Below are 72,089 nucleotides of genomic sequence, written 5' to 3' on the forward strand. Positions count from 1 at the left end.
AGATTAATTCTCTGAAGTTATGAGGCGTGTGACAGGATGTCCTCACTGAGCATCAGGGAAAATGTGTAAAGATATGGATCCTTCTATATTATGGATGATTTGTCTTTCACCGTTTGAATTGTCACTATCCATCTGTCCCTTCCCTGTGTATATTTTGAACCCCCGCAAGCTGCTCCTAATTACTCATTTTTTTGGCATCCTCCTTTGATGTGTCTCCATACTAAGGCCAGTTTGCAATACAATGCTGTTGCGTGACTACACTTTCTAAAGCAAATGTATTCAAGTCTGAGCCCTTATCGGATATGACATGTTTAAGCAGCCGTATTTCTGCCGCTATTTAGCACATAAATAATGCAAAATACGACAAAAGTATTTTCACTGGGCTGTTGAGTGCTGCTGAAGGGGACGACGTGACAGGAAACCTGAATGTGTCAGGAGATGGGCTTTATAGGACAAAAAATCAAGGAAATACAGGATTTTTCTGCTGCCAGTTAAAGAAAAACAGGTTAATAAAAGCTTTGTTTTTATGCTCTAATAGATACATGGCCATTGCTGCCATCCCTACACTTGGAAGCCTGTCAGTTTAAAATGGAGAGTGAGAAACAGCTACTACATTTTGCATTATTAAGCCACATTTCCTGGCGGTTGCCTTACACACTCTTATGCTGTCTTGTGTTTAAGTCAGATTGCCACTTCCTCAGTGGTTTTAAACAAAAGCAGCCCCCCCCTTCCTTCACACATACACACACCATCACACACCTAAGCCTTTTCCAGAATGGTCCCGGACATACGAAGCACGGGAAAGATGGCAGCCTGTCCACTCTGGATAAGATCTTGGTAAAGTTTGATGTAATGAGGAGACAGAGTTGCAGCTAGCCTTTCCTCTCTCTGTCTTTGTCACGCTCTCACACACAAACAGGCTTCAACCAGCTCACTGGTGTACAAACTTGAAGAAGAACGACACGGAACCATGCCCAATTTGTACTGTCAAGCATCTCTTACAGTTAAGTTAGTAAGTGAATCTTTTTTTTTTTACATCAATACAGTATACAAAATCTCAGCACCACAATTGCCAAGTGCTTGCTTAGGCCTCTCCACAGCAAGGCCCTAACTTTGTGGAGAGAATAAATTGGTTGTGGACATCAGTAAGAAGCGTGAATCATTTAACCAGGGTAGATACAGCAATATTAAAAAAAACATTTCCCTGTGTAATTATTAAAGTTATAATATTAGAATCCCTTGTTGATCATGCCTCTGGGGAAAGACATTTCTAAATCTTGTTTTTAAATGCAAGTATACACATCTGCTATTATGTATACTAGCTTTAGGGCTTCAAGTTAGAACACTTCAGCAGCAGTCTTATCCAGAACAAGATATAATATTGGTCAGTATTTGTTACTACGGCAGTGCCAGGAGATTGAGTAGAAAAAGACATTTGGCATCAATCAAAATCATTGCATTAAGAGCGGAATGTTAACTGCAAAACATGCTACAGGAAGTTAACTTTGATTGCATGCTGAGCAGTCAAGCTTCAACTAAACCTGGAGTTTTGATTTCCATTTAAATAAACCACAAAAGCTCAACATGACCATACCATAATACTTTCCTCACTGTGGGAGTTCCTGTTTGTCCATGGCCAAACACATGTCTGCTCTTCACATTTGTGTGTATTTTAGGTGTGTGTGGCTGAGTGGATGTGTGTATATCTTTATGCTTGCATAAATGTGTATGCAAATGCATGCTTGTGTTTCGTACCTGTGCGGTTAAGTCTGTATCGCAATCGTCACACCTTGACTTTCACCCACTTACAAAAAAACATTGATTCAAATCATTCATGCACCAAAGGTCACAGTGGGAGCACAGACTGAACATCTAATAGGTGAGTGGCAAAACGTGCCACGGATGACATGGACTTAAACAGCTGCAGCTCTCACCTAGGCTTTGCTTTGACACAAAGGTAATGCACAGATAAGCTAAAATGCATCTCACACTCCACGGGCAAATATAAGTAAAGAGTCTTGGCTGATTCTTGTTGTGGTGGCGGATTCTCACTCTGAAGGAAGTTAGCAAGAGGAGTAGGAGGAGATTTGCGCATGTTGTGTAAAGGTCTGTTTGAATCTGGCTTGAATTCTTTAATATTCCATATTTTGGCTTCAGATATTTGGCTGAAACTCTTATCAGTGACTTCCGATGAGTAAGCGGCTATGATTTAGTATCATTGTCAAGAATTCAGCAGCGCACACTGAGACTAAATGGGCTGCTGTTGAAATCAATGACAAGATATGATGAACGTAAAATATAGTTCGAGCTTTAAAGGTCCCTTATTGTAGAAAGGGAAATTTCCATGTGTTTTTTATTTATTATTATAAAGCACGCCAGTGTGCTATATAACTACTGTGAAAGTCAAAACCCTCAATCCACAGAGAAGTGCACACAGTCCGTATTCAGAAACTGTGTCTTTTAACGAGCTGTCAGGACTTCTGTGCGGTTATGTCACAACTACACTATACTGTATATACGTTAATATGTGTGCTGCTGCAGTGCCGTTACAGACATTCCCCGGCTACAATGACGGTACAGAGATGCCAAGAGTGCAAATAAGAAAAACCTGGAAACACTGACCAATCAGAGCAGACTAGGTGTTTTTGAGAGAGGGGCTAACACAGAGCGTTTCAAACAAAGGCTGAATACAGGAATATTCAGACAGAAAAATAATAATTCCTTGTGAACATTAAAGCATGTAAACATGTTTTTTAGAAACCCAAAATAGCATAATACAGGACCTTGAAGCAAATTTCAATTTTTCATTTGAGGTTAGCGATGTGAGCATGCTACACACTAATATAAGATGGTGAACATGGTAAACATACCTGACAGACATCTAAACATTAGCATGTAGCATGCTGACGTTAGCATTAAGCTAGTTACAGTACAGGTACAGCCTCACGGCGGCACTAGCATGACTGTAGACTATTTTCCCCATCCACATCAGACAATTTTTTTGCAATATACTAGATTTTTCTCACCAATTTCAGGCATTTTCAAGTTTTTTTAACCAGATGGATGCAAATTACCTAAAGATGTATGTTATTTCAATTAGAAATACAATTTTGAAAGTACTTACACAAATACGCAAAGTAAGTAAAACTGTCTTTACGGTCAGCTGACCATTGTAGTCTAGTCTTGCAATGTGTTTCACAAGACATGCATTTACTTGGTATTTGACTTCGTGGTGCCACTGACACCTGTTTTTTGTGTTGCACTGATCCCATATACGGGGGTGAGGAGGTTGCCTGTCACCTCTTAATCCCGTGTATTGCTGGTGAAAGACAGGAAGAGCGAGGAAACTGTTGTTGTAGCTCTGATTGGAATCCTTTCTTGGCTAATAGCAGGATTATGTCTGAGTCCTTCTAAGCTTGCCCTGCTAGGTTTTTATTCAGTTAGAACCAGGGGTATCTCCTGGGTTTTGGAGGTGTGAACGTAAACATTGTCTGGAGGAAAATGTGGAGGAGGACAGATGCATTCATAGAAAAATACCTAACGCCCAAAGTGGCCCAATCATTTTTACATATCCCAATTAAAGCAGTAAGAACTGCTCGTTAATCGATTGCGTGGACTTTTCACTCATGAATAAACCTGGTGATTTGCAAGGTGCCAAAGTTAATCTACTTTGCATAAATAAATTGGTAAGCAGCATCTGTTCCTTCTACAAGCTTGAAATGGAAGTCAGGAAATCAGAAAATTACCTAATTATTCACACACTACTGATAAACCTGAACATGTAAATGAAATTATTTTTTTTTTAAAGGCTCTTTCTTTTGAGGTGACGATGGTGGCAAGGTTTGAATAGTCGGAAGGGATCTGAGGTTGCACGGGCAATCAGTGATGTCACAGCCAATACTAATTCACCCAGGCCTCTATGGAAATGAACAGAGGAAAAGAAACGAAGTGGAGGTCAGAGTGCACGGTCACATTAGAGCGATGTGTCAGGAGCAGGCTGGGAATCAAGGACATGTTGAAGTTAGATCAAAGGATGCAGTAATATCTATCATATAAGAGTTTATATTCATGAGTGACATTCAAATGATCTGCAATCATCAGTTCTACACATTAAAAGCACACAATTTACTCTCCTTTAATTTTCCTCGTGTCGTGGAACTTTCTAGTTTACCTGAAAGGAATCCACACATATAATAAGAAGCATATTGGAAATGAATTGCACAATGAAAGATCACTAAATACTGTAGCTTAAGGATAACATTTATGTATCCGTCCACCGCACCTTATACTATTATATGTCTAGATTGCACTACAGTTAGGCCGCTTATTTATACATTTAGGTATCTTTTATATTGTATTTTTATATTACTATTTGGATCTGTCTGTGTGTAATGCAATAAAGTATTTCTATTCAATTCTATTCTATTTACTGTATACCCCCACACATATTTTAGTCACGCATCGGTTGGCCGTTAACTGCACAAGATGCCAACGTTAGCTTTAACAGGGTAACCTTCAAAATAAACACCAAAACAGCATAAAAGTGGACGAATTTACAGCTTACAGTTTGAGCCTGTGTGTAGCAGCATGACCGATAGGGAAGTCCGGCTTCTTCTACGTGGACAAATACCAGATAGTCGAATAAATCGCTAGATTTAGACTAGACTGTGTATTAATCCAGTGCAGGTGCACACATGATTAACTGACTGGGGATTATGAGAGAGAGCGGAACAATCAAGTAAAGGAAGGTCATTGCACTGTTGGGAACAAGGCTCCCGTCCCCGGTGCTCCACTTGAGCTTTTCCGGAGGCTTGGATTTTGTTCTGGTGTTAGCCGGTGGCCCTGCAGGCTGCCTTAAATGGGTCGGTGTGAGCCTGCAGAGCCCTAGAAGCATCCTCGAGACCTGCAGCAGAACAGTAAGTCATCAAGCGCCTAACTACTTTTATCTTACGTAAATAATGTGTTATATTTGGCATTTATAGTCATGGTAATGTGTCCTCTAATCTTGAAATATCCCAGGAATACGTTACACAAGTAGCCTAATATCTGAATGTTGTGGTGCATTGGGTGCAGTAGTCGCCTAAATGTGTTGAATGAAATGTGAAATAGCAGCAGGATTTGTAGCATCTTGCACTAGGCTAGTCAGTAGTCATATATGGTGTTTATTGTTTCAGAACAATAACAAAAATGGTTGCTTACCTCTTACAAACAAGCTCAATGTTTCCACTATTTTTTTATCATACTATATTACAACATTATTTGGACTGTATTCTATACTATAATAAATGTTTCTTCCTCCTATATCATCTGGATATGTGAGGTATGGGCACAGGCATCTGAGAGTGGTAGTAAAAGCTTATTTTCATTATTGTACCTTAGGCCTATGTGAAATATTATCCAAGGACATATGCATCTAAAGGCTTGAATCTTCTTTTATATAACTTAAAAGCATCAGCGCAGAGGCTGAACTTAAGGTGCGGGTGACAGACTCACTCTTCATCAGATTCAGAGAAATGCTTGCTGCTGCCCGAGACCGGAGAGGTGGGAGGAAATATATGGTTCAGCGTTTCCCCCCTCACAAGAACAGCACAGTAATCAATTCCGTTTAGTACAAATCCAATGCACTTAAACTTCCAGCGCGAATAACCAGAGGCTGCAGAGCAGAGGTATATTTATCGATAAAGCAATTAATTCAACCCCCCCTCCTTCTCCTTCTCCTCCTCCCGCAGCCGGACTGCTGCTTCTCCCCCATCCGAGGCAAAGGGCACTCAGGTACCGTTACTCAAAAAAGTATTACATGTTACTTAGCCTATAAAAAGTAAGCAAATTCCTCTTCTCACAAGCTATTATAGAGCAGTGGTGGTTGTGACACCTCTAAAACTAGCTGTGGAGCCAACGTCATACTTTTGCAAGGTGGAAAATTGCCAAACAGGAACAATAACGTTAAGCTAACAACATTATGCTATTTGTCATTTTAGCTAGCTCACAGTTTTTCCCACTTTATTTTTATTGTTCTCCATATTAAAGTAGTTTTCATATTCATACTTTGAACATAACCAACTTTAAACTAAAATGTGCTCTTCTGAACTGAAAAAAGTTTATAAAATGTTTTATAATTATTTAAAACATAGACCAATGGCGATGAACACTGGTTCAAGGGGGCCCCGTGAATTTTTGCCCCAACAGACTTTAGAACCGCCTCTGTGTAAATTAGCATTAGGCTAATTTAGCATTCATTTTGATGAAAACAAACACAGGAAAGTAAAAATAAAAGAAATCCCAGGTATGTGGATGAGTAGCCTAAACTTTATTCGACGTTTACAACTTAACGTAACGTTAAAGTCGCCGTTACTTTTTACGTTACTTTGCTCTTCGACCGTTAACGGTAACCTCGGTTACGACACCACACTGCTGCTGACTGCGCGGTCCAGGGCATTTTTTAATGAGTGCCGCTGTGTGAGCACCGGTGTGTGTACCGGGGAGGACAGGGAGAAAGAGCACCCAGGGCTCCTCTGTCACCTCCGTCAAGGTAGAGGGAAAAAGCTGGAGCAACACCGGAATTACATATTCAGCCTTCAGCGTAAAGGGCCACACTCCTGGGACAGGCGAGGTGAGGCTGCAGGCTGTTGTGTTTCAATGAAAACTCCTTTTTTAGTCTATTTCATGCTCATGACAAGGGTTTGTCTTAAAAACAGTCTTTATTGTAACTGTTTTAACTGTGTTTTTATGCTCTTTTTGTGTTTTTATGTTTACCTTTTTGTTTTTGTAAGCTCTCTGTTTTGTTTTGTTTTTAGGTTTTCTCTTTTGTGTTTTATGTTTTTTTGGGTTTTTATGCTCTCTTTTTTATGTTTCATGCTCTTTTTGTGTCTTTATGCTCTCTTTTTGTGTCTTTATGCTCTCTTTTTTATGTTTCATGCTCTTTTTGTGTCTTTATGCTCTCTTTTTGTGTCTTTATGCTCTCTTTTTTGTGTCTTTATGCTCTCTTTTTTGTGTCTTTATGCTCTCTTTTTGTGTCTTTATGCTCTCTTTATGTGTCTTCATGCACTCTTTTTTGTGTCTTTATGCTCTCTTTTTGTGTCTTTATGCTCTCTTTATGTGTCTTCATGCACTCTTTTTTGTGTCTTTATGCTCTCTTTTTGTGTCTTTATGCTCTCTTTTTGTGTCTTCATGCACTCTTTTTTGTGTCTTTATGCTCTCTTTTTTGTGTTTTATGCTCTTTTTGTTGTTTTTATGCTTTTTTGTGTCTTTATGCTCTCTTTTTGTGTTTTTACACTCTTGTATTTTGTACTCTTTTGTTTTCATGCTCTCTTTTTTGTGTTTTCATACTCTTGTGTGTTTTATGCTCTTTCAAAACCTGTTTTTTAATCATGTTTTACTCTGTGGCACTTTGGGATTGCTTTTTAACCATGAAAATTGTTTTACAAATATAATGTATTATTATTATTACTGTGAAATTGCTGTTGCTGTTAGTGTGGTGATGTATTAGTCTGTATTCTGAAACTGTTTTATTTTGAAAATGCCAGCCGGTGGTGGCGCTTTTATTTTGTCGGGCTTCACACGCTCTCCATCTCTCAGAGATCGGTCGGCTCGTAGAGACAGCAGGATGCCAGGGGGAGCACTCCGACACACGGCGTTCGTTTCCCCGTCTCCCGGCGTCGTCCCTCGGCCACAGAAACTCTGATGGGCGTTTTTATCTTCTTTTTACCGCCCTCGACGCTTGGATATTTTCGGAAGCAACGAAATGAAGCGAATGAATGTGAGCAACAAGAAGTGTCCTGTTGTTGTGCCTGTCTCCAGCCTCCTAGTAGTGAAGTCCTCTGTGGATGCGGTTCCCCTGCGATTTTTAGTTGTCTGTTTTCAGAGGATTTAATGTAGTGTTCCGTGGTGGACTGCCCAACTTTCCCCCTGCTTTTTTGTTGTCTTTTTGTGAGGTTTTCCGCCTTTGAAACAAAGATTTCAGGATAGACCAACTCCGGAAAAACCAGACTTGACATCTGTGCCTGGTGGAATAACCATTCTTAGCGGTTATTCGCCTTTACAAGCATCTTCTCTGGGGTGGGAATACGACTGATGCTTGCCTTTGCTCGTCTATTCGAGTTGTGTGTCGTCTCGTTCTGTTTGTCTGTTTGTCCCACAGTGGCATGAAAAATCATGAATGCGTCCAAGGACATGTATACACATTACGCATGCACCGTGACGGTTGTAGGCTGTGCGTAATATCCTATTATTACTATATTAATACCACATGAATGCAACAACAAACATGTTCAATCTCATTCCTGTGTTTGGAGAAGATGTTTGGCCATTCTAACTTAATTGGTGTGTGTGTGTGTGTGTGTGTGTGTGTGTGTGTGTGTGTGTGTGTGTGTGTGTGTGTGTGTGTGTGTGTGTGTGTTCCATGGGCTTTATGCGTAAATTAGTGTGTTGTCACGCTTAAGTCTAGAATAAAATGTTCAAAAACATTTTGCACATTTTTTTTAATGAGTAAAGATAAAACTGACACCAAGTAGTCCTTTATCAAACAAAATGACCAGTGGGACATTTTTAGACCAAATACTGAAATGTGTTATGAATGGCATCGCTGTGTCCCAAGGAATTTCAATCAATGCCTGTGAATGTGTCCAAAGTTAACAGCAAATTAAATCTTAAATCTATGAGCCGCAGCTCCACGCCTTTTCCATAATTGTGTGTGTGTGTGTGTGTGTGTGTGTGTGTGTGTGTGTGTGTGTGTGTGTGTTTGTGTGTGCGTGTGCGTGTGCGTGTCTGTGTGTGATCATCAGGGGTTACCTGCGCGCAAGCATGCTCGTCTATCCATGTGCGCCCCTGGTCGCGCTAACATTCCCACTTATGTGTGCGCGTGTATGTGTGTTTGTGTGCAGCCACGCTGGAAGTCGCCCCCCATGTGGCCGTCGGGAGTGGGGAGCAGGCAGCCCTGCCCGCGGGAATCGGCGCTGCGCAAGGCGGCAATCAGCGGCAACATCAACGCCCTGCCGCACCACGTCCCCACCGGCCGCAGCGTCCGGGTGTTCATCTGTGCCAACCCCGACGGTAAGAGTCAGTGTGACACCCCCCACCCGTCTCCACGTCTTGCACACTCTCTTCAAGCCTGCAGATACTCAAATCACTCTACATAGGACATTTTTTTGGCTGTGACTCATTTAACAAATATGGAAATAGGTTATGCACACTTTACATCGGGACTTCCAGGCTTTTTAAGATGTTTTAGTTGAATTGTGTGCAGTGGAAATTTACGTGATTAATTAGTAGTAGTCATTAGATGTGCTACTTGTTTTGATAGTTCTTGAGAAATAATGCTAAAACAAATTGCAGCTTTCATCTATTAGGGCTGTAACAAATTTACCTCAAGCACAGTAAAGTGGAAGGTTAATGCATCAGGATTTGAAATACAGCCACTTTCCACTCTTGTGATCCGGTATTGATTTAGGCCCGTTCTGAAGGAAAGGTCAGGGTTCTCAGATTATGGTGTAGCCTATTCGAGGCATTGAGCTGCGACATATAAAGATCCACTTAACCTAATAGAATATCTGGATGATACCTCAAATTAGGTTACATTAGGCCATATGACTACATGACGAAAATACATTGGCGCAATATTTATTCCAATAACAACACAATGAAACAACAGATTGTTCTAGACATAGAGTGCATGGTGTGAGCAGAGTGCAAGCCAGTTGGGTCGCGAGGGAGACACCCAGTTTGCAGCTCTGTATTTGAATATGCCCTCTGGGCGAGGGGGTAAAAATAGGCTGAGTAAAACTGGAGTAAACAAGGCAAAGGGAAGAGTAGAGAGAGAGGGAGAGAGAAGGAGGGCATGCCAGAATTAAAAAGGGAGGTTGCTTTTGTCGATACATCACTGTCATTTGCTTGCCCTCACTGAGCAAATTGTTGTGGACCCACAAAAAAAACAAAAAACGATTTGGCCTAAAGATTATTGCACTGTTATTGCCTGCAGGAGACAGCGAAACGTCTGGCACTGTCCAGACACCTGTAGCTGACTCAGTCATTCATACCATCCCACCACAGCACAAACGCTCCCATCGACACATGGGGGGGCGATTCCAAATACTTCTTTTCACATTGTCGGCACAAATGAAAAGGCGCATGATCCACAAGAGCTGTGAAAAGAGCCAATTATGAGCTGCTGTTTCCGGTGAAGCGAGACAGAGATACAAACTCTGTCCTAGTTCATCCGTTGAGCAGACGCACACTGCTGATTTCCCTTACCTTGGTCAAAACACATTTGAAATGAGGTATTTTTCAAATTTGTTTTTTTTTTAATCTTTTTTGATTAGCTCACCCCACTACAGTATTCCAATTGTAGCTTATGTCAGTAAAAAAACAGATTCAAACTGTTTGCATCGACTTTCCTACGCTTACAAACCTTTCCTGTGTCAGCATGCACATGAAGAAGTACCGTGACTCATAACTGTGACCCTGTTCTGCCCTCAGTCCTGCTGCAGAACCTGTTTCTCCATGTTCACTAGAGGGGGCTGTCCATGCAGTTATTTAATAACATTCACCTTACTGTACATGTATAATCAAATCAGACAAGCAATCAATCACACGGCCCAGATGGATACAAATTTGACCTTTTTATTGTACCCATCCCAAGTTAAAGAGCCCCTCTGCTTCAATGTCACAATTTCATATTTTTCCTCCCAACATTTTGTTTTACAAACCCCAATTCCGATGAAGTTGGGACATTGTGTAAAACGTAAATAAAAACAGAATACAACAATCTGCAAATCCTTTTCAGCCCATATTCAATTGAATACTCTACAAAGACAAGATATTTAATGTTCAAACTGATAAACTTTGTTTTTTGCAAATATTCATTGCTCAACAGACCTGTTGCCTGTTGAAAATGTGTGGAGCATTATAAAGCGTAAAAAAAACAACACAATGGAGACCTCGGCCTGTTGAGCAACAGAAGACGTACATCAAGCTAGAACGGGAAGGACTTACGCATACAAAAAGCTTCAACAACTGGTGTCCTCAGTTCCCAAACCCTTATTAGTGTTGTGAAAAGGAAAGGTGGTGGTACACAGCGGTAAACACGCCCCTGCAGCTTTTTTGGAACGTGTCGCAGGCATCAAACTCAAAATTAGTGAATATTTGCCCAAAAATATAACGTTTAGCAGTTTGAACATTAAATATATTGTCTTTGTAGTGTATTCAATTGACATAGGTTGAAAAGCATTTTCGAATCATTGTATTCTGTTTTTATATACATTTTACACAATGTCCCAACTTCATTGGGGTTTTGGGAATCCCAACATCCTACTGTACATATAGTGGAGTATTAAGTCTATTTAGAAAAGTGGAAAGCTGTTACCTTGAAATTGAATTAGTTGCCCTGGAGGAGGAACAGAAAGGTGCACATTTCCCCACATTTCTCCCCAAACTAGATGTACAATAAGCAATGAATGAAGCAGTGTGAGTGTGAAGGAGTTGCTGACAGCTGGGCAGGATCACCCTTGCTTTGACAAACGTCCCACAATGACAGTTGTATGTTACTCTGAACAGGGTCATTTCACTATTTGTAATGCTTTCCACAGTGATAATTCATTCCACCATCACCACAGTATAGTTGCACTTTTTTTTTATGACCTGGCGACCTCCTCCTAGCGTTGCTATAATATGCCGGCTGGTTATAGTGTTGGCTCTGCTGAATATGCTGACCCTGACACCCTTAATCAAAAGCCATAGACAATTGCAATGCACTCCCGCTGCTGTTGTGTTTGTTTGAGTCGTCCGTAAAAGGGGCATGACATCCAATTTGAACGATAATTTAGAAAAAGGACATTGTTTCCCTCGGAGGAAGAAGGTGGTTTGAGATATCAGCGCGGCGTGCACATGCTTCAAAGGAAGGTTCACGCCACTATGCAGCAAAATAGAGCATGCGAGCATTGCAAGTGTTTGATCAAATGGAAGCCAAACGACTAATTCGGGTGGATTTGCATCCTCCTTCCCTGATGTTAATGAATCACTCAAGTTCTTGGCTCAGGTGGATCAATCTGTGTGTGGGTGTGTGTGTGTGTGTCCACAGTCGATCAATTAAAAACCTGGCTATCTGTTCTTGCCAGTAGCCATACGCAAGCAACAAACTAGAGAAAAGCCTAACACAGTTTTTTTTTTTTTTTTTGTTTGTTTGTGGCGCTTAGTGTATTATGCAGCCGTGTGTGTTTATGTGTGTGTGTGTGTGTGTGTGTGCGTGTGTGTGTTCATTGAGATCCATATAAGCATAGCAAGACAACTCCATTACCTTGCTGCGGTCACCTCAGGGCCTCTGGTATCAGCTGTGTGCAATAGGCAAGCTATTTGTATGCAAGCTATCTTTTAAGCAGTTTAAAGTTGATAAAAGCACGAGGCCTTAGGGATGCAATTTATAAAATCATCTCCCCCCTCCAACGCACCATGATCAAGGCTATAGTATGTCACCACGGAGACCACTAATTACATTACCCGACAATTATTCCTGCTGTTCCGAATGACTCTATTTGTCTTTTTCAGTTTGTGTGTTTTTAGCTTAGTTTTCTGTAATTCAATGGGCTCCTTACTTTAAGAATATCTCTCTGTCCCTAATCATCTGCTTTTTTTTAAACTGGAGTCTAGTGAAAGAGAACAAAGGAGGACAGTGTGAGAGATGACAGCTGGAAATATTGTGTCAAGGGTGGCTTTTGTTTAATAAATTGCGTTTCAGGGGCTGGTGAGTGTCAGATTTTGCCCGTTCTGCGGCATGGGAAGTTTATGACGCGTGCCAGCGAGCTTATTTCTCCCCCTCCGGTGTCGTTCTCTGCCTCCTTGGCCCCGCTCTCCTCCTAAAGGGAGAGAGAGAAAGCTCACTCTGACTACTTTGGCAGCAGCTTTTAGTGATCTCTCTCTCTCTCTCTCTCTCTCTGAGCTTCCCTCAGAATGCTGTGGAGCAATTCTGCACCCCCCGGACATTGTTTCTGACAAATTCAGCGGTTGCCTTCACATATTCGTCTAACTCCCTGGGTGATTGAGCCATTTCATAGAACACAATGTAAAAACATCTCATAGGGGAATAATGATGATAATAGCAAGCAGCCCACTAGTCACCTGAATAAAATCACAAAATGATTATCCACTTATAACCAACATAATTAACCTTGAGAAAACTAGTGTTGTCTGCAAGTGGTTTATAACTAATGGGAATCTTATTGTATGTGCAGATCAAGGGCTCGGTTGTGGAGAGTTGCTGATATTTGAGAATGAAAATAACCACTGACTTCCATTTAATGTCGTCTTGGAAGATATATTCATTTTTGGAACCTCTGACCATTTCTGTCACTATGATACAACGTGGTAAGGCGCCTAACACTGTCTTTACACTGTATTCTTTAGTTTTTATTCAACATGTCACTATCTGTGTATACATCTGTACCTCTTTGGCTTCTAGTTATGTATGTTTATTAAAGTACTTCCAAACTCTAATTTTCCAGATTCCAATTGTCAAAAAAAATTACATAACTAAATAAATAAATAAGAAAGATATTTTGATGGATTTCCCAAAACTGAGCAGTCACAAATTAATTTGAAAAAAAAAAACGTGCCAATTTTCTTCATTTCTCAAGATCCCACCATATCAAGGACATTGACAGAAATAAAATATTGCATCTTAAGAAGGACAAGATTATAAAGTAATACGTAAGATTAGGAATTAAGATGTGATTATCTGGCTATGAGATTCCTTGTGTGGCTGTGATGATTAGTGTAACACCAAATCTTTACAAAAAAACTCTTAGGTTTGCATTTTATCACACAGCTGAATCAAAGGAGCTGCTTGTGTTACAAACAAACAAAAACCTTCACAAGCGTTCCACCTAATTTGAGTATGAGGAGCTCCATAATAACTTGAGTCTTGGTCCGGTTTTAACATTGACAGAGACCTTTTTTGTTGGACAACCAATATGCATAAGCATTCTGCAAAACATTTGCTTTATGCAGAATATATTTTTGCTTAAATTAGATTTTATGTAGAGTAATATTTCCCGTTTAATTTGATTACAGTTCGTTTGCGACTTCAATTTGAAATATGATACTTAATGTATCACTAAGTATCATATCATGTTATAAACCTACCACTCATTGCTGATTGGACCATCTGACTGCTCGGAGGTTCTCTCAGGAGAAGAGGCAAGAGAGCTGAATCTTAAATCTACGAGGTAACATGCGGTGTCCATGGTTACCGAGTCTCCACGATCTTGAGACCCAGTCATCATGGCTTCCTATCATTGGGCTGTAAAATGTGTAGTGTGTTCCCGGCATATGAGAAGACAAAGACCATAAAAGCCCCCCACTAGTGTCTTTTTAAGGCAACATCTGCTAGCACAGATGTTACCCAATGCACTTGTGATATTATATTTTTATGTTGGGTAGACTACTGGCAACCACCGTTATGGTTATGTAATGAAACACCATTTAGGTTACTGGCAGAGAAACAGGGAAGCCCTCATCCCTGTTCCATTCAGTCCCATATTATCATGTTTTACTGTAAATTGTTGTTTTCCCTCGATGTTCAACATTAAGTGTGGGTGGTGGCACAGTAACCTCCAGTGGATTCAGATAACCTGCAGGGTCCCCTCAATGTGCTCAGGAAATGCATGAACATCTGGCCTTTATGGGTGGCTGATTTACACAGTCACAGTGTGCCTCTAGTCTCTTCCAGGTCATTCGGGATCGATTTGCTCACTGACTGTGCGTTTGCATCATTGCGGTTCAGGTTCAGAACTGCACATTGGAGAGTTTTTGTGGTACACTGAACAACTTGAACTTGACATTTTGGAGCAACAGCCCTGTGTATACCGAGAAAGAAATGTTTTGATTGCATTTTTTGAGTCGTGTGTGGTCTATTCTGATGTACTGTAGACTTCAAACGATTCATGCTCTATTGTGAAATATGCAGTGATAAGATGTTGCATCAGACAAGACAAGTGAGGGAGAAATTACATGCTGAAGGTAAGGGGCGGAATTTTAACTAGGGCTGCAACAGAAGATTATTTTCATTATCAATGTATGATTACTTTTTGGATTAACCAATTTATTGTTTAAAAAATCAACAGAATCAGGAACCAGAAAATGTCTATTTGCATGATAAAGGACTGAAATGATTTATCAAGTATTTTGTGATTTATCAAAACGATTCATTTTCTGGCCATTCAAAATACACTCGACCAGGGATTTGTTTTGTACTCAATTTGCATACAAACAGTTCCAAGACTGATTTTTCTTTAACAACTTCTTAGATTGTAACATATGAATATTTTTTCAGAGGCCAGACCATGAAAAAAAAATACACTTGTCTTGTGAACTACCCTCTCTCTTTCAATCAAAGATCTCTAAGCAGCTGTGCATACAAAGTGCCTCTGGAGAGTCAGTTGGTGTAGCTTGATGAGAGCAGAGTTATTGCTTTGTAAAAGCCTTGTTGATGAGACTTGGAGATGCCAGCTGTAGGGTGACCGTTATCTGGAGGAATGAAGGACCAGCTGAAGCAATGTTAACGTAACTAACTTAATGGTCTTTTAATGATTCTGGTTTAGCTCGGTATCCATAGATACGTTTGTATTAAAGATAGAATCCGTAAGATTTTCATCTAGTTAATTGTCTGTTAAGTTCATATTGATCAAAGAGTGAGTTAAAACAAGGGTGATCGATCACATGACCCACTAATGAAAGCACTTCTTGCCTCTTTGTTGAGTATTCCAATATCCGTGTCTGTGGAGACATTCCCTCCCCAGATGCAAATACGCCGCCATGTTAGTGACGCTGCTGAGAGCGCGTCACTGCCAGTTATGCTGCGTTCACTTGTTATCGGAAAGCGGTGAATTCCAACGTCAGAAGTGTCATAGGAACATGTGCGTGTGTGGATTTAAGGAGGAAGTAGGGAAGGGGCCATTGCCTAACCCCCCTTTTAGTAAGCAAAAATGCCCTGATTGGTAAATTTAGTGCCTTTGGGTTTGGACTGTTGGACAAAACAAGCAGTTTGAAGATGTTGTTTTGGAAACTGGGAAATTTTGATGTCCATTTTTTTTTGTTAGTTGCAGCCCTGGTATCTGGTATTAAAGAAAGAAGGCAGAGAAAGAAAAGAACCAGGAACATTTGACTTTCTATGTCCAATTGACCACTCATGAGTTCCCTTTAGGATGGGGGAGGAAGAGAGAAACAACAAAAGAGCCGACAGAAAAGAGAAAAGATAGATGGTTTGACACTGTTGAAATAAACAGATTGAAAAATTGGACGGACACACACACACACACACAGGGAATGTAACATCCAGTCTTTGTTCCTTTGCATGTGGGTGTGTAAACAACAGACACACGCATACGTCAGGCTGCCATAACTCATCATCATCCCACAAAAAGAGGAGAGAGAGAGAGAGAGAGAGAGAGAGAGAGAGAGAGAGAGAGAGAGAGAGAGCGAGAGAGAGAGAGGCGTCTTGACATTATCAGCACAATACAAACAACAACACAGTTTAGTCTGTCAGGTCACGAGAGACTCAGTACAGCAACATGCAGATTTGGATCGCACTTACTGGTTTAATCTTAATTCCATAAACGCTGCTGTTTTTGGTAGTTAGCAGGTTACTACATCACGATGAGAGCTCCACTGATGCAGCAACTGTCATTTATTTCATTTGCATACTATTCCAGCCGTTGGGTTTTGATTTGACATTTTGCTCGGGTAGCTGTGGGCGGATATGTGTACGGTCACGGCCCAAAGCCCTACTAAGGATAGACGAGAGAGGGATTCGTCAGACTAAATTTGTGGGCTCTTCTGCTCACGCTGCGTATGACACGGTTAGGGGCTGAGGGGATGTTTCGTGCGCTGTACCGCCGTGCGTGTTCGTTGCACTGGCACGTGCGAGTCAGCTTCTTGGTCGCGCGGGGCCTCTCTCTGTCGGGCATGTTCTGTTTTTAACCATCCGTCCACACCCTTCAGACAAAAAAAGAGAGGGAGAAAGAGACTGGGCCTGTCCAAATAAATTACAGTAACCATTTGGAAGACAGTGGAAAAGAGAGGACAAGAGGAAAGAAAAGTGGGACACAACAGCAAGCCGTGGGCACTCACTCTGTGACACTCTGACTGTCCAATATGATCACTGCCTTACTTTATAACGCTGCCTAATCCCACATTCTCAAATGGTGTGTGTGTGTGTGAGGTAAGCATAGTTCAACAGGTGTAAAAAAGGTTTTGTATTTTTAAGCAATAGCTCACAACAGACAGTAGTATGTTGTGATAATATCACAGCTAAGGGGTGGGTCAGCAATCCCCTTAGCTTGGATGTAATGAAAGTTGAACACATTGTAATTTAAATAGATTTTAAGTAATGAATAATGTACTCCTGTGCTGGCTGCCCACACACATCGAGGCGGTTGCTGTAGAACATGGGCCACACGAGCACTAGTGTTTGGTGTTCTGTGAGGTAAAATGACTGTTTTTGTGAAAGGAATCAGGCTTTTTTTTTTCTCAGATGCAGAGTGATACAATTAAAAAAGGAATTAAACATCATAGCGGTTGTAAGTGGTTGTTATATCATGACTATAAACCAATCAGATTGATCGAGGTTGATTTGAGCTCCCTGTTTTTGAGGCTGACATTGCTTTTTGTTTGTAACAGCTGGCTTTTTTCTTTTGTCTCCAGACACAGAGGCAGAGAGGAACGCGTTGAAAGAGCACGTCTACCCCAAACTACGAGACTTCTGCAGGGAGAACTATGGCATTGAATTCCAGGTAACTGGCTGCATTCCCATTTTTTTTCTACCTTGAATTTGATTTACAGTATTTTCTTTCTTTCTGTCTTACCTCCCTCCAACTCAAGAGACTTCCAGAACTGTAGTTTTCCAGCACTGACTGTTGAGTGCCTCCATATCTACACCATGGTTTACACAGTAACTGTAGGGGCCCCAGAGCCTCATGCAGAGGTCCCTGTCCCTTTAGGCGGACAGAAGGCCAGCGGAGATAAGGCTTCCATCAGTGAAGGCTGGCAGTAGCTGTGGATAAAGTGTGATGCGAGGGGCATTTTTTTTTCTTTTCTTTATTGTTGTCAGAGAAATGCAGCTTTCTCCCCGCGGTGTCCACTGATCAAGATCATTTGCATTGCAAATGAGCATCCGTATACACAGAAAGATTGTTATCAGGGGTTTGATGTTTGACAAATCCAGGAGAGCCCTCGAGTCAGGAGGAGATTTCTGCCATAGATTGTTCCTGAAAGCTGTTGTTTCCCATGGAGGACACTTTTGACCCCTGAATTGTTTCATAAAGTTGAACGTTTGGATCACAAGCTGCTTGGAGCACATAACATCTAAAGGTGTTTTTAAAAAGAGTTAAATAGAATAATCCACCGCTTAACCATGCCATATAATATGCTAATTCACGCAATACAGGATCCAGCCATATACTACATTTTTACCTAGTATTCTGTTGTTTCATAAAGCCAGGAATCATTTACCATTCAACGTAGAGCTCCAAAGCACCATATTTCCCACAGACTTGATGCCCCACAGTGCCACACTGTTTAATGACAAGCATGTTATATGCAATGTGTCTGGAACCTGCAGAATGTTGCATCAATCACCATAATTACTATTATTACAAGCATCAATTGTATAACATCAAAAAGGGGTCGAAGACACGGTGACCAGACCGAAAGATCCAAAACATTTGCAGAACCTCTCAAATGTCTGTGTGTGACAGAGAGGTGCGAGATAGCGCAAGAGAGCCAAGCCGAGACGTTTTGGCTCCGGTGTCTGTGGCCACGTGTCTGTCTGGTGTTTCAGCTCGCTGTGACGAAGCGTGAGCTGAAATGATTATGCAGAAGGTCTGAGAGTTTATACCATGACTCACTTACTCTCCCCTCCTCCTCCTTGTCCTCCTCCTCTATCCAAATCCCCCCTACTCCTCATCCTCACCCACGCAATGTGAGAATTCGCACATTGGCTAAAACCCCAATTTACTGGAACTTGATAAATGATTTGTGCTTGTGTGTGCGATTTAACATTTTGATTACGAGTCATTTTTACGCATGAGGTCATACACGTTCTCTACGTACAGCGCACTGTAGTCTGAGTCTTTTTTTTTTTGCTTTGATTTGTAATTTATGTGCGATCCTGCCTCCCCTGTGCGCACACACGCCGTCTCTCACACACATCGGCTGGCACACGCTGACACACATATGCCAAGCTGATGAAACCCAATTCTCCCCAGTCCCTCATCACTTGACTCAGTTTCCATCCAGAATGTTCCCTTAAGAGGATGGAGAGGGATTGAGGGAGGAAGAGGGCGCGGGAAATCCAGCCCAGGGGCCGAGGGCCGCGTCCTCATTCAGTCAGCGCACAGCAGTGTTGGGGGGGCGGGGGATATCAGGCCCTATGGTCCCTATTCACCATTTATATCTTTGTACAGTATGCTCACTCTTTTTTTTTAATAAACAACACAAAACATACACAGAGCGATCAGGGTCAGACAAGGTTTCAGCGCGTCTGTAACCACACTAGATAATTGTTGGTGTGTGTGACTTTTTGGCTCGCTCTAACGCCACCATAGCCAGTGAATTATCCAGTCTTCAACCTTTGGTGTTATTGGTAAGACACTGATGAGGGGATTTCACCCGAGCTCCGTTCAACCCTTTATTCACTCTCAGAGCACTAGTATGAAATCGGACCAAGCCATGCGTCCAAATTATACTTAACTGACTTAGATAGGGTCCTGTGATATTGAAACTTATCTTGGGTCTAACACCTGAAATGAGACGATAGTGAGACGCGTGCTGCATTATAATCATCTCAAGAGAAGAAGTGTGTTTTTGATGCGAGGCACATCGCGAGAACTGTGCTTCTCAGGGTAGAATGACATTAATTACTGCTCTTTTCAACAATGGCTGCTTGTTGACTGGTGGCACATCATGCTGTTGTTTATGTTGACCATATTTCTTGTTATTGGGTCTAATTATCCTCAGGCTCATTTGGATTGGGATGGGTGTCATTCTTTGAATCATTGGAGTATTTGTTTGTCTTTCATGTGGTCTATTGTTATTTGTCACAGTGCATTGGGAACCAAACTAGTGGTAACTTTCAGGATTAATTAAGCTATTCATCTATTCTCTTTTTTGGGGGCCAGGACATAAACACGAAGAGGCTGGTTTTAGTACGGGGATTCTTTCTTTCCATACTTGAAGTTTATTGGTGGAGCCACTGATGCAACACAGCTCGTTAAGGTGGTGTTGGTGACGTGCAGCTGAAAAGACATCTAAGCATCTATTTAAATTGGACTGCTACAACCTGTTTTCATCCCAACTCACCACATGCAGACGCTACATCAGCACCCCTTGGCGTCACTTGTCAACACACTGAGTAGCGCTGCATGTCAAACTGTCGCTATTTTTAAATACAGGGAACAAGTGGTCAACATTGTGAATTTGAACAAAACTCCTTGGTTATGCTTAAGGCAACAACAATACTTGGTAGGGGTTAGAAAAAGATCTAAATGTATCACTAAAGGGGTGCTTGGGACACAAACGCGTCATGAACTGCTGCTGTTCCTGTGTTTGTTTCATCCACCACCCTGCCCTCCCCCCTACCCGTACTTTGTTGCTCTTAATCCTGGAGAACTTGCTCTGAGCGTTTAATATTCCCGCGGATGGGTTTTCAATTAAAAACGCCTGGTTCGTCTCATACAGACAGCAAAGGCTGCAGGGGCACGTCAACAACACGTAAGTTCGTATTGGTATTTTATATTAACACCTGAAATGATGAAGGCTCTTGTAAATGACAAGGTAGTACAAAATTTAAACCATACATTGGTGTTTAACTTCTACCTCTGTACCTAAGGTTTCATTAAACTTATTTCATTCTTTTAACAAAACGGACCAAAACACTGATAAATTGGAATTTCTTTGGTCGATAATAATAATCACAATAACAATAATAATAATTATAAACAAATGACTAAGCTTGTTTTACGATAAAGTTAGTCAGTGCTAAAATGTAAAATACATCGAGTTGGCTGGATAAATTTGTTGAAAAGTGAATTTTCAATTGCATTTTTTTGTGATATTTTTTTTTGGGGGGGGTCTTTTTTATGCATTTATGTCTTAGTACAGCTGAAGATTGACAAGAAATGGGGGGGGGGGGGGGTGACATGCAGCAAAAGTGACAAGTTAAAGTCACACCCACTCTACCAGCTGAGCTTCTGGGCAGGTTCTACAAGATGTCCTAGACATATTTCTTGCACACTGCAAAAGGCAATACAAATGTGTCTAGAATTGAAATCATTAAATGTGCTACCACAGCACTGCAGTTATGGCAGCTGCTTTACTTCCACCTACAACCCCGGGTTACTCTATGGATTCACTCCTCAGTCCAGTACTGCTGTGCAAATGCTGGACTCTCTTTGAAAGCGCAGTTCCCATTATTGTAACGCATCTTGCATTTCTTAGACTCATAAATCAACTTGTTACAGTAAAATCACTTCCTCAGAGTTAAACCGAATCTTGGAAGCAGCTCTGTCAGTAAAGAGGTATGGTCGGACCTCTCTATGGTTGCCAAACTCACTGACCGTAACATACACAATCAGACAGTGCAATTATAATAAAAGTTTCCTGGCCACAGCTGTGGGATTAGGTTTAACGGCTGTCACTCTTGACGTCTTTTACAACTCGCAACACAAGCGGCAAAGATTGGAGCCGAGATGAGGAAAGAGATGACATTTCATGATAATCGCCAAAAAAAAGCCTTTTCATGTCGTCTATAATGCTTGCACTTTTAAAGAAGGGGGAATACGCCTGTCAATTTGGCTTTGTAAGAAAAAAAAGACAAAGTGCGCTTTTTATTGAAGTCACTTGTTTTTCCTAAAAGCACAAATCATCCATCTGGAGAAAATGAAGAGGACTTTATGAGAGGAAGTCTTGAGTTTAACTATAGATTTTTGTGCCTCCTTCATTAAAAAAAAGAGGGAAAAAACCTCAGGAGAAACCAAAGCGTGACGTATTCATCACTCTTCCATCTGTTTACCTAGCTGCCATTTTTCTCATTTTGTCTGGCTTTGTCCTTCTCGCAGTCTGTTTCTTTCGCTCTTTGGCAGTCGACCATCATCTCCGATCACTGTCCCGCTCTGAGGCTGTTTTCTCTTTCTGGTCTCTACAGAAAACATCAACATGCCAACTGCCTCCACAGGAGCGATGCTGACAATCGTCAAAGATAATCAAAAAATACCTCTAAGGTTTCACTGTATTTGTAGAAATCCACAGGAAAACTATTCTCTCTTATTACCGTCACCATGGTGACGATATTTTCACCCTTGTCAGTGTATCTGTGGTCAGCAGGCTATCTCAGAATAATGTGAAGTGTTTGTATAAAGTATAAATTAGACTTGTAGCAATATTTGACTTACTGTAAGGTTGAGGAATGCTCAGGAAATGACTGATTTTTTTTTTTTTTTTTTAAATGAATCTGGAAATCATTTATATTTAAGTGTATTTGTAAAATGCAGAATAGTTCATTCATTTCAAGTGGCATATAGTAACACCTCCACTTTTTCACCCACACTTCTCGCCCCTTGAGCTCTCTTCAGCCTTCTTGCCAGACTGACTGCGTGACAATTGTATTGCACTGTGGACTGCAGTTAAATCTTTAGCTCAAAAGGGTGATGTTACCCTAATGATAAACTATACGGCCGGCAACTTGATTAAAGAAATAAATAGACACAGAGCAACTGGTTCCCCGTGAGCCAGTGGTGTGTTTACACCATGACAGGTTGTACGCTGTCAGGTTTTGTCAGGTTTTGCTAAGTTAAAATACAAAAAGGCTGATACACCCAGGATATTCACTTTATTCATATATTTAAATTTCCACATTGGTTGAGCTATAGGCCAGCTGAGAGATGAGAATGTTGAAGAAGCTGTGTTGACACTTTGACTCAAATCATAACATACACTGGTTTTTATGAATTTTAAGTGGCATTTTTAATCAAGTCTGGCAGGTATCTTGACAGCACAATCAAAGTATAAAGATTGAGTGAGTCACAGACGATACTAGCTGCAGAGAAATGGAAACCGTTGAATTTTAAGTCTTTTTCTTGAACTTTCTGAACATTATTATGATGAAGGTCTGCTGAAGAGGAGCCTCCTTGAAGACGAGTGTGCACTTGAGGCTGTGATTTTTTTTTCGAGAATCCTTCCTGCGAGGGGAGCCGATTCAGCTATCGACAGGGACGAGACAAGAAAAAAAGCCAATGGGAGCAGGTGGGACAGGAATCATTATGACAATAGGCCAGTTATTAGATATGCAGTTCTAATATTAATAACCACAGCATGGGATAGGAGTTATTCTTCTGGTGTTGGAATGGGCCAGAAAGGGTTTTTTAATGCCTCCGCGACAGCTGTGGCCGGACCATCTGTCCCGTTCTTGTGAACAAAATATCTTAGGAACGCCTTAAGGGAATCTCTTTATACTCGGCATAAGCTTCCATTTGAACTCAGGGATAAACTGAATTGATTTCTGAGGTCAAAGGTCACTGTGACCTCACAGTGTTCATTGGCCATAATTCGAGAATACCAACCCTAGTTCTTACAACATTTCACACAAATGTCTAATAATATGAAATGAGGAAGTGATGGCACGTTTTATTCAAAAAGTCAACTTCCCTGTGACATCATAATGTTTCTGTCCATTAGTCAACAGCATAACTCAGGAACAGAAGGGGAGACATTTGGTTGGATACTGAACTGGTGACTCTAATGTTGAAACTGGTGATTGCATTAATCTCCTGTTTTTCTGGGTTGAATATATGTGTGAAGTTTACACAGTCCATCAAAAAAAACACTTAATACCTTTTATTAAATTCCTTCAAAGTCTTCACTACATATATTATGCAAGTTTGGACAGACATGGATGTAAACTGCAACTTGGCTGGCTGGTACATACAATCGCAGGGCAGTACTTCTAGTTTACTCTGTCATGGGATTGGGTTAAGACAGGGGGGGGGGGTTGTGGAGTGAAACTCCACTCCCATGTCATCGTCTGGTGTGTAATCTCAAAGACATTTAGGAACATTTACAATTTGCAACCAAGGAGAAGAAGCTCATTTATTCTCATTCACTGCAGTGTGCACCGTTTTGGATTCTGCAACACATCTGCGCTGGTCAATAGTGTGATTACTTTTATTTCCTTGTGGGTTTACTTATTGGTTTGAGGAGCTTCCAAGTTGTGCCTGCTCCCATTTAACTCTCAAGCACCTCCATCTGGCGCGGAGACCTCAACTCACATTAACAATCTTGGTACCGAAGTCGTGTTCAGCGGTGCCAGCAGTAGAGATACTCTGGAGCATCTTCTGCCTTGAAAATGTAATCTCCCTGAGCAGTTTTACTAAAGACTTTCTCCCTCCTCTGCTGGTGCCTCATTATATCCACCACAAGTCACGTGATCTCATTACCTCATGTCTTTGACTGGCTCTTAACCTTAACTTGCTATGGTTGAGCTGCAGCGTCTGAAACACAGCGCTGTAATTACCTCGAGGTGTCGGAGCTTGACAGATTTTCTTTAAGGCATGCATGTGAAATTTTCCCTCTCAGCGCTCATTATTGACAACCTGAAGCAACTCTATTAGATTCATGAAGTGAAATTGGACTTCTTATCGAAAGCAGGCAGACTATTGAAATAAGTAAAGTAAAACACAGCATTAAGGGATCTGAAATTTAGGTCTAAATCCTTTTCAACCCCTCTTCCTGTGATCTTTCTTAACTCAGTTTTGTGTATGTATTTCATATCACTGCAAATATTTCATATTTGGCCATGGATTTGCTGCTAGAACCTGCACTTCCTTCAAGCACTAAGAAAGCTGTACTCATCAAACATTCTTAGAGATTTACTACATGTTTCCTGATGAAATTGCTCGCAGTAGAGAGCTTAAGATATATTTATGTTGGCACCGTATCTATTTTTACTGTAACTGCAGAGTCTTTCTGCTAGTGGTGTTTTCCGCCTTTTTCCCGCCTGATTTCATGCCCTTTCTTCCTGGGCATCTTGGGCATAATCCCAAAGTCTAATAGTCTAACATTCAATAAATTAAAAAAAAAAAAAAAAGGCTTCTCCTGCACTTGACCCGCCATGGGCAAATGCCTTTATGCATTAGAAAGCAGCTTAGCAGAAGCTGCTTCGGCTCTTACATAAGCAACGACACCCCCACTACCATAGTTTAGTGGAAGAGAGAGAGAAAGGGTGGAAGAGTGGGGAAGAGGGAAAGTAATCAGAGAGAGGAGCGGCAAAGATGAAGGAGAAGTTGGCATGAAAGAAAAAAGAGGAGGAGGGCAAAAAGACACAAGGAAACTGAAACGGTTCCAGCCGAAGCCAGTCCCACGGGAGTCTTCATCTAACTGTGCCTCCTTCATTAAAAAGACCTATTAACCCCCCTGTCCAAATACTTTCCCTTGTAACCATTTATGTGTCCTTGCCTTCTTTCTTTTTTAGGGATAAACACCCCTTGAGTGTTTCTTCCCTTTTCTCCTTCCTTTATCCATCCCTCCATACTCCAGTGAAGCGCAGCGGGTGATGGGGCAAATTTAATCAGTGTATCCTCCTCACACACGCACGAGCAGCGAAAAAAGATATGACTAATATCTTCATTTAGCTTTTAATTACCATGCATCCTCCCAATCACCTGCTGAAACCCAGTAGAAACCCATCGTAATCGGGGCGCTCATCTCAATTCATTCCCCCTCCCTCAGCTCCTTGTCAACACAGGCCCGATTGCAGTCTCCCACACGTTGGAAGTTGGAAGTAGATTAGTGACACTGATACACAGTGACTGATGTGCTACGCAATGAGTTTTCCACAACAGTGAGGGATGCTTAACGTGTGTGTGTTTGTGTGTGTGTGTGTGTGTGTGTGTGTGTGTGTGTGTGTGTGTGTGTGTGTGTGTGTGTGTGTGTGTGTGTGTGTGTGTGTGTGTGTGTGTGTGTGTGTGTGTGTGTGTGTGTGCTTGTGCGTGTGCGTGTGTGTGCGTGTGTGTGTGGGAGAGTTCTTTTCCAGAGTAAAAGCCTTTGGTGGTTCAGAATAATGGAAAGAGGCTTATAACTCCACCTAATCAGCCCGGTTGTAATTCAGTTTTATCCCACGTCCACTCTGATGTCACTTCTGTCTGTTGGTAGTACTGCCAATAAAGTCTATCTATAGAAAATACATTTCCAACCATTTTATTTACTTATATAATTTAGAATTAAAACAATAAGTTGATTCATTGATTAGTCCTTCTATAGAAAATCACTAGGCATTCATTCATTCATCTTCAACCGCTTGTCCCTCTCGGGGGCGCGGGGGGGCTTGAGCCGATCCCAGCTGACATCGGGCGTGAGGCGGGGTACACCCTCTACTTTGATAATAGGCGTGTTTTCACTAGCCCTGTGAGCAGCCTCCCGAAGAGTTTCAGTCCACTTCCTGTCAAATGGCCGTTCACTCGCCGTGTTTCCGAAGAAAAAGGCCCAAGAGAGATTTAGGAGACTCCAGAGGTTACGTATCACTCTGAATGGGTTTAGATCAACGGTGATCAGCTGTTCAGTGATACAGCAGCGCACGCTCTTCATCTAAGTGAGAAATACAGAAAAGTTGTAGTTTGACTCAAAGCGTCGAGTTATGTACAAGTAACATGAAGGAAAACACTCCACCTTAAATATTCGAGGCACTGTAAAAGCGTTTGTTGACAGAGAGGCTGTCACCCTGCTGCTGTACAGGTTGTGTTTGTGTGTGTGTGTGTGTGCGCATTTATGTGTAAATGGGAGAGAGAGAGAGAGGTATGGAGCATGCAGGAAAGGACCACAGGTCGGAAATTCAATTCAGAATCCGTGCACAGGTCATTTTCTGCGCTGTGTTCTTCTACACCACTGGATAAAAGCGTCTACTCGTTGTTGCAGTGTTTGTTCTACCACACGTCACATCCAGCTACATCCAATCAGCAATCTGGTAAATCTCAGGGGACAAAAGAGCACACAGTGCTCTCCGACAGGGCCATTTCCTACCTGATCAAATGTCCTCCCGAGCGACTCACATGCAAATGAGGGGTGTTTTTGGCGACATAGACCCGCCTTACTCAGGGTAGTCGACCATAGTGGAAACGAACCTAATAAAATTACCAAGGGCCAGCTTCTATTTGCCTTTTGCAAACTAAATATCTTTGGGTTTTGGACTGTAGATTAGCCAGATATGTTCTTCACTATATTCTGACAGTGTATAGAGTAAGCGATTAACATGAGAAATACAATACATATATATTATACCTTAGATATCTATGGACTTTTGACTTTCAGTTGGACACAATAAGAAATTCGAAGATTAGGGATGGGAATCCAGAACCGGTTCCAAACTGTCCAATCCACCAGTAAACGTTTGCCTCTGAGCTTATCACTTCCTATCAATGCCGGGTTTTATGACAGTTGCACGTTGCAAAACAATCACGTCGAACACTTGCGTCTACACTGCTGGAGACTCTCGACAAGGATTCATGTTGGAGAGGAAGAAACGGTCCTTCATGGCTTCAAACATGGCTTCATTTCTAGGAAAGAAAGATGACAACAGTGCAGCTTGTAATGTCTGTAAAACGTTCAGCAATATGAACATCTTTTACAACCAGGAATCTCTTGTATTTGACACTTTACGCACGAGCCACTGCCGCCCAAACGAACATCCCCGCCGTTAGCGAGGGTAAATATCCTGTTATATTAACATTAGTGCCACGTTGACAGGCTTAGATTTCTTTCTTTGATGAAGAAAACCTAAATGAAACCGAAGGCTGTACAAATATTCTCTCGTTTCATGTACACTGTGTTCAGACGTCTTTTCCACACGAAAAAAAATTAGAATAGTAAGCAGAATCGATAATGGCATTTGTGTCTATATAATCCCACCCGTAATGCAGATGTCTGTCTTTTTGGTTGAAGTGGTCACTACAAGGCATGATCGGTTAACTCGCCACCCCGGCTCTTTCACCCGGCTCACTAAAATAACTCAAGAATCATGACCATTCACTCGAGTCAGTTGAGTCCTCCCGCTATTAAATGAGAATTTCATCGAACCCGAACATCTTGAAATGTTTACATCAGCAACAGTGAACTCTACATATGCTGCCAAATGTTATATAACCTGCAGCATGTTCATTTGTATCATCAAACGTTGCCTATGGGACTGAGTGAGCCACAGTCAGTCTGAGATCCGGATCAGGATACATCCGGTTACATGGTGACTCATGCGAGAGATGGTGAATCGTCTGATTGACGGACAGTCTGAGTCATGGCTAACAAGACCCTGCTGCACCTGGAGAAATGACCCACACTTCCTCAAGTTATAAGCCCACAACTCATGCAACTGATTTATAGCACTATTTGAATGTGCTTTAGGTATAAGCTACTACAAAACCCATTCCTTAAATCCTCAAATTAATATTAGGTTATTTGACCCTGTTTTGCGCCGAGAATGAATAACCCACATTTTCTTGAAGTCTATTACTCATGTGGCGAGTGCCACTGGCAACAGAGACCCACCGCATGGCTGACTCGGCTCCTGCACAGCCCTGTCACTGTGTGAGTGGATCAGTTAGACTCACTCAATCACAAACTATGTTCACACACGATTGAGGATAATACTCCCCTACACATCCACGGCGTCCATTTGGTCATGCACTGGCTGAAGTGAGTGGCTGCATTAACTGTAGATTATATCGTAGGAGCAAGTTTCATTAGCGATCGAGTGAATTTAACTCAAATGAACCGCACAACTCGGATCATATAAGGGAGTGACTCAGAATAACCAGAATCCTTAAAATGATCTGGGTCGACCATCACTTGTCACTACCCATAGATGTACAGTATGCAGCCTGTGAAACCCTGTGTTAAAACAGAGCTTTGCTTTCCGAGGGGGAAAGGTTGCAAACCACTGGAATAATTGATAATGAGGCTGTTTGTTGGTAGCTGCCCCAGGCTGTGGATGAAATATGCAGCTCATTGAAAACTGTCTCTTTCCACACTAACACAGCTGCTCACAGGTGCGCAACAACAATCATGCAGATGCGCTGAGGTGTAGCTCCAGCCCTCCCGCTGCTCCCTCCAATAACGGGAGAAGCAAATATCTCCCAGACTGTCAAAGTAAACCACGCTCTCAATTTCAGTGCCATCCGGTTATATAGGGCTGCCAGTCACCGCTGTTCTCTGCCACACTGCGGATGTGTCAGTCATTGTGCCAGGCTAAACTCATTTGAGCTAGCTAGTCTGGCGAGCAGCAGAGCATGAAAGAAGAGGGCTGTTGAATCACTTTGGCTTCACCTCACCCCCCGCTTTGTTCTCTAGTTTTACTCCTCACACACTGCCACCAGGAGATGGACGAGCGGAATCAATAGAGAGAAGAAGAATAAAAGAAAAAAATTACACAGTTCTCTTTAAGACTAAAACCCAACCCTCCGAGCAGCAAAAGGTCATCAAGAATAATACATCCTGTTGTAGGCCACTTGTTAGGCCCCAACCGACATGCTAGACTATCGAGAGACCCAGGAATCTGCTGTAAGGGGGGGGTTGTCGCAGCATGTGTTTCCTCGTGTTTCTCTGCGGTGTGTTTACAGTTGGAATTATCTGAAATGCCAAACCTTAGAAGGAAACATGTCGAGGGAGACCCCCTCCGTGGCACGTCAACCCCGCCCTCTAGTCTTAGTTTAGTCCCTCCACCTCCTTAGGAAAAGTTGGTCTCAGAGGCTTTGGGAATAGGTTTAAGAAATGACTCTTAACCAAGAACTTTTAGTGCTCGATAGAAGAACTCTTAGCGCTAAGATAAAATGTTTTGTGAATACGGCCCCAGGTTTACCTCAAATACAGCACTTCTCTGCTGAACTATTTTTGTTCTCCTATAAGTTTGTTACATTTCAGTGTGTGCATAAAGTCTGACCACCCTGTATTTAATTGTACTGAAACAACGTGTTTGCAAGTTTTGCCTGTATTGTAAGAAAATCTCTATTTATTCTTGTCTATAGTAAAACAAAAGCAAGAAAACGTGCCACGCTTATAACATTTAATTAACCCTTTTGCCCTTATTAGAACACAGAGTAACTCATGTTTGTGTGTTCTCAGGTGGTGGACCTGTACTGGGGTGCGGACCCAGAGGAGTGGGACAGTCCGGAGCTGCAGCGACTCAGGATGAAGCTCCTGGAGGAATGTCTTAAGACGTCAGCGGGACCATGTTTTGTTGTAAGTATTACACACCGCACAGGTTCCAATTAACTACAGGAACACTGTGTGTCCGCTTCAGTTTTCCTCACCAGTTTCTACCCTCTCTATCTCATTCCATGGCTCTGATGTGATATCGTGTTTGCTTCTGAAGATCTAATAGCTGCGTGAAACCTAATAAGAGGGGGAAAAAAATCACTTTTTTTTATCATTGGATGAAAAACGACACTGAAGCGACAGCAGCTTTTGAAGTCCTGTCTTCTGTGTCTCTTCTGTTGACAGTGGATAAATGTGTGAGGTAGAATCCTTTTTATCTCTTTTTTTAACGTGTGCAGGTTTTTGATAGTAGTTGATTGGGGTTGGTTAGGGTGCTGAAAATGCCAATAATTGCATCACTTCAGAAAATAATATATTTTCATTCTGACGGGTTGGTGATGCAGCAACTCCACAAACTCATCTTATCTTGGGTTAGTGTATTGGAAATAGTGAAAGTCCATGCAAAGCTAAAATTACACTTGTATGGATGAATTATGTGAAGACCTCGACGAGGGGAGAGAGAGAGAGAGAGACCGAGAGGGAGTGTAGCATGATGCGTAATTACGGCTGACATTTCAGTGATCTTTTTAAGATAATTTTAGGTTGCATAAAAAAGAAAAAAAGTCAGGAAGGAGACGGATCAAGACAGGAGTGAAGACGGGAAGAGCAATTGATGGTGAATTATTCAAATAGAACAGATCCGTTTGCAGAAGGTGAAATTGAGGAGAGATCACAGGGAGACGTAATGCATTATGGGTAGGATAGGAGCCCTGTCCTCCAGGGAGCATAATCTCCAGCCCCCAGACAGAGTTTCTCCTTCCTCTCTCATTCACAAGTCGTCATTCTCTTTCTCTCTCACACAAACAAAACATTTGCAGCTAAATGATTCATTCCAGCGGGAAGCTCCTCACACCGTGTCCTAACAGCGAGGGAGCGTCCGATTATTGCCAAGAATTGTCTGACATCACGCACTCCCTGTCCAAACTGAGCTCCTTAAACATGCACTGAATGTGAGGAACGAGTTGTAATATGTGCTCCTGTAAAACAGCTAAATTTCCAGAGCGCCATCTGACAAACTACCATTTTGTTTAACAAATAGGGAGCTGGCGCCGTCACTTCAAATCCTGTCACCCCAACGCTCCACTCTGCAACACACGTATGCACACTCACACAGTAGCCCTGCAGTCCGCCAGACACACTCATTACCTCCAAGACTCCTCTGGTTTTACCTTAACTGGCACTGTTTAGCTTCAACGACTCATTTATATATATATATATATATATATATATATATATATATATATATATATATATATATATATCTCCCCCTTTCAACTTGAATCAGCCGATCCTCGTCCATCTGTGTTTTAAAGCGAGCGACAAAAATGAATGGAAACAGGCCCTCAAAAGTTCAGTTCAAAACAACGCGTCACGCTGCACAGTAAGGACAGAGAAGACAATGCAATCAAGCTGATTTTGTTGCCGACACTCACTCGCATCACATTCCGTTAGAGTGTAAGTAAAACGGCTCCAGCAACTATAGATATTACAGAATATCCCTTCACAACTCTTCCACTGGGATAATAAGTTGATTTGTTTGGCTGCTGCAAAGTTTTTAGGGACGAAAAGAAGCTTTTTTTTAAATTCCCATGAAAAAAAAAATCACATACATGGTAGATATTCAGCATCATGTCACCCACTTATCACTCCTCGGGACCTTATCAACCTCAGTATAGCAGTTTGGGGAGTGACGATAATAAACTCACAATGAAGAACGGAGAAACCTTCATCCGCACATGAAGAGCATGGGATGCCGTTGAAAGCTCCAGAATAAACTAGTAAATGGACCTTGAGTTAAGCTTATTTTCTGAAGCATTCGTATCGGTTTCCACTATATTAATCAGCAAGTTACGTCATAGGGCGCGCAAATACATCAACAACCCATTAATGTTCACCATCAAGAAGTGGTGAATAAAATTCTACACATAAGTAGATGGTAGCACTGTAGCAGAAACTAGTAGCCAGTAATGTTATTACATCAGCCACAGAAAAGTAATAAAACAACTTCTGATATAACCAAGCACACAAAACAGCAAAACAGCAGGTCACACACACTGGAGGCGTTGGGACTTAACTTAAAGGTAAAGTAAGGCAGTGAGTCGTAGTCCAAGCAGGGACTCCACAGATAGGATAAACCCACATTTGGCTTTAAATGGTTTCTCTTGCAAAGAACAGATCAGAAACAGGGAACACCATGGGTAGAGTGGCACAAACACACAGTTATTTTCTTTAAAAGCTGCCTTAAAACCACATAATCAAAATGTCAGACAGGCCTTTTTTACCCATAAATGCTACATTAGCAGCAGCTGTTTGCACCACAGTTTTCATCAGTGTGGGGGAGCACCTGGAAAAAAGTAGGCAGGGAACTTGACAGTTTGCAAAGCCCGCCCTCCACCAAAGGGCGTGTTTGATACATGTCACAGCTACTAGAGCATGTCATGTGTGTGTGAGCAGCACAGAAACGCATAAAACATATATATTTGTATTGTTGTTATGAGAAGAGGATTTGCAGGGGTGAGATCAGAGGGGTGTAAACTACATTTTTGATTAAACTAAGTCAAATTAAAGCTCTTGATGAGCTCTTTCTACTGCCATTATATTGGTTTACTATAGTATTTTAATTGTACTTTCTATCTACTTTATTTTTTTTATTCCTCTTCATGTCTTATGTGCACACCAGACAGTGAGTGCACTTGAAAATATATATTATTGTTTATTAAATGTAATGTCACCCACCCAATCTTACCAATCTTAAAATCTTGTTATTTAAGATTGAATGTAGTAAACAAAGGGAGGACAGAATGTCACTCACTTTATTCGGGTTCTCACCCCTCGACTTTCTAATCTAATCTACTGTATGCCCACATTTTTTCTTTGCCAGTGTTGTGCGTTAAAATTGCAACACCATGTCGTATTTCATACAGATATTGCCAGAGTACTTTAGCAGTGAACCCTGCACTTTGAAAAGTTCTTTACTCATAACGTTGGCCGCCTTACAATTTTTCTTGGATACTTTTTTGTCGTTATTTGCTCTTTGACGCTATGGCCTCAAAGCCCATTGAGACGTGTGTGCGGTATTGGGTTGTACAATGTAAGATCACTCAAATTAAACTGTACTGGAATTATCAGATCTGAGTGGGAAAGGAAGACGCGCTCTCCCCACTTTTGTGCTGCTGGCTTGGTGTTTACCATAACGCCCTGCCGCCCTCTTTGCCCGTTGCAATTTCACCACCTTAACTCCAGCTGACCTCGAGGAATACCACTCGAGGTCAGCTTGCTTGTTCCCCATCATGAGACTGAGAATCAGTCGAGGTGCACTCTGGCTCCGTTTGATACAGACGTTTTTACACCGCCACACACGCATCTATAGTGCATGTCCCATCTGGCGGGTTAAATCTTTAATGGCATATTCTACTCGTCCGTCTCGGCGGTGAATGAAGGGTTTTATGCAGAGGAGCCCACAATAGCTCCACAGAATGAAGTCCCATTCAGACTTGTCTGCTGCAGCTGGGCTAGCCAGCCCCGTTTCTAGGACTGGGGAGCTCTGAGCAGCAGCGGCGGCGTTTTCTTTGATCTGGGACTCGGATCCCCGTTCATGACAGTTCTGGGTTGTCTGGGGCATCTCCGGAGTACAGTTGTTTATTTTTACAGGGTGATAGACCTAGATATATATGTGAGGACAGGGAAACCACCAGCAGATTTTAGGGTCTTGTTATGTCTGCAATAACATACAGTAGTTCTTTACATTCTGTTGCGCGTGCGTTTGTGTCACTGTGCTTTGTTCGAGCAAATCCCAGTCCCTCCTCTGCTTTCAGCGCTCTCATTTTGCTGTGTTAATAATTTATTTAATTTCCTTCCTGTCAGTTTCAATCTCAGTCGTTGAGTTTCTACACACCCACCATTATCATCACCTTCACTCACTTAGGCTACATCCACATCTGCTACGTTTTCATTTCGTCCTTAAAACGCTACTTCTAATCCAAAACGATCTCCGTCCACAAGCCTTTTAGCTTCGTATCAGAAATAATCCCTGTCCATATTAACAGCCTGAAAATGCATGTCATATGTCAGCCCACCTTACTGATATACCGACTGACGTACTGTAGATGCCTGCGTAAGCATTTCCAAGCATCCAGCGTTTATGTCTGTCCAGAGCAAAACACAACCCCGGATTTTTCAAACTTAAATCAAATCAAACACAGCAGCGTTTCCAAATTGTCTCCATTTCAGGGGCTCAGAGTCGCTGGAGTTGTGTGGACAAGAGGCGTAAACGTCAGCCCCAGCTAACACACACACACACACACACACATTTACAGCATAAACAGCCACATGGCAGTAAAAGGAGACTTCAAAGAGAAGCTGATCTGGGAGTCTGGGCCAAGCTCATTGTTTAGAGGGGGCAGAATGAATGAACAGAAGGAAGGATGGAGAAGGAAAGAATCTCTCAAAAGCAAAATTACATCTGCATTGATTATTGACGTAAAGGAAGACAGAGGAGGTAGGATGTGTTTCTATTGCAGAACAAGAGGAAGGGAGAATGGGGAGGATGGGAGGATGAAGTTGGAATAACAGGATCCCCAGAAACACTACACAGGAAACAGGATTGACATGCGTAGTGAAGGTGTGTTTCTTGCTGCCACAGAGGATCTGTGCAACAACTAGAAACATCTTAATACTCTATTTGGCACACACCTCTCTCCTCATTCACCTCTACGAATCGTTTCGGTGCTGTGCTGTACACCCAGATCTGTAGATATATCTCCTTCATCATTTTTAAATTGTTAATCCCACTACATGGGGAAAAAATGGTCCTTGAGTGAAATTACAACTATAAAATCAAAGTTCTTTTCATTTAAGAGCTGTGTGTGACCATCAAGAAGTCAGCTGTTATATAACCAGCTTTTTATCGGATATGTCAGTCTTTCTTTAGGCGAGGAATCAATTGCAGCAAGTGTTTTTTTTTTTTTTTTTAAAGGGCACGGCTGAACACAAGACAGGTGGCAGTGCAGGGTTGCTGAACACACTCATACGGAAATACACATACACAAACCACACACCAGGAAAGCCCCCCTCACCACACCTGTGTGAGGGGGGGTTTTCTCTAACCCGTCCATGCAATAAAGCCGGTTTCCATGGCGATAGCAGGGGTTGGCATGGTGATGGTGTCATTGACCCGGAGATTAAGCATGACAATGAGCAACGACCGCTTTTTTTCTTCTTCTTCTTATTTTCTTTCCGCTCTTCACTTCTCCAATAGTCTCAAATTCCCTCCTGTTAAAAAGACACAACAACAAAAACACTGCATGCAGCCGCTCATCCAGTTCATCTGCTTGTCCGGTCATGTAGCAGGTTTACTGCATGTAAGAGGATAGTTGAGGATACTGTAGCTCTTATTTTCTCTATGCTTCTCCTCCATTCAGTTAACGTGATGTCACTACTTACGTGGTTGGTTCACCTCTTATCTTCAGTGGAAGTTGATATACAAAGTGATTTTACCATGTCTTTATTTTTTTAATTATTATAAAGCCGGTTGAGGTCAAGCCGCCACCACAGCAACTTCCTGGTTGTTCCAATACAGAACTACCCAAAACAGCAGTTCTCCAAGTGTCCACTAGGAGTAGTTTGCACAATAGAGCAGTTTCTCATTGACCCCCATGTTAAACAGCCCGTTTTCACAGCATAATTAAACCTGGGGCCTGTTTCACAAAGCAGGTTTAGTGAAAACTCTGAGTATGTTAACCCTGAAATGAGGGAAACTCTGAGTTTTCCGTTTCACAAAGGGAGGTAACTCAAACCAGAGACAGAGGGGTAACTCTAGCCTGTTTCACAAAGGGAGGTAACTTAAACTCTCGGTCAGTTACCATGGTAACATGCTCTCTGAAACTAACCTGGTCGGGACCAGGTTTTTCTCAGAAAACCTTGAGTTTCTCTCTGTCTCCGCCCTCTTTCAGCCACACACGGTGTTTCATTTCCTCATTCATTCAGTCAGCGGGCGAGTTTTGGCGAAGTATAGTTCTGCTAGAGTTCCGTCTGTTTTTTCAGAAAATCACTGCAAACATCAGTCATTAGAAGTTATATTAGGTGGCGACTATTTCACTACCATGGCGTGTCCTTCTGATAACAATCCCGTGGATGAAGCTGCAGCATTACTGCGCAGATAATTAAATATTGGTCGGGAGATGATTATCAGACCGCGCATAGACGTCCTTAATATGCTGCAGCCATAATTACAAAATGAATGAAATGGATCTTTTGAGCAAGTTGAATGTATTTGACTTAGCGTTTCTAAATATAATTCCAGCTTTTCTTGCAATTCATAGGTTCAAAAGTGTGTGCTTTTAGTTGGGTTACCGGTATATAAACTACTCCTGTACTGTATAGCCTTCTGATCCAGAATATCACCTATAATGCGAGGGGGCTGAATACGGCACAACACCGTTTCATGTCACAGTCCATGTCATCCCTCCTTACATTTCCAACATTAACAACCAGTAATGCTTTCATATCACAGCAGATATTGTGTGTTGCGCTGCGTTTTTTTTGCAAATGGGAGTTTTTTATACAACATTGAAATGTTGTATAAAAAACAGCCACTTACGGTAATATTTACTTTACGATGTAAATAATGCTCAAAATGAAGCGTCACCATGAGACTGTGCTGAGGTGTTACCTGTTTGAAAAATGTTTTTATGTTTCATCTTAAGCTGCGCTTCTCCCCCGCGGGGTTGCACTTAAATGAAATAAATGAATAGGCTCCCACTCATGCAGTTCCCCCTGTGATATTACTGTGATTGCAACTGGACTACATTTAAACTTATGCACTGACCCGAGCCGCAATGTCCTCCAGCACCGTCTCCCTCTCTTTTGCTGCAGCAGCGGTGTAAACCTGCTCAAACTCCCCGTATGAGCGCATTAATATTTCCATTTCCAGTTGTAGCGTAGCCCTTCGCTTCCCCGTTGCCATGGTGACTCGTCGAATCAGGGCTCCATTGATGCTGTCTTTTTTTACTTGTGGTGCACGCGCTTAACTCCAGGTCAAACTACTCTGAGTTGATCAACCTGACGCAAATCTGCTGTTCTGGAACCGAAAACTCAGAGTTTCCTATCTCAGAGTAGATCAACTCAGAGTTCCGGGTTAGACTCAGAGTTTTTTGAACCTGCTTTGTGAAACAGGCCCCTGTTTAAGTCCTGATACAAAAAACATTCTAGTCTGTTTGTTTAGGTCATATCTCCATGACAACATTGAGGGGGGGTGAAATTTTTTGTACCAGGCTAGTTTTTATTTTATTGGCGGTTAAAGTTTAGGAATAATTAGGGGCGTGGTTTCTTGAGTGACAGCTAGCCTCAGGTCCTCACTTCTCCTCCTTCGTCAGCCAGATGGACGTATCTCCCTCCCCCCAACGTCATGCATGCCCTTTTTCGGTAAGAGGAAATGAGGCGGAGTCAAAGTCTGACAAGCTGGTGAGTCCCAGAGGCGAGTACTTGTTGAGAGAACGGACCCTGACGGGTATGCTACGTCCATTTTTTATACAGGTTGAGGTGCTATCTAAATACTGTGAAAATATCAAAACACTCAATCCACAAAGAAATGCAGCAAATTCATAAACTGTGACTTTAAACGACATGTCAGGACTTCTGTATGGTTGTGATGTCACAACTATACTATATACAGATAGAAAGTGTCGCTACAGTGCTGTTTCAGTCACTCCGTAGCTGCAATGATGGTGCAGAGAAGCTAAGAGCACAGATGTTGAAAACAACACAATTAGAGCGGCCTAGGTGTTTTTGAGAGAGGTGCTTAAAGAGAGGCAAAACGGAGCGTTTCAGACAGAGGGTGAATACAGGTATATTCAGAAAGACACTGAGAAAAATAATGTGTTTTTAAACATTAAAGCATGTAAACATGTTCTAGTAGAAACCCAAAATATAAATATGAACCTAAAAATGAGTATGATATGAGACCTTTAACTTTTCATGTGTGTGGTTAATGGACACAATGAAGTGTGCAAAATAAACTGGGTATGATGGTGTAACAACTCCTGTAAGATCTTGTAAAACAGGATTATAAGCATTAATTCTTTGGGTAATAATTTTTCTTCATGTTTTGCATGTTTACAGGACGTTATTCTTCGTTCATTCTCATGAAAAGACCAAAACCAACTTTTTATCTTTACATGTCCTCATTCCAAAGACTTCCCTAAAACCCTTCAAGCCCCAATCCCATTTGTTTTACTGGAGATGTAAAAGCTTTCATTTGTATAAAAAGTCCATTCATTTCCTTAAACTGTACTTAATCTTAATCTTAATCTGCACTGTAGGGAGTTAACTAAGGAGTTAAGTTTTAGGGACTAGTAGTGGATTAATCAACATTTGCTGATCTGAGTATTCACAGCAATAAAACCCTGTATGTGGCATTGACTAAAAATAAACAGTAGTACCTGTGCTTATTATAACATTGCCCAGTGCAATAGCGTGGCTCATTGATTTTTTTTTTTCTCCAGACATGACAAAGTCACCACATCAAATACAGGACAAGCTAAGTTGTCTGTGTGACAGAGAAAAACAAATGTACTAACTGCAAAAACAGTATTCTATGAAAATTAGAGAACATACAGTATAATAACAGTATACAACTAGCTCACTCACTGCTCTGAGTGAGTTAATATATATTAATATTTCTATGATCAGCTCATCTGTTTCTTTTTAGAGCATTCCTCCCTCTGCAGTGCCAAAGCTTACGCAGCAAACATCAGAATAGTCGACTGTATGTTTCATTGATTGATTGACCGCGTGAGTGATTGATTTGTTGATTCATGCTGTAGCTGTGTACAATATCTTAGTCGCCTCTCCACACTGGCTCATCAGATAAAGTGCACTTAGCCAGAGTATAAAACCCTTTCCAAGGATAAAAAACTCAAGGGAGGGAGGTAGAGGACTGCGGCTAAAACTGGAATTGAATTTGGCCACTATTTGCTTTGCTTTTTGTCACTTTAGCCTCCTGTGTTTCTTGCACCTGCAGCTGCAAAAGTGTAACAAGAACTACTAACCCCTCGGTGCCCTTTGAAAAGAGAGACACACATACTGTACTGTACATGGACACACACAGGGAGACACATACACACACACACACGCACACACAGAATTGAAGTTCTAGCTTGTCAGCTGCCATGCTGTAATCCACTTTAGATGGCCTCATTCCAGGCCTGCTCTCTGGCAAGGCAGGGAACCACACGGCAAATATTTGGACATCTTTTACAGTTTGGCTTTGGTAAGCTGACGGAATGACAGAAGTGACAGTACATTACACGCAAGGGTGGACTGTGTGTGTGTGAGCATTTGAACACCTTATTTTGTCATTTTGATAGGAAACACCAGTTGGTTTTATCCTATTCTCTATCTCCACACACACACACACACACACAGCCACTTCATTCATCCTGTTATATCATCGCGAGACAACCTGACAGAGACTTTGTCAGTAACTTGGAGAGTGACTGTTCTCTCTGCTCTCTCCTTACCTCTCTCACAAACTATATGTCTCCCTCTCAGCATTACTATAGTTCAGCCCAGTACCTCCATCTTCTACTGACACATCACTGCAGCCCCGTAAGTCATAGAAGGTCATCTAAAGATGAGGTGACCCGCAGGGTAGCCTGCTGGTTTGTCAAAGTGTCCAGTCACAGGTCCTTAGAAAGATCTAAGCTACCTCCAAACAGTCAAGTCTGTCCCATATTAGCTTAAAATATAGGTATAATATTACGTTAAAAAATACTGTAGGGTTTAGGCGTCACAGAGTATACGTCAATGTTTTAGGCTATTTATGTATACAGCACATTAAGTACAAGCCTGAAAAGCAAATAATTTACCATTTGCTAAACCTCTCCCTGAAACAGCAACTGTAAGTGGCCATGTTAGCATGTTCAGCTAACTAGCTTAACCAGCCAGTGATAACTGAGGTAAAATCTTTTTTTTACAAAACATCAGTAATCCTTACCCAATCCTCCTCTCCTGTCACATTTAAAGTGAAACAATCTGTTAAAATGCAAACAATAAAGCATAGACCTTTAGTCTTAAGATAAGCAGCCAAAGAGGATTATGTTGGACTGAAAAAAAGAGTCTGGTCTCACATTTTTCCTTACCATACTTAACATAACACAAGGTTTTATTTGAAAACTAGTCTGTTGGAAAAAATGAAAGGCTTACCTCAAGGAACCAACTCATGAAGGGAGTTAGCTTAATTAGCAAGTTAGCTAGGGGCAGTGTGATAAGTTAGCTGCTCTTGTTGATATCTGTCTAAAATTAAGCACCCATTGTTTCGAAAACGGACAACCAGACGGGCATACATTTGCAACTAAGGGGAGCAGGACTTGAAATTTAATACAAAATGACTCATCATAATAGTTTCCATTTTAAAGATAAGAAAACATAAGTGGTTTGGATCACATTCATCCCGATGATAATCTCAAGTTGTTTTTTCTCTTTTTATGGTGAGAAAATCCAAACTGAGAAGGATTTCAGCCTTTTGGAGAGCAAATGTATGCAGCTAATTATGTATTTTCCTGAGCTAAATTGAGCACCTGTCACTTGAAACAATTTGGGCTTGAATGTAGCTCATGACCTCTCCTGTCAATCTCTGAAGACAGTGAGCTGCCTGCCACCTATTAAACTCTTTGTTTTTGACAGGAAGAGAGCACAGATAGTTACACACAGAAAGGAATCCATTTCCTTTCTTCATTAATTTGGTACTTGTGCATGTTCATGCCTTACAAATATGCTTGGCTCGTGTTCTGTGCTTAAATTAGCACTATTTTCTGTTTAGGGCTTTTTGTTTTATTAGATGAACATGAATATTCCAGTCACAAGAGGATACATTCACCAGCATTAGGCATCATCCACTCTTGTTTTATTGCAAATACTTTTACCCCTGTCTTTGGTATAGGATACAAGTATTAAATGTGTGGTTTGACTCATTAAGTAGGTACGCTTAATGTTTATATAATGCAAACTATGGGTTTTGATATAAAAATTTGCTGACAATAGCTGATACCGTGGACATGGAAACTCTTCTAAATCCAAAAGAAGCTGCAAAATGAAGCTTAGGTCACAAACATGGTACAAATGTTAATTAATCCACTACGGGCATTTGTGGGCTTGGAGAGTAGGCCGTCCGACAGACCATGCCACATGCCATCATCTGATTCTGCATGTTCTCTGCATCTGTTCCCACTGCGAATGCCAAGGGAATGAGGAGTCCAACATGGAATGGCTTTGAAGCGTCATTGCCGTGAGCGCACCAACGTGGTTTTCCTGCTCATCGGAGCTCACAGTCATTTGGCTTGTCCCTCGCTTGCTCTGCGTCTTCACCCCGAGGCTTCAGCTACATGGGAATTACAACACATGGAGTAAAGATCAGCTGGTCATGGAGCAGAGGGTTTCCAGTGATTTTTTTTTTCTTCTTCTTTGCTTCCATTGTCCTTTAAATGTGTCTGATAGAGCAATTCAGGGATGGAGCCAGGAAATGGCCTCGATCATTTCCAATGGCAGTGAATGGGCTGTCACTCAAAGGCGTTTGTGTAGATGCCGAGGGCTTGAATGAAGACTCGCTGGAGCTTACAGTAGATATGCCATGTGGAGTGGGAGATAAATGTGGGATGAAAAGGCCCCTATTTAATTCAATGAGGCCTAATTATGCAGCTACTGCGCCGAGCGTTCTAGTTTCTGACTTCCGATTGTGGCGAGTGATTGTCGGTATTGGCTTTGGTGTATAAAACTGATGATGGTGATGTCAGTGGTTAAGTTGTTACTCTAATAACATTCACAGGAGCGATTACAATTATGTCAAATTTCACAGTCTTAGATTCTCCCAAATCTACATCCCTCCCCTTAATTAATGCATTAATTTCCTTTAATTTAAAGAAGCCCCATCTGTTCTATGTATAAAGCTTATCTGCTTATTCCCTTAATACTACTGATTACTGAAAATTTGGCCAAGGCTGTGTTTTACATAACAGTGTGTCATACAAACATTTGCTTCACAGCACTAGAACAAATTGGCAACTTTGAAATAGGAGCAGGGACTGGTATTATCGAACCTCAGGTGCTTTTGAAGTACCGACCAAAATGTCCCCATAGAACCAGCTAAGTACTAAACATTAGCACTGAATGTTTGGTCAGTTTTCAAATTTTTTTTTTTTTTTGATCAATTCATTAGATAATTTCCTTATTTAAAGATATAATCCGTAAGACTTTCATCTAGTTAATTGTCTGTTAAGTTCTTATCTATCAAAGAGTGAGTTAAAACAATGGTGATTGATCAACTGACCCACTAATGAAAGCACTTGTTGCCTCTTTGCTGAGTATTCCAATATCCGTGTCTGTGGTGACATTCCCGCCCGAGATGTAAATATGTCGCCATGTTAGTGACGCTGCTGAGAGCGGTTGGTCTGCCGGTGAAGCACGTCACTGTCGGTTATGTTGCATTTCATTGTTGAACTTCCAACTTGAGTCAGGCTTGTAATAAGGGCAGAAGAGTAATAGGAACATTATTTGTTTGTTTGTAGCGCTAAGTGTATTATGCAGCCATGTTTGTGTGTGTGTGTGTGAGTGTGTGTGTGTGTGTGTGTGTGTGTGTGTGTGTGTGTGTGTGTGTGTGTGTGTGTGTGTGTGTGTGTGTGTGTGTTTTAGCATGTGCGTGTGTGTGTGTTAAGGGGGTAACATATAGGGGACAGACTGAGTGTCTGCTGCAGTTACATCTCACCACCAAAGAGGCCGCTAGAAACAAGGTATCTGAAATCTTGCGGATTATGACGTTATATCAACATTTTGGTATCTGTACTGTAGCCCAGGATCAATCACAAGTATTGAACAATATAGATCCTGCGGTAGCATGATAGCTGGACTCGAGTGGTCGTCCACCTCAGTGCTTGTGAGTAACAGGGCACAAAGTGACCCCTACTTTACTCTCTTGTGTTACGGAACAAAAACAGTAACAACAGCCTTTTCCTTCTTCTTATCAAAATTGTGTAATGAGATGACTTTACCTTTTACTCTCATTCCATTAGCTTCCATTTCTATTTTCTGTCTGTCACGTATGTAGGGATATTGACGTGATAGTTTTGTTATTTCAACTGTACTTGTGTGGCTGTGGTGTGAAGCAATTTCCTTCATAGTCAGAGCTGTCAGTTACACCATAGTGCACACAGAGTGGGAGTCGTGGAGGCAGCTACAACCCCTGATGTCACAGTTTTGCTGGTGGATGTCTCAACTGCACCAGAGTTGCGCCTTTAGCTCTGAAATTGCCTTAAATAAGTCGCCCTGTGTGCATAATTGACCAGTATTCACCCTGCACCACTGATCCGAAAAAGCCCTAAAACAGTTGAAGGATCTTGATTACATGTATTTCCTATATCTCTCTTTCTCACCCTCACTGCCCTTTTATCCTTCTCTCCTTCCTCCCCCATTTCTTCAGGGTCTGGTGGGAGAAAAATACGGCAGCATCCGAGTGCCGGGGGAGGTGGAATCGGCGGAGTTTGAGATGATCTTGGATGCAGCTGTGGAGGCGGGGCTGGACACACACATCTTGGAAGAGTGGTACTGCAGGGATGAAAACTCTGTGCCACCCGCATACTACCTCAAGCCCAAAGCCCAAATGCTTAAGAACTACCAGAACTCTGTGAGTCCAGATATCATGCTACCGCAGGTGCTGAAAAAAGGGATTACTTTGCGGTTTTTCTCTTCCTGATACGTTATTTTACTCACATGAGTGGGATGAGAAGTGGAATTATCCCGGAGGAACATTTTTTATATGCGCATGCAGAAAAGAAAAGCAGCTTTGTTTTGAGCTTGTGAGCAAAGTCGTTTTCATCTCAGGCAGCTCCTGAGCCCTTTTGAAGTCCAGTGCTTTATTACTTGCCAAAAAAGTAAACGCAAATGACACCATTAAAGTCATTTAACAGCAATTCTGTCAGCCCAGTTAATTTTATATAAACCTGTTTAGCTTCTGAATAACGCCTTCTTATCTTCATAGGAGGTAATAAAATAGCTGGAGGAGTTTTGCTAAAAAAATTGCACAGTAATGTTACCTTGAGTTTCACTTAAGTCATAAAAGTTTTTCATTTTTGGTCAGTGTTGCACTTCAAAAAACTTTAGGATGCTAAAAACATTCAAATATGAAAGTTTAATCACAAAAAAGCCCTTGTTCTAAATGAATGTTTCTCACATGAATCACAACAATATTCCCTTTGTTACGGCATTTTTCTGCACGATACTTGAAAACATGAATAACCACATTCCCTCAGTACATGATGAGAGTCCTCTGTCTAAACCGACTGTCCTCTCCCTGTCTCCTGTCCCGCATAGATGGAGTCAAGCAGCGCAGCCAAGACCAAGAATGACAAGGCCTGGAGGAACGTGTCGGAGGAGATCAAGAAGATCTTCCGAACAGCGGTGCTGCAGCTTCAGGAGAAGGGGACCATGAAGACCGCTCAGGCCAAGAAATTCCTTTGCTCTGGTTAGTTTCTTTCTTTTTCATCTTTTCATGTCACATCTTTTGATAATTTCTTTTCAAGTCGGAACAAGCCTTGCAGTCCGATGACACTTGTATCTCTTCTATCTTATTCATCTATTCATTTTTACATTAAAACAACATTTTACCTTTAATTTGATGACATAAATGTCAAGCTCTGAATGCAAATAATATAATTCCATGAAATATATATATATATATATATATATATATATATATATATATATATATATATATATACACACACTACATTGCTAAAAGACTAATTGATTCACTTTAGTCAAACAACGGAAAATAATTCCAAACTTTAAAGTCATTTTTCAGTCAGAAATGCTTAAAAAAATTCACTGATTTGGCTTTCTTAAATGTAAGTACACTGTTGACCATGTATGTAGTTGGAATAAAATATTTTTTACCTCTTCTCATAACATCTTTGTGACAATGTGATTTATTCTCGATGTGTATAAGTGTAAGTCTTCTCAAAACTTTATTGATAAATCTCTTCTAAACATACCACAGTGAAAACTAAACCACATAAACAAACAAATAAATAAATAAATAAAATAAAAAGAAGAATGTGTCTGAAAATTATTACAACTTATGGGCAAGAGTGTACTTGCTGGATTTTGGTCTTCTATGATAGTAAACTGAATATATTTGTGTTATCGACTGTTAAAGCAATTTAACAATGTTACCTTTAGCAGGAAACCGGTGGATTGCTTACTCCAGGTAGGGAATGAGTCCTTACCCCAAGTGAAGGAGTTCAAGTACCTCGGGATCATGTTCACGAGTGAGGGGACGATGGAGCGTGAGTTTGGCCGGAGAATCGGAGCAGCGGGGGCGGTGTTGCAGTCGCTCTACCGCACCGTTGTGACGAAAAGAGAGCTGAGGAAGGCAAAGCTCTCGATCTACCGGTCAATCTTCGTTCCTACCCTCACCTATGGTCATGAAAGTTGGGTCATGACCGAAAGAACGAGGTCGCGAGTACAAGCGGCCGAAATGGGTTTTCTCAGGAGGGTGGCTGGAGTCTCCCTTAGAGATAGGGTGAGAAGTTCAGCCATCCGTGAGGAACTCGGAGTAGAGCCGCTGCTCCTTAGCGTTGAAAGGAGCCAGTTGAGGTGGTTCGGGCATCTAGTAAGGATGCCCCCTGGGCGCCTCCCTAGGGAGGTGTTCCAGGCACGTCCAGCTGGGAGGAGGCCTCGGGGAAGACCCAGGACTAGGTGGAGAGATTATATCTCCACACTGGCCTGGGAACGCCTCGGGATCCCCCAGTTAGAGCTGGTTAATGTGGCCCGGGAAAGGGAAGTTTGGGGTCCCCTGCTAAAGCTGCTGCCCCCGCGACCCGAACCCGGATAAGCGGATGAAGATGAGATGAGATGAGACCTTGGCTTTTAGGAAACTATCATGGAAACCTTTTTCATATTTTCTTACGCTTTTCTGACATTTTATAGAGCACCTTGTGGATTAATCTGGAAAAAACACGTAGATTAATCGCTAATGAAAGTAATACTTAGTTGCACCGTCGATCAATTCACAAGCATCTAACCTGAAATAGAGAAAGCCTCTGCTAACGTGTATGAGAAAAAAATATTTTTTAAATAAAAACCTGTGGGGGAAAAAAAAAAAAAAACATGGCAAGGGTCGAAGGACATATCTCCAAGCAAGGCTCTCATGTAGACTGTTATCATGTCACCAAATTGGAAACAAGTGATGGGATGCAATCAGCATCTGTCAGACTGAGCTCAGCAGATGACAGTGATTGATTGATCACATTGTATGCTCACCTCTCAGTAATTAATCAAAAGTACGTTTTGCACTGACAGGTAAAGAGAGTTGCCAAGTGACTTCTCAAGAATGTGACCCCCTTTTTATTTATTTAAAAAATGGTATTATACAATATTGTCAGCGATGGCTAATTATCTCCTGAGATAGACTAATTACTATCCACCAAAGGGGCCAATCTGAGCTCTACTTCTCCTAGATTTTCATACCTGTGATGGTGTGAAGCAAAAAGCTAAAAGGTACAACTGTGACATTTGAACAATCCCTCCCACTGTTTATTTTTCTCTCTAGCTCCATATCTTCTCCTCGCTATAAAAGACTAAATTTGGGAATCACCCAGTCATTGCTGAATTGTTTGGACAGCACTGAATTAATCTTTCAAGACATCTCTTGTTCTTTTCTCAGGCTGTCATTGTGGGAGATTATCCGCGCAATATGTTTTCAGGATCCGATAACAAGTCCATGTTTTATAGGCCTGGCCCTGTTCTGGTAGAGCAGGCACACCATGAAGACTTTTGTCATGATGGAAATAAAGAATAATACAAAGTTAATTAAGCAATTGTAAAGTAAAACGTTTGATAGCTTCACATGAAAAGGAAGCAGCTCTTTTGTGTCAGGAAACTGTACTTTTTATGCCCATTAATTGAGCACACTGGGCTTTAAGCGGTGCTTGATTGTACCGTATAGAGGAAGTTGTGCCGTCTTCTGGAACTTCCCTTTCACACTTTTCTGTCTCCCACCTAATTAGTGGGCTACTATGTGAGCTGAACTACACAGGAGATGATGGCAGTTGCAGGCAGCCGACTCAGCCTGTGATACAATATCAGTAGTGCTGGCTTACCTGATTTTATCAACTTTGTTACTTCTTAAATAAGGCTCAAGAGAAATCTTGCTAATCGGAGGCTAAAGGCTTCTTAAATCTGTTCAGCTTTGCTCCAGGATGAAATCTAAATCCTACATTTGTTAGACATTTATCTTTGAAAGTTGTACATTATAAACCAAGTGGTGGTTCTTATCTGCATTAGGCCGTTTTGGAACTTAACCAAACGCTAGGGATGGGTGTTTGAATGATATTGATAATGCTTATCGATACAGTTACTTATTGATGCTCTCATCTATACTAGTAAAGAAATAAATACATAAAAGATGTAACAGTGCTTTATTCCACCTTGGGTGAGGCTTAAAGCAATTCTTACCTTTCCGCCATTTTTCACTTGCTCGTGCTGCGTTCCAGTGCCAAGGGAAGTCCGAAGTTTCTGACCTCCAATGAGGCAAAGTGCACTGGAATGCCTGTCTCTTACAGGCTAATTCGGGGTGGGTCGATCTCCCCTAAATTTAAGCTTTGGAATTCCCATGGCACTGGAACGCAGCATTTCTCTCTCACAGCACATGTCGGGGGAGGAGGAAGCGTCAGAGGTCAGGCAGGGGGAAGACGGTGAGACTTTGGAGGGAAGCGCTGTGAGACATGCAGGAAAGATGAGAATTGCTTTAAAGTGTCTATCCAAGCTGATAATATAAACAGAACTACTATGCCCCAGCGGCACCAGGCACTGGTGGAAACCGTGATGTTTTAATGAATTAAGATAACACAAACATGGTTAGCATCATTGTTTCTCCTGGGAGCTTATCAATCCAGGAAATGGTACCAGTTTAGTACAACCCATCCCAGTCAAACACAGTGACGTAGTCTAAGTTTTCAAAAGTAATTTTCTATGGAAGAGTTGCGCATGATTTCTAAGTTGTTGTTTTTTCTTATTTCAGCCTTGGAGGATGAATTAGACTTTGCCCTTGGGAAACAAACTCCTGCTTTTCTCAGGAAATGTGTCTGCTACATTCGCAAGATCTCCAACTTTGACCGCTTTGCCAAGATCCCCGAGATGACCCGATACATGGACATCGTAGTCAGCGGTGATCGCGTGATGCGCAACCAAGAATCCTACGAACGCCTTCTGAAGATACGGGACGAATTCATCCCCACAGTCGTTGCTGCTTCCAACCTCCGTGTCTATTCTTCGGTCACTCACTGCGACATGAAGTTAGGCTACTCCCAAGAAGTGGAGAGCCACTATGTAGAAGGTCTGTGTAAACAGTTCTATGAGGACATGGTGGATATCATCCAAGCCACGGTCCAGCAGAACTTTGACACGGACACTGACCCGCTGTACGATGAGATCCTGCAGCACCTGTCCCTCTGTAAAAGCTACGCAGCCCTCTACGAGTTCAAGACCGAGTCGTTGGATTATGTACAAGAGTACCTTCTGCCATCCAAGGCGAGCAGAACGAGTCCTCTGGTGGTGTACGGGGGACCTTGCACTGGGAAGACGCTGCTGCTGTCTGAGGTGGCCAAACAGGTGAGACATAACAGAGAGAATATTTAAAAATGAAGGTGCTATCTTTCTCTTCCTGTGTGATCCCCACCCCTCTTTCTCATTCACTTTGGCCGGCTCTCGAAGTGTGTTTCACGCTTGTCGTCGTCTGTCCGTCTGATCTGAGCATGTGTCCGTCTTTGTACCACAGAGAATGAGGGGGCGTGCAACTGTTCATCTCTTCTCATCAAAGGCTTGCTTGACCATCTGTGTCTGCCAAAAGACAGTCCATCGCCATGCACACGTCTCTAGTTTCCTGTGAAGCCATGCCGTGTGCGTGTATGTCCGTGTGCACCTTACACATCTGTGCACGGGTTTGCTTTTTCAGGCGCTTGTGCGCATCTGTAGCTATTTCTGTTTACATTTGTTTCTTAATGTGATCATGCATGTAGCTCTGTGTCTATATGCATAGTGTATTGTCTGTTCATTCTCTGGTTTTGTGTGCGCCATCTGGCTGCCCTGCTTCATTAGGATCACACCATAGCCAAGATCACACAGCACACCCTGCTATCTACCCCTCCTGTCCAACCTTTGTAATAAACATCACATTGGTGCACTAATTTATTGTAAGCGCCATTTATATTATCCAAGTACAAAATGTTACAGGATAGGGGCACTCAGTAGCTCACCTGGTAGAGCGAACGCCCCATACAAAAAGGATAAGTCATCCCGTTTCAACTTCATCTGCTGCATGCCCCCCCTCTCTCGCTCCCACTCACTCTTTCCCATTTCATATCAATCTACAGCTGTACTCTCAAATAAAATACATGAAATCAAATCTAATCTGCAATCCCAAAAAACTATAATAATAATGTTACAGGATAAAGCAATGCAACAATGATCAAAACCTCAACATCAGCGTAGGGCTGGACGATATGGCCAAAATGTTCTATTCTGATATACTGTGGATCATTACATATCTCAATAACCATAGAAGTTTGTAATTAGTATGTACTTGTTATTTTCAGTTTAGATGACGTAATTGTGTATCTCGATATATGATTTCTTCACAATACGATTCCACTGAAAGTCGATCATATCAAATATCGTCCGGGACGCAAGATTGAAACAGCAACTCTAAATGTACATACGCACTCTTAAAACTTTGTGATCGACGTGAAGAATGAGGTCTGTAGCAGGACATGGACAAGGAGGAAAGAGGAAAAATGAATATTTCATACAGAATTAGTCTACAATCATCAGCCAATTCTGCCACAAATGAATCAAATAATTTCAGTGCAACAGGGCCGTCTGCCTAGTTTTCATCAGGGGAGTTTACCTGTTGGCTTAAAGCCTGACCTGATTTTCGTGCCATGAACATCTTGGTTTTTTCTTGTTTTAATACCAGGTGGATCTTTCAAAAAGTTCCATCCAACCAAGAATGTTTCATGTCTTACCCTAACCGTAACCTTTTGTCGGCTAAATTCATTGTTTTTTATGCGTCGTTGCACTTCCGGTTTAGGGTATTTTGACTTCTGGTCCGGTCAGTCAGCATGTTTTTGCTCAAAAATTTCCGTGCATTACTTTTCGTAGTATTTGTCATGGACCTGTTTATGAGAACACATTGAACATACTGACAGTCACACGCCTCAAGTTTAAATAGGTCTTAGAAATTCACAAAAAGACAGATATGCATTTTTTGCCCATTTAAAATTAACTAGTACTTATTAGAATTAAAAGAAATACCCTATAGTTAATAAAATGGACAACTGCTAAAAAAATAAATAATTAGATCAGATGAATTAAACGATACAAAAGATTGTATGGCTTGTGAAATAATACTGTACAGTACTGCCCACACAGATTAGCCAGTTATTATTAAACCTCCTGATTGCACTAATACGCATGCAGTATGTGAGTGGGCTGTCCAGCTCACATTTAGTCCAGTTTTCAAACATTCAAACTGCTGACTAAATCTTTCAGTTAAAGTGTGAAAAAGGGCTAGATCATAAAATACTTGTACCAGTTTGTGATCACAGCTATGGCAAGACAATTGTAGTTTTCTACAATTCCCAGCATCATATTTTCCAATGTGTATTAATCTCTAGTCATTTAGTATGTGCAGCCAGTTGAAACAAAAAATAAGAATAGTTTCAAATCCTATGTGGCTTTGGTGTTTGAAGGAGGGATGGATGTTAATAGATTAAGGTTAAACAGACAGAGGTACAAAGCTGTGCAAACAATTTAAAGGGTGAAGTGGTCTGGGGCCACTGTGCCACCACTCCGCGTTCGAGTCCACAGGATGAAATTCCAGTTGAGTTTGGTTTGATTCATCTGAAACCTGGAGCATCTATGTTTTTAAGCTCAAACCGCACCAGATATTCTTGAAAGCAGAGGTCCTGTACTCCTCTGAGGTGACTGAGCTGTGGTTAGTCATGTACAGTGTTGGGCACGTTACTTTAAAAAAGTAATTAGTTAAAGTTACTAGTTACTTCTCCCAAAAAGAAACTAGAGTAACTATGGAAAGTGACTACTGCGTAACTTTCAAGTACTTTTTTAAATGCTAAAATGCTCAAAGAATTTAGACCCCACCTCCACCCCTCTTTAACGGAACTTAAAATACATGTGTATGTTGAATTATTAATGATTAATATAAATATTATAAACTATTAACATAAACAGTCTACAGAAATCTAAACTATTTTGATGGTGCTCTGGGACAGTAAGACGAGTCTACAATCAAATTTCTAGGTATTATTACTTTACTACTTATTACTTTTGTGTGTTTTCAACCACACATGCTTTAGATTTTGTGTCAAAATCCCTCGCCCAACTCTACCACTGATTGGCGTACCATGAAATTTTACTCTACCTCAGCCAATCGTCATAATTTAAGCGGTTGTCTCGCCCCCCCCTCATCAAGGAATAACAGTCTTTGCCGCTCGGCTTAGAGATGTAGATGATATAAACAGCTTCAATGAGCTAATTATTATAGTAATGCTGCATTTTCTGGCAGTAACTGTAAAGCCATTATAACAGTGGGATGAGTAATTAGTAGATTACTCGTTACTCTAAAAAGTAATGCCGGTAGTATCGCAGTGATTTCCTAACGCTGTTATACCCATCACTGGTCATGTAACACAAAAGCATAAAAGGACAAAGTCATTCTTATTAATATTTAGTCATGTAATTGTACAGAATATATTATGTTTTGTTCTAATAAGTATCTATAGCCGTTTTCTCATATGAACTTCCAGACAGTGTCAAAAGAATGAGGTTCGGGACTTTGTCTGGAGCTTCTCTTTCACACACGAAGCACAAAACAGGAGCTTTTCCAGACTCAGACGTGTCTCAGACACGTTGTCACTTACTGGAAATACTCCGAAATACAGCATGGTCTCTGAGCCGGTTCATAATTCGGTCATAAACAAAAAAGTCTCTTGCTGTTGCTTGAATTTGAAACGATTTCAGCACCTGCCCTGACCGACAGAAGTTCCCGGAGTCATTGGCTCAGTTCACACATTGGCTCAATCGGACATCACACGGACTTTGTACTAGGGCGTTGGCAAAGTGAACTCTGTTTGATGCTCGATCCAACTGATTCAGACATTTGCTTTCTCACATACAGCTCTGCCAATTAATGTCTTGATAATTTCAGGTTTGCAGTGCATGTGTGAAAAAGACTGTTGACAAAGAAAAGCCAGATGTGTAAAAAAGTGTACAAATATAGATAACTCTAGTTTGTGTACAAAGTAATGACCTGTGAGTTACTTTACTTACCACAAACAAGGAAACACAGTGTGGTGAGTAAGGGAGATAAAAGTGACTCACAGGTTAACACGCTGAAATTATATCTTGTTTGATATATAATTCAAACCAGTCCACCGAGACCAGAGGAATCCAGGTCATCAAACATTTGTGGGACTCGGGACAGAGCTTTGTGTTGCATGGTAATCTGTCTGTCAGACACAATGAGGTCTGGAACTATGATTATGAATAATGCACACTACTGCATGTGTGTAAAAAAAGAAATTTGCATTCACATCTTTATTACAAAACTGGATTAATAAAAAGACAAATTTTCAGTTTTGTGAGTACACACTTGATGAGTTAGGTGAATGTTACAAAGTGACAACGAGAAGAAAAATTGTGAAAGGGAATAATAAGGTATTTTATTTGGAGTTTTAATCTTAACAGTTCACCGCTGTAACTTGTAGCCTTAGGCCTCAGTAGAGTTTTGTGATGATAACAAGTGTGTAAGGTTGCAAAACAGGTTTTCATATCATCAGCCAAATCGTACACAGTTGCACAGCCAGAATAATACATATCAGATGATAAATTAAACTAGTTGTTAAATAGACAATGGCATAATATTCAGCGGTATGTACTGTAATTGTTTCCTAACAGTTCAATGGCTGCTTTGGCACCATTAAAAAAATATTGCCAATAGCAGGGATGAGTCTTCAGAGATTCTGCAGAATTTCAAGCCCATAATAGCTGGCCTATACTGCATGTAGCTCATTAAAGATATGTATGTATATAGACTTTCATTTATTTCTGAATGTTATAGTGGGTGCTAGGCACACAGTTTGACAAGAATTATGTTGACAGAAATGCAACATGTAAATGTTTGCCTTTTCTACTTTATGAAAGTATTTCTGATTCTGATTGTGATTCTGATCGATAGCGCTCTAATTTTGCATTGTTCTGCAGGTAAATTGTAATTGTATTAAATGTAACATATGTAACATGACATATTATAGCTACATTTAAGTTATGTTGTAACATGTTGATGTTATGTTGGATTAGGCGTCATGAATATTTCCCAAAATTGTCAAAAAACATTTGAATGTCTCCTGAACTCTCAACTGGGCCATTTAAAGAATTTGTGAATGGAATTATAACATCAATAAATCCTGAATTGGACTGATTCATAAAATGTGTATGACGAAAAACGTACATACATTTCTTATTTCTTTGAGATCGTTATGAATGAACATTACTGACAAACATTTTTCTACATCTAATAAAAGTTAGAAAATTGGTGTAGCATAGCTATACAGTATAAATACAATGCAAATTTATTAAATCTCTCCTCCTTGCTGTGCTAATGAGCCCTACCTCATACTGTTAGAACAACAATGAATGAAATCCCGCTCCCCTCACTTTTTATTTTTCATTTTTGTTAGGATTTATTTCAGTAGATTCTCAGTGCATAGCCCTACATGAGTATCATATGTGCTATTCAAATATGGAATAATTTAAAAAATATCTTTAAAAGCCTTTATTCTATATTCTCTAACAATCATCTCTCAATACTGTTTTTCAGGCATACACATGGCTGCAGAAAGAAATGGGCCCTGAAACCGACCCAGTGGTTATTGTCCGTTTTATTGGCTCCAGTCAGCCCTCCACAGACCTACGCACCCTCCTCCAGAGCATTTGTGAACAGATTGCAATAAACTACCGCTGCCTGATTCACTTTTTGCCTAACAAGATCCAGGAGATGAAAGAGCTTCTGATCAACCTTCTAGGGGAAGCCTCATTTCACAGACCCTTGGTCATTGTCCTGGACGCCCTGGAGCAGCTCTCAGAAGCTGATGAAGTTCGTAAGCTGTGGTGGCTCCCCATACATCTGCCTCGGACAGTCCGCATTGTAGTCTCAACATTGCCTAATAAACATGGCATCCTGCAGAAGCTTCGACAGCTCATCCATGATGAGGGGTATTACGTGGAATTATTCCAGAGGGATCGCAAAGTCTGCAGCCAAACATTAAAACAGCAGTTGCTGGGGGTAAAGAGAAAAGTCACCTCAGGCCAACAGATCTATGTCAATGAGGCACTTGCCAAGTGTACATTGCCAATGTTTGTCAATCTCATCTACAGAGAAGTAGTTCATTGGAGGTCTCACAAAGATGTGGATGACAGGTCCCTGTGCTCCACAGTGCATGAAAGCATAGAGCAACTATTCTACTCAGTAGAGAACAAGTTGGGCCAACGATTTGTCTTCAGAGCGTTAGGGTATATCACCATGGCCAAGGCTGGGCTAACTGAGGTTGAGCTGGAAGATATTCTGTCCCTTGATAATATAGTTCTGGGTGATGTCATTGTGGCAACTTACCTCAAAAACCCTTTGAGGATCTCGTATGATTTGGTTGCAAGGCTTAAAGAGGAGCTTGATGGTTATCTGGTGGAACGTCAGGTACGTAACGTCACCTTGATGGTTTGGGCCAACAGACACCTGCATCTCATTGCCCAGAAGTTGTACCTTAGCAACGAGGAGGACGTCCATCAAATGCACAGTCTCCTAGCTGAGTACTTCCTGGGTGCATGGTCAGGAGGCAGGAAGAAGATCTTCACTTATGATAACAACCATTTCACTTCCCTGAATATATCACATCACAAAAACCCCCACCATCAGCAGTCCCATGAAAAAACATCCTCTGACAAGTACTCCTATGACAGACAGACTCCAGAGCAGCCTTGGGTGTTCCAGTGCAATCTTTTGGAGCCTGACATTTTTTTTGTCAACCATAGGAAGATGACAGAGCTGGTGTACCACCTTACCAGGAGTGGGCGCACTGATGACCTCATGTTCGGTGTCATCATGAACTTCAGCTGGCTGTACACAATGATCAAGATTGGCCAGTTTGAAAAGGCTTTGACAGACATTGACCTAGCTTACAGCTACACCCAAGAAAAAGAACTGAAGTTCCTGGCAACCACTCTACGTAGCATCAAGGTCAAAGTGCTGAAGAACCCAGCATCGCTGTCTGCAGAATTGCAACAAAGGCTACTGCCAGTTGTCACCTCCCTCCCGAAGCTCAGACACCTCCTCCTTGAGTGTGACAAAGATGGTCCGAAGTATTGCTCCATTGTGCCTCTCCACTCCTCTATGGACGTCACCTACAGTCCAGAGAGGCTTCCTCTGTGCTCTAGCTACATGCAGATTGTGGAGATCTTGCCCACTCTAGCCCCAAACATAGTCCTTGTAGCCCTCGAAGATGGGTCTGTCAGCACATGGGATGTAGAGAGCAGACAACTTCAAAGACAGATTGACACAGCCAGATCCGTTGTGCTTGGAATAAGACTAACCACTGATGAAAAGTATCTGGTCGTGGCCACAACCAAAAACACGCTGCTTATCTATGATAATCACAAGTCCTGCCTTTTATCTGAGGTTGAAATCAAGGGGTCCAAGCATGCTGGTGTCACTGGTGGGGTGGCCTTCATTAATGGTTTTACTTTGTCCACCCATCATGCTTTGGCTTGGCTTGAGGCTAGTAAAGACGTTAACGTTATTGACCTACTCTACGGTTGGCCTCTCTACCAGTTCCATTGCTGGTATGAGGTGACTTGTGTTCAGTGCTCTCCAGATGGAATGTATGCCTTCTGTGGCCAGTACCTCAACACTGCATCTGTCTTTCACCTGGGAAATGGAGACAAGCTGGCCACCATGACCTCTGAGTTTTCTGGGGGATTCGTAAAGTCCATCCTAGTTCTGGACACCCTTAACCAAATGGTGATGGTTGACAATGAAGGCAGTTTGTCAGTATGGAACACCAAAGAGATCACCAACCCACGTCTGATGGAGGATTATGATTGCAGAGGGGATGACAGTGAAGTGTTGGGCATTGAGTTATCTGAAGACCAGCGCTCCATTCTCATTTGCAAGGCTAGAAGTATTGAAGTTCTGGACACAAAGGTATGGAAAATGGTAGAGAAGTTCAAAGCCAAACGCACTGAACGCTTTGTGGCTGCTGTTCTCTCCAAGAATGGTCAAAGCATTGTGGCCTCCATGGAGAACACCTCCTCCATCTTTGTCTGGAGGAGGGACAGTGGACAGTGCATGGCTAGCCTGATTGAGATCTCAGGGGCTATCGTCAAACTCATTAAATCAACCCACCACAACCTGCTCCTTTCTGTTGCCAGCAGTGGAGTGCTGTCAGTTTGGGACATTGATATTATCACTGCCATGTCCAATATCGACAAAACAGGCAAGAAGATCCAGACCCTGCAGCTGTCCGGCAGAGAGGATTTTGTGTTTACCATGGATGGTTCAGAGGCTGTTCACAAGTGGAACTTCAGCACTGGCTTTATTGAGACAGTCTTTAAGCATGAGGGCATAGTGGAGAACTGTGTCTTAACCTCCTCAGGGGATCTCATGGTGACTTCAGATGACAAGTCCAGTCAGTACATCTGGCAAACCAACACTGGAGAAAACATCTTCCGTATCAATGGACAGAGAATATCACAGCTGCTAATCACCCACAATGACCAGTTTGTGGTATCCCTCTGCGAGCAGAATGCCTCCAGAGTCTGGAGGCTTGGGACTGGGCATAAAGTGTGCAACATTTTAGTCACCCTCCAGAGTGCATTGATCACCACAGCAAACACTTTCCTTGTTGGAACCACCAAAAACAAACTCCTTGCTGTCAGCCTGTGGTCAGGCAGCGTATCGAAGAAGTTCGTCTGTGATGATGGCATTACCATCGTCAATTTCAAGCTCATTCCTGACTGCCCTGACTGTGTGGTGTTCATAACATCCACAGAGACCGTCTTCATCTGGAGTGTGGCAGATGAGTCAGTTTGCAGGCGTGTCCAGTTGCCAACCAACTTCCTCAAAAATCTAGAGGACTTCCAGATCTCACCCAATGGGAAACTAGGAATTGTCTCCAAAGGTGATGAGAATATTAATGTCCTGGATCTTCACAGTGGGAAGTTGAGGCTTGTCCATGCTGCTGGTATCATTTGGCGTCAGAAATTATCAAGAGACGGACGTTATCTAGTGTATATCTGTTTCCGAAACTGTGATGAAGACGATGACGCTGGTGTAGTGTCCAATCTGATCGTGATGCGCCTTGCGGATGGCAAGAGCATCGGCACATGCTCCCTATACAAGACACCCACCTTCCTGTCTCTCTCCCAGCGAGCACTAAACATCATCATTGGCTTCGAAGACGGCAGCATCGGCACATACACAGTAGTGGATCGCGTTGATGCCGCCCTGAAGATAAAGATAGCCACCTCCAACAGCCGACAGATTGTCAACAATGCTTCGCAGAAGGTGCGGCCTAAATGTGGCAACCATTCCTTTAAGACCGTTGCCGACTGCATTTGGAGGGAGTCAACGGAGGTGTTCTCCAGGGACAGCCCCATCAACGTGTCTGACTCTGGTGAGGGTGAGTCGACCACACCTACAAAAAAGACTGAACTGCTGCAGTGACAGGTGGAGATCAGAAAAGCGGGTTAGGACAGGCAGGTGGAGAGTTTAGAATCTCTGGGGTTGCAGTTGATTCTTGTTTACAGCCACGTGATTCAGCTGCAGATGTCAGCCCTCTGGGTAGTTATGGGCTGACCACTTTAACGCTGCACTCAAATGATCTCTTACTTACTTCCAAAATATGATACAGTTTCTCTTTGTTTTACACACGAAGACTGTTAGAAAAATACTATGTTTTTGAAAAAGAAGAAAAATGTAAAATATGTGAGGTATTAGTTTGCCATTATGTGTCCTTCTGCATTTGAAGAACAAAGTTATTATTCAAATGTCTTGGTCAAACATTTTCAAAGCCATTCCAGTGATCTTAGCCACTTTCATTGTACACTATCTTTATTTACATTGTGAACATTAAGCCATAATGTTAAAGAGTAGATTTATGTTTGTATCAACATCAGTCAGTACTGTACAAAAAAAGAAGAACTATGAACATATGTACATATCCCTTTTTGGCTGCTGCAATTTGTGCAACTCCTTAAAAATGTTATGTTGTGCTTAATGCAATCAAAGTGAGTGCCTGGAATTTAAAATGTTCTTTATGTGCAGATTACAAGATTTATGAAAATGCAGGGAATTTGTAAACACAGTATACACCCAGTTCCACAATACTTGCATTGACGTTAAATCTAAATGATCAGTGTACTGAAATCCAGTCAACAACATGAGAGATTGATGGCATTGCTCTTTATAATGATAATTGTAAAAAATTCTTGGAACAGTTTACAGTATGTAAATTTGGTGTGAATTTACCTGCAGTTCCATCAGTTTGTGTGCTGTTTGTTTAAGGGAAGCACCACTATTGAGCATAGTGTAGCATAGCACCATACACAGTCGCGCCTTAACGAGTGTACTTGCTTTAGGTTTAGTGGAGTTTGTTTAAATGTTCCAATAGAAGAGGACCGTGGTTAGCCCAATGTTTCACTGAAACACATTGGCCATGTGAATATATTTAGAGGTGTAGTCAGTAGGTGGAAGCACTTTATGAGTGGTTTGTGAGAAATTATTATATTTATTCATATGAAATATTGTGCAAATTGTTTAAAGTGATGTAGAGTTGTCTTAAAATAGGTATTGGATTTGCCTACAAAAATACACAAGGCAATCCAGGTACTTGCAGGTTACAGCTTACTCACTAGAAATGCTACAGTCTCTCTATATATGCCTGATATCGCTACAAAATCAAGATTACTTCATCTTAACATCTGACAGCAGGGAATTTGAAAATATTTGGGGTCAACAAGATTTTAAGCTTGTGAAATGATGTTTAGAAATAATAATAATAAAAAAGAATTTGCATGGAAAATTAGAGATTGTCAATGTCTAGAGAAATTTGAGAAAAAGTTGAGACTGTCAAACTAAAATAACTATTTAATGATCATACCATAATTTAAAATATGTAAATAATATTGTGTCAACTGTAAAGTTGAACCCACATTTCAAGGGTGATTTAAAGGTTTGATTCCATGCATTAGCTCGGTTAGCAATGGTAAGGCTGCAGCTCAATACAGATGTTCAGTCTGACGTAACACCCTTTCAAAAAACTATTTCCGGGTCCAAGCGCTCTGTTGAAACAAAACAGACACAACGATCACCTCTAACGTCAGTTAGGCACGTTATTCATCGATAAGAAAGAGGTAAAATGACAATTATGTTGTTTTTTAAAAAACTCAGATCTGTTCAAACAAAGGGAAACACGGCCGTTGTAGAAACACGAGGCCTGGACCCGGAAAATCATATTTTGAAAGGGCGTTATGTCACCACTTCAGAGCCAGATACTGGACCAATCAAAAAAAAGTTGTTGCCATGAGTTACTTATACACAAATACATGGGGAAATAGGGTCCAAGTTGAAAATACAGAAATTCGCCTTGAAATGTGGGTTCATCTATCTTTTTTTGTTTTGAACTTGTACTCAGTTGGTCACAATAGCAAGTTGTTTAACACTTTAGTTCACACAATATTATTTAGAAATTTAAATTATATTATTATTATTATTGTTATTACTAAAATACGAAATAGGGTCCAGGTTAAATTAAAAGTGTGAAACTTTTACAGCCAAAATTATGACCAAAATTTATAGTTTCAATTGTTATTATCATTATTATTATCATTTACTTTGTATTTTTCTTTCAGTTTCCTCACTGTTGATATTATTTTTGCACACATCTTATTTAGATATTCTGAAATTGTCTTTTTTAACCTTCTGCAAGCCCATCGAATTCTGTGAAGATCTGGTTTTCTGACAATCTAAAAGAACACAGTCATTCTTTACGGGTTCATCTATGACGTTGTACCTTGCAGGTACCATGATTGCTTTTATTAAGCATGTCTGTAATAACCCAAAACGCAATTTTGAGCTCTGATGAGACCAATCATCTGCCAGGCATGATTGAAAACCACACACTTACACTTTGACATATACTTTTCAAGGGCTATTCCATCTTAATGTATGTTTACTAGTTTTGACCTGTTGAGATAATGGCCCTTGGATGATTTCAAACCGGGTAGCAGCATCTAGCTTTAAAATACTTTACTTTCCCTACAACTATTTCTAAATTGAAAAAAAACAAACCTGAATTATATCATGTAATTGCCAAAGTCCCAATTATAGTTTGTGTTCCATTTTGTTGACTTTCTCATTTATTTATTTTTTAGGCTTGTACTGTAATTATAGTTACCAAATGGTTTCAGTGTTCTACTGTGATTATGTTGATGATAGAAAACATGTGCTATCTTTGCTAAAACGTTTAAAAAGAGTCCTCTCATAATTATATTGGAATGCCAGTTTAAGAGTATATTTGAATGTGTCCATATGGAAGCCAGTAAACGGTATTATTGTATGTTAAGTAACTTGAATGACTTTTAATAACTTACATGTTTGCAACTCATAGTTGACATACTGGTATAATGAATGTTTCTATTGTATTCTTTGTATTGTCAGGACTGACTTACCTGTTTAGAGATTTATATTTTCATAAATGTTGTACTTACATTTTGTTACAGAGTTGTTTAACTGGAGTTCAAACAGAAAAGAAACTTGTGTCAGAAGCAATATGGGACTAGTGTGTATGCATTGTTTGTATGAAACATTTTAATGTAATAAAATGGTTCACTTTTTGCCTCCACTGCACCGCCTCACGCCTTTTCACTCTAATTAGAGGTTGCAACACGATTCTACAATTAGCCCAGTCCTGATGTACCGGTAGCTATGAGTTAAGTTGCAGAGCATGCTGTGAAACAGGTAATTCATGGGTGATTTTTTTCTTTCCCGGAGTCAGAAAACACTCACAATGCTGACAGCCTCACCCAAACACACACCCAACAGCTGTAAAATGATTTGATAGGCCAGTAATTGCTCTTCTGCTCTTGACAAGCGTGATGAATATTTCTCCAACACTGGCTGACATTGTCATTATAATTAGGCAATGCATGTGCAGTGCACCTGTACAGTGCCCTGCGCCTCACACACACACACACACACACAAACACAATCTTGCAAGGCAAACACATCCAGGATCAAGCTGTGATTGGCCAATAAAAAAGCCTGTTGCTTTGGGCTACCATTTTAATTTCCCAGTGGTGTCACTCTAAGCCAATCTGTGTGTGTGCGAGTGAATGTGTGTGTGTGTCCTGTCTCCACGGCAACATCAGGTCCATAGAGGTGACGGGTTGGCCACGCCTCTCATTGTAGTGATGGTGAGCTCATGTCTGTTGGCTATTGGGGCTGCTTCCAGTCCTTAGGACAACAAGGGCTTGACTATCGCTAGCACATTCCACCTGCAGCGCCACACAGGCGTATAATTACACCACTTGTTTGTTGAACAGGAGGTCTCCACAAATCATATAGTGTGTGTGTGTCCAACAGTAGGTACAGTAATGACGTGGCCTCCTATTTACTCAACCCTTAAATAGCCTCTTCATTGTCAGCTGAATTAACTCTGTAAGCCACAGCCCTCCTTTTGTCATCTTCGTATTTCTTCAGTTGTTACCGGTATTTCCAGCAATAAGGAAGCCGATGACTGTCTGGCAGGCCAGATAAACCAGCCACGGTGAAATAATTTAACCTTACTGGCAGCTGAAATCTAAGTAAAACCCTGAACGGCATAAGCTCAAATACTCCGTGTTTGACTAAAAGCCTTTCACCAAACATGGGATGTTTGCACGGGGAAATCGCAGCCGCTTTAATCCGCTCAAAAGACGAACGCTTACATTACCATTCCTTGTCTGTGAGGTGCATTACACCAAATCCAATCAGTGGAACACAATCCTCACTCATTTCATCCCCTTTATCTCGTATTCTTTCCCTACATTTCCCCCCTTTGCCTCAATGCTAAACCCCAGTTTGGAAAGATAACTACCAACAAGCCCTGACCTAATTCCTCTGAAGCATGCTGGGAGAAGAGACGCCAATATGTGAAGGCTTCTCGCTCTATTTTGATGTCAGGTGAACAGTAGGAAACGAGAGATGTTAGAAGAGCTGTTTGCCTGGGATAGGTTGAAGAGATTAGAGCATCCATCTGCACTGCTGCGTTTGGGATTTTTTTTTATTCGAACGTTCAGGACAAAGGAGGAGAAATTTAACATGGTGAGGGGTACAGACAATGGCAGTTTAAACTCTTGTACAAAGTGTTTAATCCACTGTATTGTTCTTTACTGACCAGAGTTGGAATTATGACAGTGAAGAGCTTTTCTTTCTCTTTTGATTTTAGACAATAAGACTCCAAAGTCCATTGATTTTTTTTTGAGGAAACGGCACTGCTGAAAGCCAACACTGGGGATATTGAGCTATTACGTCAAATCAAAGTTATCGCTTTTAGATATGAAGAACCATTAAAATGACAAAGGTGACAAACATTAACATTTAGTCTGAGGTCATGCACACCCAAGATAAACTTTCAAATCACTTCTTGGTATTTTTTATAGGAGAAAACGTGAAGACAAGAAAGTTAATGTTTCTCTGAATCGCTGAATAATCTTTTTGTTGTAGTAAACCCTTTTGAGCATGTTCCAAATATATTCTTCAGCTCGGAAGCAGCAAAAAAAAGTTTGAACCATTCAGTCTATTTAGAAGCTGTTCTGGAGATTTCAGATGGATCGGGACTTTGAGCCTCAACTTTTTAAGCTAAAATGAGAAGCTCCTTGGGGCCGAAGGTGAGCATCCGTCACACTAGTTTTCGTGGCGTGTCCTGTGCCGTTGTCGGTTCAACATAAGCAAATCAGTACGCAAGAAGAGTGAGGAGAAATAAGAAACAAACTTGTCATATCAGGTTATATTATTTTTGTAGCTCTTTAAATAGTTCATAACTGTTTGTGTTATGAACCATTGTAATGTAATGTACTGTAATGTGCTTTTGTCGCTGGCTCACAGTAAGTATCATTTGTCAAGGTGCTAACTGGCTAACTAGCTTCTTGAATCCGTCCTGCCGGTTTTCCGTGTTTACTTTATGAATGATAAATACAGACTACCCCCCGTCTCCTGATATGGAGAGTTATTTTCTCAGGCAGGCGCAGAACATGCTAGTTGGTCATCGGCTGTTGTCTTGGTGGTGTGTTCGGGTGCAAATTTGTCTTGAGACGACACAACAGTCGGCCTTCATCACCACTCGTTCTTTGATGTTGTGTTGGTGTGTCTGGGCCTGTAGGGTTCTCAAAAAAAATCTACATAACAGTGACAATATGCTTCTCTCTTTCTTGCCAAGAGTAAGATTGATGCCAGGTTCATGTCTGTACAGTAAATATGAAGCTGCAGCCAAGATGCGGTTAGCGTAGCTTAGCATAAAAACTGGAACTAGCTCAGCTCTGTTCAAAGACTTAAAAATTTGCCCACAAGCACTTTTAATGCTAATTAACATGTCATCTCTTTGTTTAACATGTTAATTAAAAATAAAATGTAAAAGCAGAAATTTGTGGTTTTACGAGAAGTTATATTTTTCCTGTGACTGTCTTCATGCTAAGCTAGCAGTCTCCTGGCTGTTCAAATTCAACAGTGGGATTTAAGAGTGGAATTTTCTTATCTCAGTCTTTGCAACGAAATAAGTTCATTTCCTTAAATCTGAAGTAATTTATTTATATGTTTTTCGTTTGAACTTGGGCAACTCTTTCCTCTGTGAAAGGAGCTTTGTTGCAAAAAGGAAACTATAAAAAACCAGGAGGCAGCAGAGTGAGAACAGTATTTATGTGGCGCCACTGGCCGTATCACTGAAAATGTCTAGAAGGGCTCTATTTTGCATCTGGTGTCACATTGTTGTCATGTTTTTTGTCTTTGCCAGAATGTTAGCCGCCATCCTGTCAACCACAGCCAGAGCCGAAAAACATCTCCAGTGTTTTTCAATGATAATCTGAATATTTTCATTTTCCAAAGCCTCTGTCTGAAAATGCTTCACACTGGCATACATGGACAACCGATTTTACAGAAAAGCAAGGCAACACATTTAAAATAAAAGCTCACATTACTATCAAAGTTTGATGAGTTTGCAGTAAAAGGAAAATTCCACTTGTTTTTTGGGGAATTAGGTCACGTATTCGCCACGATGAAGAATAACACAGAGCAGGATAAGGCCGACAACTACCTCCATGTATTAGCTCATTCACTCCTGCAATGATGTTATCGTTGTAACATTTTCATGAGGCAGCACCAAATACACTGTATTGTCTTTGCATCTGTAAACACTCAAACCGGTTTTTCAGCTGAGCATCATCCTCAGGGTATGTAATTTATTCCTCAAGTTAAAACGGCCAACAGTAATCCACTGTTCAAGATCACATGGATAACTGCTGCAAACAAGTTAGTGCATTACATTACACTATAGGCTACAGAGGACAATTCATACAGCAAAGTTTTTTTCTTCATTTGCAACAATATACCCTTTTTGATAACTTTTCATATTTTTTTCAGCGTAAATGTTGAAGTGCAGACACTCAGACTTATAGTTTTCCTTTTTTTCTCCTTCTCTGTTGTTAAGTGGGAACCTTGTTGAGGGGGTGATTCCACTCTAATCGCATCGCAGTCATATGATCAACTGAGAAGAGGCAGGTCGGGTTAAGCCCGAGTCAAGCTCAACACAGTTCGCCATGTAAAGACAGGAAGTTCAGTCAGCTGTAGGCCAGTGAAAGGCTCATACGGTATTCTGATGGTGTAATTATTAATGTTGGTAAATCGTGACCCCAGATAGTAGTAATTATTAGGCAGTCATTCACCTGTATCACTAAAAATCAATTAATGCTTGCGCCTTGTTAAGAAACCCTTTCTCACATCGCCTTCATTAGTTTGATGCTGCACCATGTTTACAAAGTGGTTACAAGCCTTTCCTGTTTGCAGGGTTCAGAGCCCACACATCATTAACATTTATATGTGTTTCAAAAGGCGTGTAACGGCTCCTCTGAAGATTAAAGCATCTGTTTAGTTCTGATTACACCTTAATCAACGCAAGGCTATAAATGTTTATCTGGATATTCATAACATTGTTCATTTTCTATATCTGTTGACCTCATTTTCTCTGTGTAAATCGTTAAATTTACTATATGAAAACAACTAAGCAGAGCAGTTATTTCATAAAAGTGGGCTACAAGTATAGGCATCAAACTATGCTATACTAAAAGTAGACTTTCAGAATAACAGATTTATAGGCATGTTACTGGATTTAATAAGTGATGCTGCAGCTGTTAAAGGTGGAGTTTTTTTTTCTAATTTAATACTGAGTATCTTACAGTTATCTATAATTCATATGTCATGATTTAATAGTTGATTATATTCTGTATTATCTGCAAAGTATTAAATAAATAATAAATAGCCTAGTGGAGGATGAAGTAGCATATTAAAGTAAAGTATAAGAGTAGTCCATAAAAATGGAAGTAAACTTCGACTAAAGTAGCCTAAAGTCCAAGCACCTCTAAATTAGGCTACTTGAGTTGATGCACAGTTTTGTGAACTATAGTACATATTATACAATACGTAGTATAAATAATGTTGTTTTTGTCAGTAGTGGAAGAAGTGCTCAGAGGTTTTACTTCAGTAAAAGTAATAATAGCACACTGTAGAGACACTCAATTACAAGTCCTGCATTCAAAATGTTACTTTAGTAAAAGTACAAAGGAATTATCAAGTACAAAAAGTACTCATTATGCAGAATGGCCCATTTCAGAATATTATATTAACAGATAATAATTATTGATCTATTAATGTAAATACCACTTTAATGTTGCAGCTGGTAGAAGTGGGGCTGATAGAGTAATTACTTTATATACTGCTTTGTCGCTTAAGCTATAACAACATATGTTATTTCATTTGTTGATAGTATTTTGTAAAAATAATCAGAATCTGTAAGTAACCAAATAAATGGATAAGTGGAGTAAAAAGTACAATATTTCTTCTGAAATTCAATTCAAATTCAATTTCTAGTGCCATATTATAACAAGAGTTATCTCAGGACACTTTACAGAGTAGGTAAAGACCACACTCTATGACTTATTTATGATAAACATAGACCCAACAATTCCCCCGTAGAGTACGGTGGCAACGAAAACCTTCCCTATAACAGACAGGAACGTCGGACAGACCCAGCTCTGTGGAGGACAGACATCTGTCTGCACCGGTTGGGGAGGAAGAAAAGGAGAGAGAAAGAGAGAAAAGACGGACATATGGACAGAAAGAGACAAAGACAGATAGAGAGACACTTCCAGAGATGCAAGCAACCACAAAAGTAACAGTAACTATAATAGTATCTATAGTAATGTGAATATGACTTATATATTATTGCAGTTAATACAGTAGAATAGTAGAAACAAGCACAGCTAAGGTGATAGAATATGTGAAAGGTAATAATTATGGAGGTAAATATGATAGATGATGAGTAGTGGTAATAACAGCTGTGATACAATAAGAAATATTACAGATTTTCATGGCTACAAATTGTATAATTTACAAGACTAATAAGAAATTTATATGAGTGATAATGTAGAAATGTAGTGGAGTAGGAGTATAAAGTAGCATTAAATGAAAATACTCAAGTAAAGTACAAATAATTAGTTTTTCCACCGCTGGTATTTGTCAGAGATAAGTTTTATTTTGAAGGTCATGACAGGAAACAGTTGTAGTTCCCTGTGCCCCTGACAGTTGTAGTCCACTAAGTTTCCCAGGCTAGCTAACCATCACACGGCTGTTCAAACAGGAGACATGGGACTGTGGACTCACCGAGGAGGGGAGGGAGGGGGACTCTTCTCCACAACAACTCAACCCAAAGAAGGGAAGTCATATCCACCTGGAGATGTTCAATGGAGCCTCTACTTCCCCACCTGTGTTTCTAATTTCTACTGAGTAACAGGACCGGAAGAGGACAAAACTTTAAATGACATCTGAAGTTATCCGTGCATTTTTGATACCTAGGGCAAAGTGCCACACCTTCGCTTAGCGCAACAGGTAGGTGGACATTCGTCTGTCTGACACACTTTTCTCCTTCTCCTGGCTTCGATTAAATGCACAAATAATGGCGTGAATTAACTTTAAAGAGTGTGAAAAGGGCCGTTGTTATGAAACCGTTGTTAAGCGCGGCTTCGACGGTTGTTCGCAGCAACAGGTGGACGTGGTGATGTCAGCCATATGGCGCGCGCCCGCCGTGAAAAACAAAGAAATAACCACAATAACGGCGTGATATTATACACAATACGGTGATTTACACATGTTGAGATGGTGCCGCAGGAAATAAAGTAAGAAAAAGTGTAAGGGAAGCGTGTTTTAAGACGCTTTTTTTGAATAGCCTAGTCAAAATGTAAGGCAGCTTTTACACTGAAAATGTGTCACCTGCTGCATATAATGGATATTAACGCAACTCTAAGCAAACGGATACATGTAGGCCTAAATGTATGTTAACTGTAGGTATGCAATCAAAAAAGCTAAAACCAAAGAATGCATATTATTACATTTTATTATGAAAGTCTGCATGTTGTTTCAAAACGTTTCCTCTGTAACTGAAATATAATTTTGTAAACAGGGATGCTGAATTTTTATAAACCTTTTGTTGCCAACAACTAACTAGGATCAGGATGTCAAATAACGACCACGTTTAACTTTTAAAATCTTGCTATTTTAAAAAAATCGTATTTGTATTGCATGGAAAGTGTCAGAAAATTGTGAAAAATGCTCAAAATGTCAACTTTTGGACAACTTACACTCCATAAACCCAAATATATTCAATTTACAATCATATAAAACTAAAATAAAGAAATAAAGCCTCAAATGTATAAAGCTGGCATCAGCCAATGTTTGTCATATTTGTTTAAAATGGCACTCAAACAAATTAGTAATCCCCAGAATAGTGAAATCATTTTCTGTGTATCTGCTATTTGATTAATTGACTCGTTAAACGAGTTGCTTGAGCTCTATTACAGTGTGCAAAAGCAAAATGTAAAACTGCACCTCGTCATGTTTCGGCGCAGCATGTCGCACACGGTGCTGTAAATGTGACATACTGTACTGAAGCTGAAAATTTCCATTACACACTGCACACACTGCACACACTGCACACACTGCACACACTGCACACGAGCAGGTGAAGTCAGTGAGTGAATGCGGGCCTGTTATTGGGGACATTTGTTCTTTGTCAGGATGCGCTGAAGAGTTGGCGGTGCAGGTCTTGAATCAGTTAACCAGAACTCATGTTCATGGCCTTGGGCTTTGTTTGCACATCTAACACGTCCCCCCACTGAACTCTGGGTCACTTAAAACAACATACGAGCTTTAACCCTGAGCCCAAACCTGTCCTGTCTGTCGTTTATCATATACAACATTAAACACGATGTTAACAGCTTTGTACAAGCAGCCGTCATACATCAAGTGTCTGGGATAGCTTTCCAACCTGTTTTTTTTAGCTCCAGGCGGATGGGATTGACAACATCCTGACAATTGATTCACACAAGATGCTAGGCTGCGGTTTGGTAAACCCATTTTCCTGCCTGTAGTGGCAGACTCCACCCGTACGGCAGCCTATTAGACAAAACAAGCCATTTAAAGTGCATGCAAATAGTATTTGCTCAAGGTTTAGTTTGCTTTGCACCGGTGCTGCTCCTGCAGGATGACTCGACCTGAAACAGGATGTAAACATGAGAATAGAGCTCAGTGCTGTTGTTGTACGGATAGCGTTATTGTTTTTCTATTTTATGAAATGAAGGATGTGTTGTTGTGTAATGGGAGGGGAACCGTAATCAATCAGAAAAAACATATAATCTACTTTTTTATTGGCTTGGAAATTCATACTACCTGTAATTAAGGATTTCACAATATGAGATTTTTTCACGTTTTTCACAATTATTATATTATTTTTATTATTATTATAATTATCAGGGAATTTATTATTTGACACCATGTAAGGAAAAAGAAACTATCATTTTTGGTCCTGTCCTGCACATAAAACATGCAAACCTACTTTATACTGAAAAAGAGGGAGCGTAGAACTACGGTTACATCCAGGTAACTAAAATATGTTCCAGCAAGATTCAGAGCGTAAACAGTAACGCTGTCGTGAACTACAGCCAAGTTTAAACTGTTTAGTTCCAGCTTACTAACCTTACATTCGATAGTAATGTTTTTTTACCTTGATTTGAGGGCAACAATGCAGGAACCGGGACACCATGGATATCGTAGGTTACGGTTACGAAACCATGACGTTATGAAACCACGGTTATGGCAAAAAGACATCTCCTACATGTAGTTATTACAAGGATCAAACCTGCATATAATATGTCAAGAGATCGTAGAGTTTTGTTCGCGTAATGTTTGCTTGAATGTTTGATTTTCCACTGCATCACTGGCTCTATGTGATTTAAAAGTGCACTCTTTGAAGGCTCTTTATAGGCTTGTTTACTTGCTTGAAGTACAATTCAGAGCTCCTGGTTCAGGAGGACCACGGGGAGAAAACAGCAGCAGGTCTGTTTGCAGTGTGAGAGAGGAGGGGAGCGCTATTGATAAGTGTGGGCTGCTGGGTAATAGAGAGGACACAGGACTTGTTTTCATCACACTGCTGCCCAAGGCCATCTGAAAGGGATGTTTGGACACATCAAATTACACACAGAGACAGACACGAACACGCGCACTTAGCTTTGTGATATCATCCGAAATTAGAGAAGGCATTTTGACATTTCAGACACTTCTTATTGGATCAGCTGATCAATATCATGTCAGATGATTGACCTCTAAAAAAACCTACATGATCGACTTGTTTGGAACGGTTGCGTGTGTACGCCGACGGTTTTTTAAATCAAAACAAAGCGTTTCAAATAAAATAAATGCTGTCAACCGGTCGCCATGACAACTCCCCCATGGATACACTTGCCTAATCACAAAAGGCTTATTCAAATCAAACACTTCGAGGTCAGCTCGTCAAGCGGCTGTCTAAAAGTCTTGTTATGAATTCATTTTCCTTATGTCTAACAGCAGATATTTACCGGGGGTTCCTTTGTGCGAGTCGCAGTAGAAAAAAGTCACACAATAACGTCACTCTGATGAATAGCCCGGGCTCTTTTATGGGAAGCGTTATCAGGTGTGGAAGGTTATCTCATCTACTGTATATGCAGGTTATTAAAAGCTGGATAAAGCAGCAGGTGAGACATTGCTATTTTTTTTTTTTTTGTCATTACACAGACTTTAAAATCGTGTATTGACATTTCAGCTGGATTTTAAAAGCCTCGGAGCTGATAAGAGATCTAAATTGACCACCTTATCGAACGCTGCAGTTCTCTTTGAGCAGCAGAGAAATGCAGAGGGTCACACAAGCTACTGGTGACCACAAGGAAATCCTGTCAATAGCTCCTTTGTTTCCATTTGTACTTTATGTTCATGAGTACATACGTGAGATAAAAAGCTAGCTGCAGCTGGATAAAAAAAAAAAAAAATGCAGTTGGATCACGTTTAATTTGCAGCCGGAGAAAAGAAAGACGTATGCACAAAAACCAGGCTTCACGTTGAGATGAAATGAAAAACAATATTTTTATTTCATTAAGAATTAATCGATCCGTCTCAGTAAATAAAGATCTGATTAACCAACCAACCAACCAAGTAAGTGGATTTTAAAAATTGATAAATCTTATTGTCGGAAGTTAATACCGGTGTATTGGCCAGGCTGGAAGGTAATCCCGCATTTCAAACAGATATTTATCAATACGGATGCCACACTAAGGGCTTTAAGGGCCCAACTTTGCTTTTTAAAATATGTAATTCAGGCTGCATCCAAAGACTGAACTCATTATCTGTCAGTATGCTGATTGTTCTCTTGATGGATCAATTTGGTTAATAAAATATTGGGAAAAATGTAAGAAAAACACTCATCACAATGTATCAGAGCATAATACCATAATTAAGGTGTTTGTTTTCGCCGGCCAAAAGTCCAAAACCACAAAAAAAGGACAAAGAAAACTACCAATTATACACAATTAAGAAGCTAAACTAAATGCCTTTAAGTCTTGTTATAATATGTTACAGTCAGTAACTGACACATGACTGATATTCTCCTCCTCTGCTTCTTTCTGAGCAGCTTAACGGATCAGGTGATAAAATGACAATGTTTCCTTTTTTCACACAGTTCTTAAAACTGCCAAAAAGAAAAGTCCTGTCTGGCCTCATGTCAGTCATTCAGACCCACACTTATTTCATCCTGAGACCCATCATGCTCTGTTGCTTTGGAAAAATGTAATGAGTGAGTGAAGAGTGATTTGCAGTGAAAGACAGCTGCTCAAATTTGGGTCGTGACACAAAATCTGCACAGGTTGCTAGCAGAAGCAGAAACTTTAGCACTTTGGCCGCAGCCTCAGTCTTCTGTCTATTCAGGATGTGTTCAGGTACACGGTTTGTAGTAGGTCACCAGCATTTTGGCAGTGCTATA

General features: G+C 41.0%; 2 protein-coding genes across 2 annotated transcripts in view; both read left to right on the forward strand.

Annotated features, from left to right (window-relative positions):
• Positions 1 to 7,741: 7,741 nt before the first annotated feature.
• LOC310964242 (NACHT and WD repeat domain-containing protein 2-like) lies at positions 7,742 to 58,194 on the forward strand (the record flags this gene model as incomplete). The annotated part of the gene is made up of 8 exons (XM_083937300.1): positions 7,742 to 7,756; positions 8,880 to 9,048; positions 17,686 to 17,774; positions 30,139 to 30,255; positions 43,799 to 44,002; positions 44,689 to 44,839; positions 48,398 to 48,987; positions 54,272 to 58,194. 8 exons carry the CDS (start codon positions 7,742 to 7,744, stop codon positions 58,166 to 58,168), a joined length of 5,232 nt encoding a protein of 1,743 aa, XP_083793426.1. The 3' UTR covers positions 58,169 to 58,194.
• Positions 58,195 to 67,517: 9,323 nt separating this feature from the next.
• Positions 67,518 to 72,089, forward strand: part of LOC310964389 (uncharacterized protein) — a 24,756-nt gene continuing 20,184 nt past the window's right edge. Inside the window, exon 1 of the mRNA XM_083937501.1 lies at positions 67,518 to 67,636. The gene's annotated coding sequence lies outside the window, so the exon portion shown is untranslated. The remainder of the gene's footprint in view (positions 67,637 to 72,089) is intronic.

The sequence above is a fragment of the Echiichthys vipera genome (assembly GCF_963691815.1).
Source record: "Echiichthys vipera genome assembly, chromosome: 22".
NCBI classification, from domain to species: Eukaryota; Metazoa; Chordata; class Actinopteri; order Perciformes; family Trachinidae; genus Echiichthys; species Echiichthys vipera.